This window comes from Rana temporaria, chromosome 5, assembly GCF_905171775.1.
Source record: "Rana temporaria chromosome 5, aRanTem1.1, whole genome shotgun sequence".
Classification (NCBI taxonomy): domain Eukaryota; kingdom Metazoa; phylum Chordata; class Amphibia; order Anura; family Ranidae; genus Rana; species Rana temporaria.
Genome location: NC_053493.1, coordinates 373,821,386 through 373,893,474, shown reverse-complemented (window position 1 = coordinate 373,893,474; position 72,089 = coordinate 373,821,386).

Here is a 72,089-nt window from a genome sequence, read left to right as displayed (position 1 = left end):
GTAATTTGCGGCGGCGTAATGTAAATGGCCCGGCGTAAGCCCGCGTAATTCAAAGGGGGCGGCTTGTATTTAAATTAAGCGCGCCCCCGCGACGATCGAACTGCGCATGCGCCGGACATAAAAATAGCCCAGTGCGCATGCTCCAGCTCACGACGGAAAACGTCAACGACGTGAGCGCCATTGACGTAAAGTCGTATTCGCAAACGACTTACGAAAACAACGTAAACGACGGAAAAAGCCGACGCTGACCCGACGCCATACTTAACATGGCATACGACGGACCTACATAAACTTGCCCCTCATATAGCAGGGGCAAGTTTACGCTTATGGAAACATCGTAAAATCACTGCGTTGTCCGCGCGTACATTTGGGAATCTCACGTAACTAGCTAATTTGCATAGACGACGGGGAAAACGACGAGGCGACACCTAGCGGCGGGAAAAAAAATTGCATTTAAGATCTGACAGCGTAAGAGCCTTACGCCTGTCAGATCTAATGGGTATCTATGCGTAACTGATTCTAATGCCGCATACACACCATCACTTTATGTGATGAAAAAAAAAAAAAATTCTGTGAAGTAAAAAACGACGTTTTTGAAACTTCAATTTTCAAAGACGAAGTTGCCTACACACCATCGTTTTTTCACAATGCTCTAGCAAAGCGAGGTTACGTTCACCACGTTTTTCCATTGAAGCTCGCTTCATAACTAGCTTCTGGGCATGCGCGGTTGTAAAAACGTTGTTTTAAACATCGTTTTTTACTACACACTGTCAATTTCTGTGAAGTAAAAGACGACGTTTTGAAAAACGACACATAAAATTGAAGCATGCTTCAATTTTCTTTTGTCGTTTTTTACAAGACATAAAACAACGTTTTCCCCAACACACGGTCATTTAAAGTGACGTTTTTAAAAACGTTGTTTTTTTTCATCACATAAAGTGATGGTGTGTACGCGGCATAAGAATCAGTCGCATAGATATCTACCTGGGCCAGATTAGGACTTACGACGGCGCAAATGGCGTTGCGTCGTCGTAAGCCTGTTCGTTTATTTTCTCCATCAGCTCATCCCCCACGGTTATTATCTTTTGTATCACTTGACCCCCCCTTCTAGATTGTAAGCTCTAACGAGCAGGGTTTTCCGATTCCTCCTGTATTAAATTGTATTGTAACTACCGTCTGCCCTCATGTTGTAGAGCGCTGCGAAAACTGTTGGCGCTATATAAATCTTGTATAATAATTATAATAATAGAGGCACTGTCTGGAGATCTTGTGCATGTACTTTGTTGTACCGTTTTGTATTTAGATGATGCTATCTTTCATAAATATATTAAAATCAAAATGTTAGCTGTTTAGCGTGCTGCCTATTATTTACTTATAGATAAAAATCCTGCCTGTCAGTGTTTTTTTTATTTGTGGAGATTTTAATTCCACTATATTACCAAAAGATAAGGTAATTTTTAGATCTACAAATGCTATGGTTTCCTTCTAAGGCAAAACAGGATACATTTATATTCATCACATGCTTATATGTTAGACATAAAAAAAAAAAAAAAAAAAAGCAAATATCAAATATTTCAGTTACTTTTTGTATAGGTGTAAATATACCATTGAAGTAGAACTAAATCCCAAACGTTTTTCATTTAGGATAGGCTAAGGGAGGTTATAACCACCGTCTGTGTCCCATTGGGGGATATTTATTCACCAGGGTCACCAGTGTCCCTATTGGAAGATTTTCTGTTCTGGGAAAACTCAAACTTTGGGATTTTCTTTTGCTTTCCGTTTCAATGATTATGGTCCCTGGGAGGAACAGAGATGATGAATCTCAGGGTTCACAAAAAGCAATAAATAAAAAATAAATAAATACAAAACTGACAAGTGTTCTAATCCCTCTCCATGCTATCCAAAGCTAAATAAGAATAGTTGTCTGCCATTGCACTTTCAGGTTTAAGTTCCTACTAAAGCACCCCTGTCCTTAAAATGTAATTAAATGTTTAACGTTTGTCATTGCCGAAGCAAAATAGCTAAGACCAGCAAAAAAACGAAACAAATCCCAAAATTCCACCCTGAATAGCTGAAAACAGATTAGATTCTGAATCTGCAGGTGTTCAATACGACAGTCTAAACAATGGCCTATTGTTCTTAGCCCAGCTTTTCCACTGCTATATATGTCTCAGAAAATATACTTTGCACATTCTTGGTGTATTATTTTGTGTGTTTTACTTTGCAAGTGTGTCATTTCAGACTTATCTACAGAATCACTGAAAACAGAACCAATCCAAACTTCACGATTCTCAGCATTCAATAATCTTTTGATTTTATGATAAGCTGCTTCATATTGGAACTCGGACTTCCCTGCTGCTATGATACTCGATCTTTTGCTTACATTCCAAGCACACAAAGATAGGACAGTATTTTTTAACAATATTTAGTAGGAGCTGTAAAGAAAACATCATATGTTATTCTCAAAAAACAGCAGAAAATAATTTTTGCAATATCCCTAATGATTGAGAGTGAAAATTATTTTTACATGTATTCTACTTATATAGAAAATAGGTGAAAGTAATAGCTGCACTTGGTAAAAACAGCAACAATATAGCAGCTAAGCACTATAACCCTGACATTAGGCACAGAAATAAATATACAATAGAAAGTTAATACGATATTAAAAAGTTATCAAATAATACAAATGAGTGTAAACTATAAAGTGCAGATGTGTTACAGGAATATTGTACAACAGTAAGATCAGCACAGTGCAGAGACAACAATAAATAAAGTACAAAATACACACATATGTAAAAGTTCATTAGTGATTTAAAGGGGTTGTAAAGGAAAAAATGTTTTTTCATAATAAGCATCCTTTACCGGCAGACATTCCTCTTTTCACTTCCTCATTGTTGGTTTTTGCTCAGAATTTGCTCTATTTCTTCTCTGTTCTGTTCACTTCCTGCTTGTCTGATTGTTACTTACCACCGTGAAGGGAGGCTTTACTGCGGTGGTCAGTGACGTGCTCGCCCCCTACTGGGAACTACATCTGCGCGGCAGGACGCTCTCTACGTGTTAGAGACTTCAAGGAGGTGTGAATTACTGGGCGTGCCGCAATTCATACTGGGAAATGTAGTTCTTACATGAACGAGCGCCACAAACCAGGAAGTGAATGAGAGAACAGAAACTAGAACGCCGGAGGTGATATAGATTAAGGAATTTAATAGGTATTTACTCGTTTTTTAACAGAATCGTTACACTATTCTGTCTGTCTACCTTGCAGACATTAATTTTAGGCAATTTTTTTTTTCCTTTACAACTCCTTTTAGTTCATTAAGAGAAATCCTTATGAGACATGGATCCAATAAGTGAAATCACTTGTGAAGTGTGAAGCATAAAAACTTGACCACGTGAGACCTGTCACCACAGAGAGACTAGTGGCTTACCAGAAAGCCAGCGACCTCCCTTATTCAGGGGGGGGGGGGGTCACAAAACGCTTGTTTGATCTGGGATCCGTTCAAGAGGTATCCTGATGTCCTGGACAACCCCCACCGGAGGTTTCCACAGATACCGAGCGATAGTCAGATCCAATACGATAGCATTAGTGCCAAAGTGCAAATGTGCAAATATGCAAAAAAAATAAGAAAAAAAATCCAATAGTGCCTTTAAACTTGCTTTAATGGAGGGTAATGCAATGCAGCATGTAAAGGGAATAACCCACAAACTAATTATGCGATCAAAATGAATAAAAATAAAAATTCCAAACTTCAAACTTCACAAATGATTTCACTTATTGGATTCATGTCTCTTAGGCCGCGTACACATGGTCGTTCCAAACCGATGAGAATGGTCCGATGGGCCATTTCCATCGGTTCACCGCTGAAGTGGCCTAATGGTCTGATGTGTGTACACACCATCGTTCCAAAAACCGATCGGGTCAGAACGCAGTGACGGCAAACACACGACATGCTGAATAAAACGAAGTTCAATGCTTCCAAGCATGCGTCGACTTGATTCTGAGCATGCGCGGGTTTTGAACCAATGCTTTCTGTACTAACCATCGGTTTGGACCGATCGGGCAGCGGGCCATCGGTTCAATTTTGAAGCATGTTTTAAAATTTTGGACCGAAGGACAACAGACCGATGGGCTATACACACGGTCGGTTTGGACCGATGAAACTGAACCTCAGTCCATTCTCATCGGTTTTGTCTGACCGTGTGTACGCGGCCTAAGGGCCAGTTCAGACCAGATGCAGTTCCGTACAGTTTCGTGTGCATTTTTTCTGCACTAAAAATGCTTTCACAGTGTTTTCCATGTATTCCAATGGCTCTAGTTGGCTCTAGTTCACACCATGCGGTCAGTTTCCGGTTTACATATGTGTTTATTTTGTACGTTATTTATTCTTGTCTCTGTGCTGATCTTACAGGAATATTGTACAACAGTCACAGTTAATATTTGCACATTATCTATAGTTTACGCTCATTTATATTATTTGATTAATTTTTATAGTGCTGCACATTCTATTGTATATTCGACATATATAGTAATAACATATTGTTATTTTAATTTACATGGTAGTAGGGCCCTCTGATTTCTCTTGTAATGAATTGAATTGTAACTGTACTGTCTACCTGCACTTTATAAAGTGATGTGCAGACTGTTGACACTATTTAAATCCTGTATAATAATAGCAATGTATTCAACACAATAAATATATGCCATAAGGTGAAACTCCAGTTTATCTAAGAAAAACAAAAATCTCCTTCAGACCACCTTGATAGATTGTAAAGATTTAACTAACTTTATTGCATATTATTATTTGATTTAATTCTATGAAAATTGGCCAACGGCTGAAATTTTAGCAAATGCAGTCTCATTTTAGTAAAACTGCACCACATTAAAATCTCTGAACATATCTAACCATAGAAAACAAAATATGGCAGAAAATTTATGACTGCTCCCTTTAAATGATGCCACATCCATAGAAACAGTACAAATACAGGAGATAATGGGTGGGATTTACCGACTCCAAAAATGTATATTGCACTCATTGAAAATGCAAAAAGTTTATTATACGTCATAGTTAAAAACAAGTACAAAGATTAAAAATATGTGAGTCTCTTGTACATATAAGTCACATATATAGATACATATATAACTCAAAGGGCCACACTATGATTAAAGTGTGGAAATGCATCCCAGTGTTTTTCATTTTTTGTTCTCTTCTTCAGGGATTAATGCAAGAAAGGGTAGATTAATGTTGATGACAAAGACCGACGGAGCACCCCAAAGACCCAAGGAACATCCACCGTACCACAAAGAGAGAGAATTCAAGAGGCAAACTGCCGATATGAACCAGAGATGTCAGAAGTATGCATCTCAGAACAAATGGAGTATATGGAAATCTTGAAGGACGGTATGCAAAAAAATATATTGTAAAGCTGGTCCAAGATCAGAAGACATCTAAAGACCTGGAAATGAGTGAGCTGCACTTCAGGGGGAGTTAAAGAATCGCAATCAAAGAAGGTCCCATTGGGATAAATAAAATGTGAACTCCGGTAAAGGCCAAGAGACAATTTAATTTTAAGATTTTGAGTATACCTCTATAATCACTTAACTTATAAGAGAACAGAAATATAAAACATTTCCAAAAAGCTTTACATTTTATTTCATACAATATAAAAACTTGTGTTACTATCTGGGTAGTACATTACAACAATAGGCCTATTAGATCTTTTTGAGAAGGTCAACGTGTTTCGTGGGTCACCCGCTTCTTCAGGACCAACACGATTTAATACATTGGAGAAGTCTAACCACAGGATGTTTAAAAGCAAGTCTACAAAAAGAAAAAAATATTTTTTACACACATAATACATAAAGAGTGATAGTACATATTCATTTGAGCATTGGTATAAGTCAAATTAACATCATTAACATAACATATCCATGTAAAATATATTCCTCATATGTAATATTATGAAAAGGGAGGAAAGGCAATTTGCTTACCCTATTAAACAAGATAGAGCAGAATAATGTGGAGGGAGAGATCAATGAGCCCAAAATAACCTTTGGATATAAAGATAAGCCGAATGGGCTATAATAGAAGAAAAAAAAATGCAACATAGATATAAGCCTGGGCTGCATTTGTATTGAGGTTGAGCTAGTTGTTAATGTATTATAATAATAATAACTATAAAAAGCAGCTTACCCTTTGGCTCAGTTAGTAGAATGTGCCAGGTGCATTAAAAAACATAGATTGCCCTTTAACTACTTTACTGGGAATGAATTCCACAAAAACAAGTCCTTTCTCTATTCAAAATGTGAGCCCCCGTCACAGTACAAAACAGATGTACCTCCAGTCAATGTTTTAATCTTTTTAATTGTTTTTAACTAAGATGTATAATAAATTGTTTGCATTTTCTATGGTTACAATATACATTTTTGGTGCTATAAAAATCCCACCCATTATCTCCTGTATTTGTATATCTCAAGATAGATTAAACTTCCAATGCAGTAAACATGAAAAACATGTCAGGGATACTATATTGCACATATCTCAAGCTCTGTGCAAACCCATAGAAGAGATGTGCATGTGCAAGAAAATTCTTGAATACACCATTAAAGCTTTGAAATAAACACACAAATATTTAATCATTCATTGATAATTCTGCAAAATCATGTTTTAATCATGTTTATTATTCCTTCGTATGCAGGCAATGTTTCAATTTTCAGTGCTGTGCTATTTTTAATGAAGTTACTGTCATGCAACATTATACCCAAACTAATTTTATATCATTTTCTTTAGACAGAGAGAGCTTTCTTCTGGTGATACAGCATATAATAACAGATTTTTTTTTGTTTACTATAAAAAGGCAAAAAAAGACCCATTTCCCTTACATTGTTATAATACATAGCCCATAAAAATGCCAGAAGAGCTAAAAAACAAAACAAAATGACTTATTTTGGCAAATACACACCGCAAGGTGATCTAATTCTTTGCCACAATTTTGGGGAAATGAATTTCATTTTGGAAATTTTTTTATTGGTTCCTCTTTATTCCTCTTCCTCCGTTGCAAGAGAAAAGTTTACATTTGTGATTGCTGTAATTGGCCATCACAGCAATCACAAGGCAGAGAGCTGCTCAGATTGGCACTGTACTCAATGTCCGTGAACTAGCCAACCAATAAGTTGCGTCACCTATTTATTCAATAAGTTGCTTAGTTCACAGCTATTGATGGGCACAATGGGGCTGTTTATAAGCAGCACTGTAGAAATAACCATCCACCGCTTTGTCACTTAAAGATGTACAGAGGTGGTTGTCAAGGTGTCAAGGAAGAGAAATGTAATTTATACTGTACTACAAGAAATTGCTGACTGTCAATAAAGGTTTTCATTTATCCTTGTCATATTACAGACATTGGTAGTTAGTAACATTAAGCTGGACTTGTTCTGTAATGTAAAGAAGACATTTCATCATCCTAGTGGCTTTTTAGCTTTAAATTACTAAACAGCTTCGTCCCCTTCAACCCCTGGTCATCCATTCTTGACAACCAGGACACACCAGAACAGATTCTTGCAGGATACGAGAAAGTCCGCTCTCTAGTGGTCTGAGAAACTTGGCGAGAAGCTCAATTTTAAATTGCTCATCGTGCATATCTTCCGTTTCGCCACAGCACAGTAGATCCCTCTCTCTCATCCAGCCCCTGGTGTGCCACCCCCAGACCATCTCTCTTCCACAGACTATGGACCTGCCAAGAGATCTCTACCTTTTGGGACCAGGTATTAAAGTTTATTGACAAGATCCAGCAAATAGCCCTACCCAAGCAGCCCTTGTTATGTCTTTTCCGCTGCAACACTTTGCTGGCCTCATGGTCTACATCCACCTGTGACTCTCTCCCTCAATGGGCCCACATATGTCTCTTAGCAGCCCACAGAGTCATCAGGCAAGCCTGGATACACCCCACTCCACCTGAAATAGTTTCAGTGAAATAAGCGCTTCAAACCCTTTTTTCTAATGGAGAAATTAGACACCATTGCTCAAAACTTAAATTCTTTAAAACGTTTTATTGCCAGATGGCGCAGGTACATGGAGCACTTATTTTCTCCAGAAGAAATTTCCCTACACATGAAGCCCTTCTGCTTCTCGGACTGGTATCTACGTGCAGACCTCGCCAACACACTGGGCAAACTTAGATTTAAGGATCCTCCGACCCTCAGACCCATCCTGACTGTCCCCCCTAGGCATTCCAATTGCTCTATTTGATCCATAAATGCCTTTTAATTCGAGATTTACATGTATCTGCAAGCTTTCCATTATCCGGTCATTGTGTGTACATTCTTCCACTCCTCAGGTCGTTTCTTTGGTAGAACCCAAGATTAGTTACTTTAGTTTAGTTACTTTAGTTACTTTAACTAGATACTCTGTTTTCAGCTATTATACAATTATTACTGTTTTCAAGTCATGCTGTCTTGTCTTTTCAGTTCTATTGTTCTATATTGTGAAGGCTATGTTATTTGCTCTTTCGCCTTTGTGAACTTCTTATGCTGCGTACAGCATAACCGTTTTCATCAGACCAACCTGATCATGTGTGGGCCCCGTCGGTTATTTATCCATAGGTTAAAAAAATAGGAACTTGTTTTAAAATTATCTGATGGCTAAAAAACCTATAGAAAAAAACGATCGTCTGTAGGTACGTCCACCGGTTAAAAAACCATGCATGCTCAGAATCAAGTTGACGCATGCTTGGAAGCATTGAACTTCATTTTTTTCAGCACGTCGTTGTGTTTTACGTCACCGCGTTCTGACACGATCGTTTTTTTAACTGATGGTGTGTAGGCACGACTGATCATCAGTCAGCTTCTTCAGTTAACTGCTGGAAAAATCCATCTGACCGTTTTCATCAGACTAACCTATCGTGTGTACAGGACATTAGTCTTGTTAATGGTATTTTACACTTTTGCACTAAAATTTCAATAAGCATAATAAAAATAAAAAGACTAAACAGCTTATATAGAAATTAAAATTCTCCCTCCCTCGTTGCTATTGGTTGGTGTGGCCACCTATTTGGGTATGGGCCAACAGAAAAGTGTGAGAAAACAGACAACAACCACTTGGTTTTTAGAATTCCTAGGCAGATCTACTAGAAGATAAGACTGCTGTAGAAACACTTTTGGGAGCTTGCTTTTTAAACTGCATGTAAAGGCAAAAATCCCAACTGGGGATATTCACCCCTCTATTGGTCCTGGAGACCATTGTCATCAAGACAAAAAGGGAGGAGAAGTTTTTGGGAAAGCATCCAATAAGGCCACTGTCTTAGTGTGACAACAATATGTGACTTAACCTCACCTAGGAAGATTTATTCTCTTTTCCTGTTGCATGCCTTGGAGAGAAGGATCTCAGCAGGGCAGGTTTTAACCCTTACCTACTCTGTCCAAAGTGTTAAAAAAGTTTTCTCTATACTATTCAAATCAGCTTTTCATGACCACTGAAGAGTCAACAGGTCCACTTTATACAGACAGAACTCCACAGCTATGAAGCCTCGTACACACGACTGAGGAACTCAACGGGCGAAACACATCGTTTTCCTCGTCGAGTTCCTTGTTAGGCTGTCGAGGAACTCGGCAAGCCAATTTTCTCCATACCCGTCAAGGAAATAGAGAACATGTTCTCTTTTTGGCTCGTCGAGTTTCTCGACAGTTTCCTTGACGAAAATGTACACACAACCGGTTTCCTCGGCAAAAAAATATCTCCCAGCAAGTTTCTTGCTGGTTTTTGCGAGGCCTGACAGGCTTAAAAACAGCCTTGGATGGTAGGCGGTATTCCCCTGTGAATTCAGGAACTTCGTTTTCAATTTTGTCTGGAGTGTGCACTTTCCTGGAAAACCTTTTAGCCTCTGTTATCTGGTTTACTTTCCACATGAACTTCATACCTCTGACTGTAGCTCAGTGCGTGAGCAATATTGCAGTTAATAATATACTGTCACCCTACATAAAATGTTATATTAATCTCCGGGACACTAGATGATGAGTGACAACTCTTTGGAAACATAAAGTAACAGAATCTTTATCATTACATTTATTGAAACAAAGTTCATACTGAAGCGATAACCATTATTTGTCTAGTAGAGGAAACTCCAGCTCTGACTTCCCTGAGGGAAAGTGCAGTTCGCAGTGCATTTCAATGGAAACTCATGGTAGTACAGCTGCTCGGGAACGGATTAATGAACATATACTAAAGATTTTGTCGTAATAAAAACATTCTACTGAACTTTCTTTATTAAAAGAAAAAAGTTGATCTATCACTAATCTTTAAAAAATATCACCGTTTGCGTGTAATACTTGAAACAAACCAGAGAAGCTGTAGATGGTTTTATTAAAGTAATGATGATTAATTTATTTTTAAAACGCAAGGACCAAGTAAAATGTTTTCAAAGCACAATCCGTTCTAGGGAATTGCAAGAGCAGCCAATGTTCTTAATTGTTTCTATTCTTATTTGTATGGATGAATACACAACTAAATTAGTTAATATTTCGGTGCAGTGTCTCGGTAATTAATAATCATCAGGTTTGTTTATTTAGCAGAAAGCTGGTGATAAATGTTAGTTTAAAAGCACACTGCGTCATACAGTAGAGATTTAGCAGAATAGTGTTGTGTTGTTTGTGTATAGATTGTAGAAAGACCTGGATCTTTGGAATGGCCATAGAGGCCCAGCCCTAGGGTGGGTCAAATTCCAGGGTGGAACAAAACTTTTATGTAATCCTATAAAGACCAAATTATAAAGCCAATTTGTTCTGGCAATCAAATGTGCTATGTTTACAGAGTATGGGAATAATGGGTGCGGTTTAAGTAACTATCTTAGATTTCCCTGTTCTGAATATCTAAAGCATATCTATATACTATAGAGAACGGGTATAGCAAGAATGTAATAAATATAGCATATACATGAATTCATAAAATGACACTAGAGTCTGCTCTTCAAACCTAAGACATAGAACCAATCTTAAACCAGAAGAATCATAACAAGATACCCTTGACCATATCATAGTTTACATAAAATCTTAGATAAATATTCGTATTTACTATAGGGGACCCCATTGTTTGTAGATATACGCACGATTGGCCAGAACTAGTCTTTAGACATCAAACATCTCTGAGAGCTAAATTAGTTCACAATAATTGTAGTGGAATGTTGAGAGATGGAGGACTTCTACTGTATCTGGTCACCTGGTCTGAATGTGCACCACTTAATTGAAAATCTACATGGATTTCTCTTATACACCTTCACTTATGGACATCTCTTTTTTTGTATTATTTATTTTATTACATTTTTGAGCTGCACTGTTTCACTGTATATGAATGTTGAGAGATGAGCAACAATTAAATACAGTTCCTGCGCTCAGTAAATGATAAATGAGCTACACACCAGGGGCGCCGCCCCCCTTATCCATATGCTCTGTTTCTAATTTACATGCAGGGCACCGGATGCATGGATTGCAATGGTTTTTTTTGTTTTTTGTTTTGTTTTTTTAGAAGCACGTGATTAGAGCCTGAGGCCCTAATTGACTTAAAAAACGGTGGGCTCGGGGCACAGAGACCTGGAAACAGATCCAGGAATCGCTCTACTGAACCAATATACTAGAGCTCAGACAAAAATAATACCATGACTGAGAGCCTCTAGGCAATGCATAATGGAAGTCTGGGAGACCACGACACTTTAAGCTTGAGACCAAAAATAGGATGACTCAAACCATGATTCACAGTAAAATAGAAGCTACTATTCTAGACAAAATCCCTAAACACCACAAAGTTTGTCAGCCATGGGTTGACCATCCCTTGCCACCTGACTTTGACTCACTCCTCTCTTCTTAAGCCTTGACATTTTGAGATATGTTGAGGATGTTGCTTAGGACTGTGGTTCGATTTCAGGGTCTGACCTTTTTTTTTCTTCCTTTTAGTCTTTATTTTCTTGCCTTTTCTCTCTTCTGTTTCCGCTCTGTCTTTTCTCTTCTTTTCCACAATTGTGTGTTGTTAGGAGTTTTCCCCTGCGGGTAATACCATACATCACTCATTAGCTCTCTCGCATTATATTTATAACTACTTGTTTGTCTGTTAGGAATGTAATGATGGGCTTGGATCCCTACCATTTACCCCTCCAAGACAAATGCCACGTACACACGGTCGTTTTTTGGCATGAAAAAAAATGACATTTTTCAGCATGTCCAAAAAACAAAGTTTTTAAAACGACGTTAAAAAATGCAGCATGCACGAATTTTTTTTTTTGTCGTTTTTCAGAAGATGAAAAACGATGTGAAGCACACACACGATCATTTTAATTCATTTCATGCCGAAAAATGATCGTGTGTCCGCGGCATTACTGTTCCTTTATAAGACAACATTGTTCTGTTATCCTTCATTTTCTATTGTTGTTTCGAGATTTATGGCCGTTGTATATCTTTTATGACCACATGCGCATTGAGCGCTATTGTTATTATGTACATTCTACAGTCTTTTCAATAAAAATATTGAACAAGAACTGTAGCAGTATACATTTTGGCCAAAATGTTTGAAGCAAAACTATTTATTTGCAAAATTTTATAATATAAATTAAGAAAAACTTTTTTCCCCAATTTATTTTTGCTTATATCACAAAGAGTTTTTCGCTTATATCAAAAAAATTAAAAAGTGGTGGAAAGCTCTATTCGTGTGAAAAAAATGATAAAAATTTCATATGGGTGCAATGTTACATGACCGCGCAATTATCATTATTTAAAGTGCAACAGAAAATTGGCCTGGTCAGAAAGGGGGTAAAAGTGCCTGGTATTGAAGTGGTTAAAAGATAAACTCCACTTTTGTTGAGAAAAAAAAAAAATCCCTGTGGGTGATCAATGTACATTGTAAGGATTTAAACAAACTTTGTTTTAGAGTCCTATCTTTTGTTGCTCTTAAAGCGGAGGTTCACCCTAAAAAACATCTATATACCATTACATCCAGCATACTTCCGACATCTACAGTTTGCTGGGTTTTTTTTGTTTTTTTTCGCTGTACATACCGTCTTATAGTTCTTATTCACCCGGCTTCCGGGTTCTCACTCCCGCGGGGAGTAGGCGTTCCTATGAAGAGGCGTAGATGATTGATGTGCGGATAAGGCGCGTCACGCGTTCCGAAAATAGCCGAACTGGGAGTCGGCTCTATACGGCGCTTTACGGCGCCTGCGCACAGACTAGGAGCCGTGTAGAGCTGACTGTGCAGGCGCCGTATAGAGCCGAGTCCCAGTTCGGCTATTTTCGGAACGCGTGACGCGCCTTATCCGCACGTCAATCATCTACGCCTCTTCATAGGAACGCCACCGGGGTGAGAACCCGGAACCCGGGTGAAAAAGAACTATAAGACGGTATGTACAGCGAAAAAATGAATAAATACCAGCATACTGTACATGTCGGAAGTATGCTGGATGTAATGTTATATAATTGTTTTAGGGCCCTTTCACACTAGCGGACCGTATGTCCACATTTTCATCCATCCGTTTGCGGATGAAAACGGGACATACATTTGCCCGCCTCCGCAAAGATCCGCATTTGCAGACGGAAGAAATCCTATTTTTCTTCCGTCTGCCGGATCGGATCGGATGAACACGGACATACGGTCCGTGTTTGTCCGATCCCCCATAGGGGAGAGCGGAGGAAACACAGGGCGGTCCCTGCACAGTGTGCAGGGACCGCCCTGTCAGCTGCCAGCTCAGTGGGGATTTTATGGAGGATCCCCGCTGAGCAAAGCGGACACACGGAGCGGATCATTACTGATCCGCTCCGTGTGAAAGGGCCCTTAGGGTGAACCTCCGCTTTAAGAAAAATCTGTTTGTCAAATTTTGACTTTTGGATACTGGTTCTGTATAGAAGTAAAGTGTTACTAAACGCACAACAGTAAAATCTGTCTGTATATGCAGTAAAGCATGCTTGTTATAATCCCTGTGGAACTTAAGGGGTTAATCATCTGCATTGTGTAAAAAGGCTGTATTATTCTGTATTCACGGATCCTTCTCTTCTTGCATTGTCTATCTTGGGAAGGCCAGCTAACACACAGGCAGTAGCCAACCTGCACATGCTCAGTTGTGTCTTTTATGCTACAGAGAACATTTACTTGTTCTCAGGGCTAGCCAGGTTACATGAAATTGGCATCACACATGTGAGCGTGTATAGAGGCTGCAGTGGAAATCTCCTCCTACCTGAACTCTCAGCACTGGAGAAACTGTGCAGTTTATCACTGACCGTGGTATACAGATCAGCCAAAAAAGGTATATAGTGGCAATATTTTAATGTAAAAAGAAGATTTATAAGCTGTGGGCACTGTGGGAGGGGTCAGATGAACTATCTTCATATTACTGGGTTTAGTAACACTTTAACGTGTATTGGAAAAATACACTTTAACCACCTCTAAACAGGGCACTTTCACCCCCTTCCTGCCCAAGCCATTTTTCAGCTTTCAGCGCTGTCACACTTTGAATGACAATTGCACAGTCATGCAATGCTGTACCCAAAATATTTTTTTTTCATTCTTTTTCCCACACATAGAGCTTTCTTTTGGTGGTATTTGATCACCTCTGTGGTTTTTATTTCGAGCGCTATAAACAAAAGAAGAGGGACAAGTTTGAAAAAACACAATATTTTTTACTTTTTGCTATAATAAATATCTAATTATTTTTTTTTAAACAAATATTTTCCTCAGTTTAGGCTGATACGTATTCTTCTACATATTTTTGGTAAAAAAATCGCAATAAGCGTATATTGATTGCTTTGCGCACAAGTTATAGCGTCTACAAAATAGGGGATAGATTTATAGCATTTTTATTCTTTTTTTTACTAGTAATGGCGGCGTTTAGCGATTTTTATCGTGACTGCGATATTGCGACAGACACATCGGACACTTTTGACACATTTTTGGGACCATTCACATTTATACAGCGATTAGTGCTATAAAAATGTATTGATTACTGTGTAAATGTGAATGGCAGGGAAGGGGTTAACACTAGGGGGCGATCAAGGGGTTAAATGTTTTCCCTAGGGAGTGATTCTTACTGTGGGGGGATGGGACTGACTGGGCGATGGTAACCGATCGGTGTCCCTATGTACAAGGGACACACCATCGGTCTCCTCTCCCTGACAGGACGTGGATCCAGGGCCATCTTAATAGCATCATGGGCCCCTGGGCAAAGTAATGCTATGGGGCCCCTACAAGCCTGCCCCAATTTTACGTGCCTACTCTCAAGAATGAAAGTACAATATTTATTCTTTACAGCGTGTCACTTGCTACTGTCCCCTGCCACTTGCCACAGTCACCTTCCTCCAGATTCAGCATGTCACTTGCCACCGGTCCCTTGTCACCAGATTCAGCATGTCACTTGCACCATCACCTGTCACCAGATTCAGTTTGTCACTTGCCACCATCCCCTGCCTCTTGCCACCAGTGCCTTGTCACCAGATTCAGCATGTCACTTGCACCGTCCCCTGCCACCAGATTCAGCATGTCACTTGCCACCGTCACCTGTCACCAAATTCAGCGTGTCAATTGCCACCTGTCCCCTGTCACCAGAATTAGCGTGTCACTTGCCACCCATCCCGTCACCAGATTTAGCGTGTCACTTGCCACCGGTTCCTTGTCACCAGATTTAGTGTGTCACTTGCCACCGGTCCCTTGACCAGATTCAGCATGTCACTTGCACGATCACCTGTCACCAGATTCAGTGTGTCACTTGCCACTATCCCCTGCCACTTACCACCAGTCCCTTGTCACCAGATTCAGCATGTCACTTGCACCGTCCCCTGCCACCAGATTCAGCATGTCACTTGCACCGTCCCCTGCCACCAGATTCAGCATGTCACTTGCCACTGTCACCTGTCACCAAATTCAGCGTGTCAATTGCCACCTGTCCCCTGTCACCAGAATTAGCGTGTCACTTGCCACCCATCCCGTCACCAGATTTAGCGTGTCACTTGCCACCGGTTCCTTGTCACCAGATTTAGTGTGTCACTTACCACCGGTCCCTTGACCAGATTCAGCATGTCACTTGCACGATCACCTGTCACCAGATTCAGTGTGTCACTTGCCACTATCCCCTGCCACTTACCACCAGTCCCTTGTCACCAGATTCAGCATGTCACTTGCACCGTCCCCTGCGACCAGATTCAGCATGTCACTTGCACCGTCCCCTGCGACCAGATTCAGCATGTCACTTGCACCGTCCCCTGCGACCAGATTCAGCATGTCACTTGCACCGTCCCCTGCGACCAGATTCAGCATGTCACTTGCACCGTCCCCTGCCACCAGATTCAGCATGTCACTTGCCACTGTCACCTGTCACCAAATTCAGCGTGTCAATTGCCACCTGTCCCCTGTCACCAGAATTAGCGTGTCACTTGCCACCCATCCCGTCACCAGATTTAGCGTGTCACTTGCCACCGGTTCCTTGTCACCAGATTCAGTATGTCACTTGCCACCTATATGCTGGTTCTCTCTCTCTCCCCTTCAGCTGGGCATGCTGGGGGCTTCAGTTTCGGTCTTAGGATTGCTGGGGTGTGCCAGTCCTTGGGACCACATATCCCATGATCCTCCTTTGTGCTCCTTTTTTTTGGCCAATGGGAAGGAGGTGGTGTAATAGGTGGTGGTGGGGGGCCAGTGTGACAGGTGGTGGGGGGGCAGTGTGACAGGTGGTGGGGGGGCAGTGTGACAGCTGGTGGTGGGGGCCAGTGTTACAGCTGGTGGTGGGGGCCAGTGTAATAGGTGGTAGTGGGTGGGCAGTGTGACAGGTGGTGGGGGGCCAGTGTGACAGGTGGTGGTGGGGGGTCAGCGTGATAGGTAGTAGTGGGGGGCCTGTGTGACAGGTGGTGGTGGTGGTGGGGGGCCAGTGTGACAGGTGGTGGTGGGGGGTCAGTGTTACAGGTGGTGGGGGGCCAGTGTGATAGGTGGTGGGGGGCCAGTGTGCTAGGTGGTGGGGGGCCAGTGTGATAGGTGGTGGGGGGCCAGTGTGATAGGTGGTGGGGGGCCAGTGTGCAGGTGTTGGTGGTGGGGGGCCAGTTTGATAGGTGGTTGCGGGTCAGTGTGCAGGTGGTGGTGGTGGGGGGCCAGTGTGACAGGTGGGGGGCCAGTGTGATAGGTGGTGGTGGGGTGGGCCAGTGTTACAGGTGGTGGTGGGGGGCCAGTGTTACAGGTGGTGGTGGGGGGCCAGTGTTATAGGTGGTGGGGGGCCAGTGTGATAGGTGGTAGTGGTGGGGGGCCAGTGTGCAGGTGGCGGTGGTGGGGGGCCAGTGCTATAGGTGGTGGGGGGGCCAGTGTGCAGGTGTTGGTGGTGGGGGGCCAGTGTGATAGGTGGTGGTGGGGGGCCAGTGTGATAGGTGGTGGTGGGCCAGTGTGCAGGTGGTGGTGGTGGGGGGCCAGTGTGACAGGTGTGGGGCCAGTGTGATAGGTGGTGGCGGGGGGCCAGTGTGATAGGTGGTGGTGGTGGGGGGCCAGTGTGCAGGTGGTGGTGGGGGGTCAGTGTTACAGGTGGTGGGAGGCCAGTGTGATAGGTGGTGGGGGGCCCGTGTGCAGGTGGTGGGGGACCAGTGTGCAGGTGGTGGGGGGCCAGTGTGATAGGTGGTGGGGGGCCAGTGTGCAGGTGGTATGATAGGTGGTGGGGGGCCAGTGTGCAGGTGGTATGATAGGTGGTGGGGGGCCAGTGTGCAGGTGTTGGTGGTGGGGGGCCAGTGTGATAGGTGGTGGCGGGTCAGTGTGCAGGTGGTGGTGGTGGAGGGCCAGTGTGCAGGTGGTGGTGGTGGGGGGCCAGTGTGATAGGTGGTGGGGTGGGCCAGTGTGCAGGTGTTGGTGGTGGGGGGTCAGTGTGATAGGTGGTGGGGGGGGCCAGTGTGCAGGTGTTGGTGGTGGGGGGTCAGTGTGATAGGTGGTGGGGGGGCCAGTGTGCAGATGGTGGTGAGGGGCCAGTGTGACAGGTGGGGGGGCCCAGTGTAATAGGTGGAGGGCCAGTGTGCAGGTGGTGCGGGTGGGGGGCCAGTGTGCAGGTGGTGGTGGGGGGCCAGTGTGACAGGTGGGGGGCCCAGTTTAATAGGTGGTGGGGGGCCAGTGTGCAGGTGGTGGTGGTGGGGGGCCAGTGTGCAGGTGGTGGTGGTGGGGGGCCAGTGTGCAGGTGGTGGGGGGGCCAGTGTGATAGGTGCCAGAACTCCACTCACTGTGTTGGCCGACTCCTTAGTGACAGCTTCAGCTTCTCAGGGATGCCTTTAACAACAAGGAGGGAGCTGAGGCACGTTGCATTGAATCCTATGTGAGTGCCGAGCAGAGGCAGGAGGACGGCGTACGTGTGGTCACCTGCCAAGTGTTCCTAGCCCGGGGCGGGACAGCCTCCACCGTTATTGGGAAGGGATCCCCACACTTCCCTTGCGCCTTTCTTCGTTTTAGTAAATTGTGACAGGCAGACTGGGTGGCGGAGCGGAGCGCCCACGTAGACGCCGCTCTCTGTTTATGTGTATGTGAGTGGAGGTGAGGCGGCGGCCGTGGTAGTGTGCTCTTACCGTGCGTGCCCTCCGCATGCTGGACTACGGGGAAGGAGGAGGCACTGACAAGCTCCCTGGCTACGCCCTAGGCGGCAGTGCGCCGACCCTGCTGATGGGGCCCCAGGTGAACGTGGGGCCCCCGGGCTGTGCCCAGGGGTGCCCGCTCAGTAAGACGGCCCTGCGTGAATCCACGGTCCTGTCCAGTTACTGGGCAATCGCGGGTGCCGGGCATGCGCATCGGGTCCCCAATGACGCAGCGGGTCCCCTAGTGGTCTGGGAAGCGAAGACGTCATATGATGTCTTCCCGGAACGAAAGCCTCATCGTCCCGCCGTCATTAGACGGTGGGCGGTAGGCATGTGGTTAATGAACATGTATCAATGGAAAAAAGTTTTAAAACCGGTCTTTTTTTCAGGAGCAGTGATTTTAATGATGCTTAAATTAAAAAAAATTAAAAATTCCTTTAAATATTGTACCTGCTGGGTGTCTATAGTACAGTATGCCTGTGAAAACGTTTTTGAGAACCCGGGTCTTGTCCCAGGGAACATGTATCAATGGAAAAAAAGTTTTAAAAACAGTCGTTTTTTTTAGGACTTCTGAAAAAACGACCGTTTTTAAAACTTTTTTTCCATTGACACATGTTCCCTCGGGCAAGACTGGGATTCTCAAAGACGTTTTCACAGGCATACTATAGACACCCAGCAGGTACAATATTTAAAGGAATTTTTCATTTATTTATTTTTTTAAATTTAAGCATCATTAAAATCACTGCTCCTGATTCAGGAGCAGTGATTTTAATGATGCTTAAATAAAAAAATTCCTTTAAATATTGTACCTGTTGGGTGTCTATAGTATGCCTGTGGAGTGGCATGTGCTTAGAACTGTCCCTGCACAAAATGAGATTACTATAAGAAAAAAGTAATTTAAAATGGCTTGTGGCTTTAATGTAATGTCTGGTCCCTGCATAATGGATGAAAATCATTGCGAAAAATAGCACAGACACAGACAGTACACACACCACGTATCTTTAGGTGCAAATTACAGAGCACACGGCCAGTACACACCAAGTAGCTTTAGGTGCAAACTACAGAGGACACAGGCAATAAACCACGTAAGAATACTGCAGCTAGCACAATCACCTGCCTGCCAGTAAATTAGGAAGAGCTGATCTAGCTAAACTATACAGTGTATAAATATATGTACAACACCTGGGATGTATATATATCCTCTACACACTGTAACATTAACTGACTAGCCTGCCTGCTCTATCTACCTGCAAAAAATGACACTCTCTCTGTCTCTCTCTGTTCTCTCTTAACCGCCGCAACACACTACACAAGGCCGACCTGCAGGCGGCCTTTTATAGAGTGGGGCGTGTACTAAACCCCCTGAGCCATAATTGGCCAAAGCCACCCTGGCTTTGGCCAATTATGGCTCTCCGTTTTTTGCAAGCTGTGATTGGCCAAGCATGTGGGTCATAGTGCATGCTTGGCCAATCATCAGCCAGCGATGCCGCAGTGAATTATGGTCTGTGAAACGTAACTCGAATTTGGCGCGAACGGCCCAAAATGTTCGTAATTCGACGTACGATCGAACATACGATGTTTGAGTCGAACAGGAGTTTGACTCGAATACGAAGCTCATCCCTACTCTTTAAGCCTAAGAACTGGAAGTTAAGTTGGAGGTCACATCGGTCCTCCAAGGGCATAGAGCCGAGTGAGGGCTATCTTGCCCTCACTTGACTTCCTGTCTAGCCACATCGGATTGGTTCAGGGCTTACCAATGGCTCCAGTAAACTCGGAAACGTCCGGGAAGCGCCTATAAAAGTGATCCAGTGCCAAACACTTTTATCTTATAGAGAATCGCCCACAGTAAATAATGATACCGGGGTAATGGCAGCTAGCTATAACACCTGTATTTAACGTCAAAGTAATGACGTATATTTTCTGTGGGCGGTCAGCAAGTGGTTATTAATTAAAAACTATCTTCCAAAAACATTCAGCAGCCCCATTCAGAATTCAATAGTGGTAATGCCTGATTTATATATAATAAAACCTTTTTTTGTTAAACTGGGATTAGGCAAGACGTTGGCAGAAAATAAGTCAAATTCATTACTAAACAAAACTGTTCCTATATTTCTTTGAAGACTGAATGCTCGCAAGCACATGCAAAGAATTGTTGCTGGGAAGAATTTTTCATATATATACTCTACATGCTGGGAATTCTGAAGGATAACATCAGTGCCCTATTTGCCCCAAGGGCTCATAGGATATTGTTTAGAGCAGTGCCAACACACAGTTTATCACGTATAGTCATATTTTACCTTTGTTATTGCCTTGGGTAGTTATAGCTGCAGCCTAAGAAATAAATTAATCAACAGAATCAACAGAATTTAAAAGAGAAAGGGACAAGGGCTTCTCTGGGGAGCCATATGACTTTCTGCAGTAAGTTAATCTTTGCCTTTGAGGGCTTTTGATAAGAGGACTATACAAGACATAGGTAACTCCACACAAAAAGCAAACAGGACAGCATTTTATAATAACACCTTTGTTTTAACTTTTTTAAATTGAATACACATTCATAATACATTTTTTGCTATAATGATGTCTAAATGTTTGCATACTTGCCAACAGTCCCGGTTTTCCCGGGACAATCCCAAATTTGGGACCCTCGTCCCGATCAGAAGCCGTGCCAATTAAAATACTGGGATTTTGCTTTTGTCCTGGGAAATCAGGACTTTTTTTGGCACCGGAGCTGCTTCTGCCTCCAAAAATATGGCCGCCACCACCGCCATGAGATCTCTTTCCTGTTTCCCCCTAGCTCTTAGCTAAGCTCAGATCCGAACTCCACTTCTCCAGCCCTCATCACTGCAGCTCTTCTCCCACTCTCCCTTGCAATGTTATTCAACCGTCTACCAGCCCCATCCGCACCCCCTGTTTTCATGGTGTTGTACTGAGATCATGAAAACCGGGGGTGGTAGATGGCCGAATAACATTGCGAGTGAGTGTGGGAGGAGCTGCAGTGCAGAGGGCTGGAGGGGCGGAGTTCTGATCTCAGCCGAGAGACAGTCGAAAGCCAGGGGAAATAGGTTTTCTGAGGGAAACCGATGTTGGCACAACACCGGTCTGTGAGAGGCAGAGCCAAGGGACTCCACTCTGCTGGGGACACCTGATGTAAGGAGGCACTCCGCTGGGGACACCTGATGTAAGAAAGCACTCTGCTAGGGACACCATGATGTAAGGAGGCACTCCGCTGCGGACACCTGATGTAAGGAGGGACTCCGCTGGGGACGCCTGATGGCATCTGGTGGCAGGCGACGTGACAAGTAACACGCTAAGGGCTCCCACTGATTCAGCATTATGGTGAGTTGAACCATTTAATTTTATATTACAATGTAATGATAGAAATAATGCACTTCAATCATCCCAACACCATAACAACAATGGTGTTGGGATGAATAAAGCGCTAACACCAGGTGTTTGGAGTATCTTTATCTGCTGATTGTTAAACTTTCTGGAATACACATATTTCTATTGTGGTGTAGGACCTGGGCCTGCTGTCCCTTTATCCCTGTTTATTTTCTTCCTTCTCTCTCCATCCCTCCCTTTTTCTTTCTTTCTTTCTCCCTCCATCCCTCATTCAACTCAGACTCGGACCACACACCCTTGTGTCATGCCCCATTAAAGCCACTCCCACTTTCCAGTTAAACCACGCCCATTTTATTGCTATGTGCTCGCCATTTGCTTTTTTCGACACTACGCCCTAAAATGACTGCCCCACCCCTTGATTATAATAAGACTCCACCTACAGACAAAAAAGTGTCCCTATAATTTTTCCAATGTTGGAAAATACTAATAAGTAAGGACCCAAAATGCCTAAAGGGTAATTCAACTTTCATGGGAAAAAAATATATAGCACATAAAACAAATACTAATATTTCATATACAATTGCTACACAAGCCATATTATAATTTAATGTTAATAAAAAATAAATTTCCTTTAAAAACTACAGCCGCTATAATTTTCTAAAAAGTCAATGCAATCTTCTGGAGGCATTCCGTATACAGTTGGTGTGCAGATTGCTTCCACAAATGTAATTTCCTGCTTGTGTGAAGAACTCTGCAAGTCAAGATTTAGGCATCGTCTGCAACAAAAATGTAATTTTTGGTGAGATGCTCTCTAAAGGTTAATCATAACTATAGGGATACAGACACTGCAGATGTTCTCATCAGAAGCACTCCAAGTGCACCAACTGATTATAATTAATTAGCCACTTCTATACAGAACCAGTATCTAAAAGTCAAAGTTTGACAAACAGCTTTTTCTTAAGAGCAACAAAAGATAGAACTCTGATACAAAGTTTGTTAAAATCGTTGCTATGCACATTGATCACCCACCGGGGAATGCTTTTTTTTCTCAACAAAAGTGGAGTTATTCTTTTAACCACTTCAATACCAGGCACTTTTACCCCCTTGCTTCCCAGTCCAGCTTTCAGCACTGTCACACTGAACATTTCTTGTTCAATATTTTTATTGAAAAGATTGCAGAATGTACATAATAACAATAGCGCTCAATGCACAAGTGGTCATAAAAGATATACAAAGACCATAAATATTGAAACAATAGAAATTTAAGGATAACAGAACAATGTTGTCTTATACAGGAACAGTTAAGCCTCATACACAGGATCGGATTTTCATCGGACAAAGCGTAGGGCTTTTGTCCGAAGGGCATTGGCCATTAACTTGTATTGCATACAAATAGCAAATAATTATCGGCCAACAAACACGAAACTACATGGCTTTTCAGCTCTTTAGCGCCACCCTTTGGGCAACTTCTGCTAATGTTGTGTTATGGTGAGCATTGCTTCTGAGCATGCATGTTTTTACTTTTGAGTTTTGTCTGACGGATTTGTGTACACACGATCGGATAATCCGCCAAAACACATTTGTTGGCAGACAATTTTAAAGCATGCTATCCCACATTTGTCTGTGGAAAATCAGACAACAATTGTCTGATGGAGCATACAAATGGTCGGATTTTCCGACAACAGCCTGTCATCACACAATTCCCATCAGATAATCCGATCAGTGTGTCTTCAATTTGGAAAAGACGGGGGCCTAAGCCATCATTACATTCTTAACAGACAAACATGTAAAAATATAATGTGAGAGAGATAACTAGTGATGTATGGTATAGATTACTCACAGGGGAAAACCTCTAACAACACACTTCAAAAACATTTAGAAAAGAAGAGAAAAGACAGAGAGGAAAAATGCAAGAAAATAAAGAATAAAAGGAAGAAAAAGAAGGTTAGACTCAAGCTGAATCACAGTCCTCAGCAACATCCTCAACATATCCCAAAGTGTCAAGGCTCAAGAAGAGGGGAGTCAAAGTCAGGTGGTAAGGGGTGGTCAACCCATGGCTGCCAAACTTTCCGGTGTTTAGTAGACATGTGCATTCGTTTTCGTCCAAATGCATTTTCGTCCGAATTTCAGGGATTTTCGTGTTCGTTTTAACAAACGATAACAGAATCCGAAATTCAAAAGATCCAAAATAAAAAAATGCTTTTTTTTCGTATCGTTGCGACAACAGTTCGATATAGATAGATAGGAGATTCAACATTACGGTGACAATAGTGATCTGTGTCTGTTAAATCTGCAGGTGAATGGGCCTAACCTAACTCTATTAGTCCAAGATAATTCGACAGAGAGAAAAAATTTGACATTACAGAGACATGAAGATTCGACATAGCAGCTAAAAACATACGATCGCCGCGAGCGGGCATTTACAGTCAAATTCTATTGTTGTTTGACTGGTAAAAATAATGAACATAATTTTTACTAGTCAAACAACATTATAATTCTACTATGGCTTGTGGGCAGAGCATTAGACCGTAAATGTATAATCACGGCGTCGTACAGTTTAGCTGCTTCGTCTAATCTTCTTAGAACATCCGACAGACACCATAAGCCTTCACATTTGACTTTAATTAATTTGTATTTTCAGACTAATGCATTTTTTAACAAAACAAATTTTGGGAGTAATTAAAAAAAAAAATATTCGGACGGAACCGAAATTCCGAAACAAAATATTTCATTGTGCACATGTCTAGTGTTTAGGGATTGTGTCTAGAATAGTAAAAAATTGGGTAGTGGTGCTGAAAAAACAATAGGAAAAAAAGTAGCTAACAATGAATCTTTATGCAAAGAAAGGAACCTCCTAGATGTAGATAAATAAATATAAAACAATGATAAATAAATGAAACCTTAAAATTGGGCTGGAACATGGATGTGATAACAGAGATGCAGTCCTTAGAGAAAGCAGATGGTATCAGTCCATAGTCTGGGGCAAAGCCTTCACAAGTTGGGGAGATAAAAGCAAAACTCCAATATGCAAAATAAAAAGAGAGAAAGAGAAGGCGCCTCCAGGTTAGTAAACATAAAAACTTTAATCATGTAAAGGTGCAGCATCCACTTACAGTGAAGTAGTAGGAAAACGGCATGTTTTTGAAAAAGGAGCGCGCTCTGTCATTCACAAGCGCCGGCTCTGAAACGTCGTCGCATCCCAGTGACGTCACCGCGGCCTACGTTTTCCCCTAATCCCATCCACAACGCTGCAGCAGACCAGCTGGACTTCACTGCAGGATCGTTGGACCGGACACAGGACTGAAACACAGGCTATCTCTACCATCGAGCGCGGCAAGATGTAACCTAAGGGACTTTCAAAAACATGCTGTTTTCCTACTACTTCACTGTAAGTGGATGCTGCACCTTTGTATGATTAAAGTTTTTATGTTCACTAACCTGGAGGCGCCTTCTCTTTCTCTCTTTTTATTGTGTCTAGAATAGTAGCTTCTATTTTACTGTGAATTAAGGCTTGAGTCATCCTATTTTTAGCCTCAAGCGTACAAAGTGTTGTGGTTCTCAAGGCCTTCACTATGGTTTACTTAGAGGCTGTCATCAGTTACTGTAATAATTTTGTCTGAGCCATAGTAGAATCTAAAGTATAATGGTTCAGTAGAGCGATTCTTGGATCAGTTTCCAGATCTTGGTTCAACAAAGTTGAGGTCATCTGAAAGATCTCAACCCAGAACCGCCGCACACATCCACCAGATATGAACAAGTACCAACGTAATAGAACCTTATCGTTAGTCTCAACTGCTAGCATGTTTTGGGAGGAGGATTAGTTGCTTCCTCCCAAAAGGACGTCATTGGTTTCGACGTGAACGTAAATGGCGTCCAGCCCCATTCACGGACGACTTACGCAAACAACGTAAATTTATAAATTTCTACGCGGGAACGATGGCCATACTTAACATTGGTTGCCCCTCATATAGCAGGGGCAACTTTACGCCGGAAAAACCTAACGTAAACGTCGTAAATTCACTGCGTCGGCCACGCGTACGTTCGGGAATTTGCGTATCTAGCTAATTTGCATACTCGACGGGGAAAACGACGTAGGCGACACCTAGCGGAAAAAAAAATAGCATTTAAGATCCGACGGTGTAAGAGCCTTACGCCTGTTGGATCTAATGGATATCTATGCGTAACTGATTCTAAGAATCAGTCGCATTGATATGACGGCCCAGATTAGGACTTACGACGGCGTACATGGCGTTGGGCCGTTGTAAGCCCTTTGAGAATCTGGGCCAGTGTTCCCGTAAGGTAAGACAAGTCTGTTCTTGAAGGGCAGAGAAGGATTTCAAATTAGAATATGTGTAATATGAATAAGTCCAACAAGCACATCAAGCCTGTGGAGCACCACAGTCAAAAAGAAGTCGGATCAGAATAAGTGGGGTAAAAGGCAGGATGGCCGCAAAAAGAAATTAGGGGGCAATAAGTAGATATCAGTTTGAAAGGACCTTTTAGCTTGTCCCACAGGAAGAGGGAGTGTTGGGTAATTGGATTGATTATAGGCCCTTGGTCCGTACGATGGATCCAAATAATATTAGACACAGACAATGGATAGAGATATGGTTCCAGGCCAATCACATGGGAACTTCAGCTGTAGCATGTTAAAGTGTTATTTGGGAAAGCTGGAAATATTTGAGGAAGTTAGGAACTCCTAGGCCACCTTGAAGCTTGCCTTGTGTAAGTATATAATTGGAACTCTAGGTTTAGTGAGGCCCTAGTTGTATTCAGTACACGAGATTGGAGGATTTGAAAAAAAAAATATGATGTTATCGAAACAAAATACAAAAACGATACAACATTTTAGATAATAGTGTAATTTTGACCACATTAATACACCCAAGCCAGGAGCCACAGAGTGAAAACGGGGGATATATCAGGTGTAGCATTGTGTAAAAGGTAGAGAAATGTGGATATTAAATCAATAGTACTTGTTAGGACCTGATACATGAACAAAGTCCAGTTGACTATCAGTGGATTGAGGTATTAAGGATGAAATGGTAGTAATCACTGCACAGTGGTCTGACAATGGGATAGGCTGTATAGGAGATCCGAGCAAGATAGGGGAAGATGTGACCGGGAAGAGGGGACGGTCTATATTCGAAAATGATTTATGGGAGTAAGAGTGTAAGGTATAATTACGCTTTAGTGGGTTGCATTCCCTCCAAGTGCAAAGCAGGGAAGCCTGCTGTAGCAAATTGCGGAAAGCACACGTAGGGAGTATGCACTTCAGGAACTTAGGGAGATTTATCTAGGTGAGGTTGTAGCACTAGGTTGGAGTCCCCACAGAGTATCAGAGCCCCCTTACGATGCGCCTGAACAATCTGAAGTAAATGGGAAAATAATAAATTGGGATTATCATTTGGTGCGTAGTAAGAGACTAGGGTGGTCTCAGCATTCTGGAGTAGGCCAACTAGAATAAGATAGCGACCTTCCTGATCATTGATCTTGGAAGGGGGGTAAAGTGGATGGAATGATAAAAAGCAAGTTAGAACCCATGGTGTTCTGTGCGTGCAGAGGCTAAAAATACCTGTGGATAACGGGAACTGAAATGGAAAATTAATAAATTAAATACAATTAGTATTTTTTCACAAAATTTTCATATTAACAAGTTGTTCATCTCACACAGCATAGGCATACCTGCAAATACAAAAAACATAAATGCTACTCCTCACGAGTATGGTGATACCACATGTGTGAGACTTTTTCACATCCTAGCCACATAGAGAGGCGCAACATCCAAGAAGAACCTTCAGGTGTTCTAGGGACATAAATTACACATCTAATTTCCTGACTAACTATCACACTTTTTGAAGACCCTGAAGCACCAGGACAATGAAAACACTCAGAAATTAACTTGTCAATTTTTAACACAAGTTTTTGGAAAATGTGGAAAGAAAATGTAAACATTTAATTTTTTACACAAAGTTGTTAATTTATAAGATATTTCTAACACACAGCATGGACATACCAAGAATTACACCCCAAAATACCTTTTGCTACTCCTCCTAAATATGGCAATACCACATGTGTGAGACTTTTTCACAGCCCAGCTGAACAAAGGGTAAACAATATCTACCTGTGAATTTCATTAGAGCAGTTGTCCGCAGAGCAGAGTATTGGTCCAGGAAGCATGTGGTCAGCAACAGCCAAAGGAATCATCCAGGCAGCAGGCAGGAATATTGTCGATAAATGGGACAGAGTCAGTACAGGTAGCAGGCTGACATCCAGGCAGCAGCCAGGAACATGTTCCATTAAAAGTCTCTGGTCAGTACAGGCAGCAGGCAGAGATATGGTCAGCACAGCCATAGTATTTGTCCAGGCAGCAGGCAACAGACAGAGGTATGGTCAGCACAGTCAAAGTATTGGTCCAGGCAGCAGGCAGAAACATCAAGGCTTAGGGCCTCGTCAGGAAAGACCTTGGCATAGGGGTAGAGGCTTCTTCACACCCAATCTATTCAAAGCCTCTGGACTCCAGACCCTGATCCGGGAATAACAAAACCCGGAGGAAACCAAAAACAGTTTTTCTCTACTCTAAAGCCTTTCACATATGTGAAACCCCTGTGTTACCTTGAATCCCACTACCCCAGTAGCAGGGCAAAAGATCAGTCCAGGCGGCAGGCAAAAAACATGGTCAATTAACAGGCCAAGGTCAGTACAGGTGGAAGACAAAAACGTGGTTTAGAAATAATCTATATCTATAACTTTATCATATATTATTAATTTCCACTCTGTGGCCCATTTACATAGACACTGGCAGATTCTTACCTATGTAGTAACAAGGAAGCTCTGAAGTGACAAAGCTCGCCAACATTTTAATTGTCTGACCACTTTTAGTACATTGTTTGAATTCCTTTTGCATGTGTATCATCAGATTTGGAGGGATGTTTCCAATTAGCTTACATTTGTCTTGTACAAAAAGAGGTCAGCTACTGACTACTAAAGAGATATCCACTCTCATATTCTACACATGTTAACGCACACAATCAAGTTTTTATTTTTTTACACCAAGGTATCACATCTGTTTGATTTCAGTATGGGAATATTGTGTCTTTATGCAAATACTTTTGACAGTTATAAAGTAAGTATACACCTATTTATTTTATTTTATTCATGATTTGTCTAACCATTCACATTAACCCGGCTGTAACCTTGGACTAAATTAAGGCACCACTATAGAAAAAGTACTGTACATTGATAATTGTTTATGTTTAAATTGGTATTAAATCCAAAAGCAAACATTTATTATATTGCAGCTTACCAATTCTCAGATGTAATGACTGCATTTGTTTTCTTTAATAGGCTTTCTTTCCTTTATTTTCACCTATTTATCTGGCCAATAAGTCTCTACGTATTCTTTTCAGCAAAACAAGCTGTAGTGCATATTTTGCAATTAGAGGGATGAGAAAAAAACACGACAGAGGTACTTACAATGGTCAGCTTTTATTTAACCTTTAATACAAAAGGAGCTGTTGCAGTATCTGCCTATGGAGTGTTAGCTGAAGGTTGGCTTCACTGTGTTAGTGCATCTAAATCTGCTAGTACATCTAACACTCCCATCCCCCCCAGACTGACAATGTTGTTGTCCGAAGGTGCCCCTGTGCTCCTTCATCCAGAGTGGAGAAACTCTAAAACAGGAGGTGTGTTACTGGCCAAGGGTTGAGGTTAAGCTAGGAGAGCTGGAGACTCCCAGGTTGTTTCTGACAAATACTGCATGTGATACCACCAGAAAAACCCTGGATAAATATTGCATGTTTTTTTTAATCTCTTTTCTGTTTGTGAATTGGGCTTAAGAGCTTACCACATGTTTTTTTGACAATACCGCATAATCGTTTTTTTGGACTCTTTTTACCATATGCGATAATTTATGAAAATTAGTCACGTGACCATGTTATCGCATGCAGTAAATGTTAGTGAACTGACCCCTTAGTCACAGTGCCTTCTTAACCTTACTAGCCGTATTCCCGAGTGTGGCTTGGGGTGATCTTTCAGTACCAAAAGCAGTAAACCCGAGCCACACTCGGGGTCGCAGGATCCATGTACAGCTTACTTACCTTGTCCCCAGGATCCTGCGATGTCTCCCCACTGTGTGTGCGAGCCGCCGTGTCTCCACTCAATGTACCACAGTGCCAAGCTCCGTTGTCTGCGAGCGTCGGAACTCACGGGGACGGAGCTCAGTGCCAAATTCAAAAAGTGAAAAATACACGATACATATAGTACACTGCAATCTTACAGATTACAATACTGTATCAAATAATTTCACATCCTTTTTGTCCCTAGTGGTTTGTCCAGTGCCCTGCATGCAGTTTTATATGATAAAAGTGTCCCTTTACATCAAAAGTGCTTTAAGATTAGCTAGAAAACAGAGATTATAAATCAGAATCACTTTCAGAATTGAGCGATAGTGATTTGTGTTGAAATTCGTCATCAAACACTGAAAATAATGACAGCGACAATTCCGCAACTGAGCAGATTTCTGTATTTTTTATTTGATTACATTATTGAATACATTTTATTAGGGTTGTCCCGATACTGATACTAGTATCGATACCTATACCGATACCGAGCATTTGTGCGAGTACTTGTACTCAGTCCAGGCGCCCATTTTGGCACACTTATTGCTGCATTTCAGCGCCTGCCCATAAGTGCCAGCCACCTGTCATTGCCAGCCACCTTCAAGTGGCATCAGTGCCCATAAGTGCCGCCTATCAGTGCCATCTAACAGTGCCAGCCACCTATCAGTGCCCATAACTGCCGCCTATCAGTGCCAGCCACCTGTCAGTGCCATTAGTGCCCATAACTGCCGCCTATCAGTGCCAGCCACCTGTCAGTGCCATCAGTGCCCATAAGTGCCACCTATCAGTGCCATTAGTGCCACCTTTCAGTGTCACCCATCAGTCCCAGCCACCTGTGCCAGTGCCCATAGGTGACACCTATCAGTGCCCATCAGTCAGTGCCATCTATCAGTGCCATCTATCAGTCCCCATCAGTCAGTGCCACCTATCAGTGCCCATCAGTCAGTGCCATCTATCAGTGCCATCTATCGGTCCCCATCAGTCAGTGCCACCTATCAGTGCCCATCAGTCAAACTGTCACATGGCATTAAAAAAAAGTATCGGTAATCGGTATTGGCGAGTACATGAAAAAAAGTATCGGTACTTGTACTCTGTCCAAAAAAAGTGGTATCGGGACAACCCTAATTATATTATTATTTGTTATAATTATTTATAGTTATTTATTATATTATAATTTATAATTTAGTGTTTCAAACTTTATCATATCCGGGATGTCTACTAGACTCTTGTTTGGACAGATTTAAGTGAATTCTAAGGTCACGTACACACGACCGGATCTATCCGCTGGGATTGATCCGCAGATCAGTTCCAGCATGATAGATCCGGTCGTGTGTAGGCCCGAGCGGACATTTATCAGCGGATAAAAATCCAGCCGAGGGATTTCAAGCGGATAAAAATTTCTTAGCATGCTAAGAAATCTATCCGCTTGAATCCTGTCCAGCGGATTGATCCGGTCGTCTAAACAGACTCACCAGATCAATCAGTCCGCTCACCTCCCTCGCATGCGTCGTAATGATTCGACGCATGCGTGGAAGTACTTACCTTCCAGCGTCGCGCACTTCGCCGCGTCATCGTCGCGGCGACGGCTCGACACGTCACCGCGGATGGATTCCGCGCGGATTTCGATCTGATGGTGAGTACAGCCATCAGATCCAAATCCGCCAGAGGATTTATCCGCTGGGAACGGTCTGGCGGACCGTTTCCAGCGGATATCCTCTGGTGTGTACGGGGCCTAAGAATTACAGGCCTACAATATAAAATGTCAAATTTCCATGCAAAACTTTGTACCGCTTTCAGCACCTAAAATCTGGCATAATCATACCGCCAGGGAGGTTAAAGTAGAAGTCCACCCTAAAACTAAAATCCCTGCATCTATAGACATCCAAGATCTAAGGCCTCGTACACACGATAGGTTAACCAGAGGACAACGGTCTGAAGGACCGTTGTCATAGGTTAACCGATGAAGCTGACTGATGGACCATCACGCCTACACACCATAGGTTAAAGAACCAATCGTGTCAGATTGCGGTGACATAAAACACGACGACGTGCTGAAAAAACGAAGTTCAATGCTTCCAAGCATGCGTCGACTTGATTCTGAGCATGCGTGGATTTTTAGCCGATGGTCGTGCCTACTAACGATCGGTTTTGACCAATCGGTTAGTAATCCATAGGTTAATTTTAAAGCAAGTTGGCTTTTTTTTAACCTATGGTTAAATAACCTATGGGGCCCACACACGATCGGTTTTGACCGATGAAAACGGTCCATCAGACTGCTGTCCTCTGGTTAACCTATTGTGTGTATGAGGCCTCACACTAACCTATCTATCCCTGTAAAGAAAAAATCTGTATATATACCTTTTTTGAAGGTGGTCCGACCTGATCTCCAGCAGCAAAATTTTTGCAGAGGATACAGCCGACAACGGCTGTGAAATGAATGGGGAGTGACGTCACCCATAGAGTTACTATGGGGCTTCCGTTTTCGGATGTGTCCTCTGCACTCCCCTCCACAGCAAAGCCACGGCTGACAGCTCAGCATGGGATTGGGTCAAAAAAAGGTATGTAAACTGATTTCTTCTTTACAGGGCTATTGAGGTTAGTGTTAGATCATGGATGTGTATAGATGCAGGGATTTTAGTTTAAGAGTAGACTTCTACTTTAAGACCAGTGGCATAATGCAGCTGGGAGCATTTACTTAGCCTAGTAGTTTTAAGCTTTGTTTAGACACCACTGTATTCTTTTTACAGGATACGACTGTAACTAACAATGGTGCCATCTGCCTTACTGTGCTATTGATGGGGCTGTGTAAATATCAGGATTAAATGGACAGAAATGCAAATTCCTTCGGCAGTTAAAACAGCTTTCGTATGTATTTTATCTATTTCATTTGTGTATTCAGCTGCTTGTCTGAAGTATCGCTTCAAAATGTAAATTGCATGTCATCCAGCGAATTAATTAAAGGAATAATATAATAAAACAAAATCTATACCCAAAAATATTAAGCATAGAAATACAGTACCCACAGGTGCAAAAACAAGTCGCATTGAATATATAGTTATATGTTTGCATTGATCACTAATGAGTTCTTAATAGCACAAGATGATACAGGAAAATATTAGTTACATTTTATCCTGAAGGAATGTTTGTTTCCATCTGAAGACAACTTTTATGTAAGTGACTTCAGAGAATAATGTAAATTCTAACTCTTTCTATCCACACTGAACTATTTCTGTTTATGGAATAACATGTTTGCTTTTATTGCCAATAAATTGTGTCCAGTGGGAACTATTGTTTGGATGTTCAAACAATGTTAATTGCTAACTGTTAACTGTATTCACTGTTGAATTTCAGCATGTTTCAATTATATTTATCTTAAATAACACATATAAAAATAAACTTAAAAAGTATAAACCACAAAGGCAATGCTTTTACATAGATTCATAAAAAAAATGTCCAACTATATTTTACTATAAGATTCCTTGCACATGGTAAAGTGGGACTAAACCATATCTGAGCACCACAAACTGAAAACACTATTTAATATATTTTTTTTAATACAATTTTAATACTGAAAGCAAACTCACCTATCAACCCATGTCTCTGTGCTTTATTTTGGTAAGAAATACCTTTGACCCCCATCCCCCCATCACAGTTCCAGCTGCGGCCATTTTGAGTAAGGGCAGATGATTCGTATAGCATTTTACTTTAATAACACCAGCGCCTCCTGGCCCTTTAAGCAGTTTATGGTTGCGGGAGGTGAGGCAGGGCTTAAGAGTATGTGATAGGCAGTCCCGTGATCCGGAAACGCCCAATCGCAAATAGTGATACAGAGATTTTGATTAGGCATGGTGCGCGCCCTCAGCACAGCTGTATGCCACACCAATTCCCATGTGGCCTGTGCCAAGGGGTTAAATAACAGTGATTGATTCATCACCACCAAATGTTTGGAAAAATCATCATGAACTAATCTATAGTCACTGTTCATCTTGTGACTGGTTAAGCCCTGCCACTGTGTAACTGAAGGTAGAAAGCACAGGGTTCTCGTGAATATAGAGTGAGGGGCTATGGAATGTTCATTCAAGTGGAGAAAAATGGTTTTGGTATTCCCAGATTGGGTTCCAGATTTTGGAGGCTTCAGAGAGCTTTGAGAGGGAAGAAGGCTCCAACCCAGGGTCCAGGTCGAATTGTAGACGACAGGCTGTGTATGTAGGTGCACATAGCCTTTATAATCATAGGCTGGGGAATAGTTTAGGGCTCCAGCCAGGAGACAGGTGTGCTCTATTGAAGGGACAGGGGTGTGCCACTCAATAGCCAGTAAGTCTCAGGCTAGGAGACAGTAAGGCATCATATAGGTGCCAAGAGATTACCCTACCAAGATGTCAGGGCGTGGGTTCATTCAGCAGGAACATGCAACCAAAGGGAATGGAGAAAGGTGCAACTGTTGTATGTGAGCACAGGTGTGCTGTTAGTTGGTTTGGATGACCAATGTAAAAGTCCTGACCAGTAGTGGTGTATAGGGAAGGAGCCAAGAGACTTTGTATTATTTTGTCCTTTTCCTGTTCATGCTTCTTTAAATGCTGTATGAAGCTGAAACCCCTGTGCAGAGGAACTTTACTGTCAGGACTTGTGTCGGGACCTGGGCGCTTTTCCAATGGCCACCAGCCGGTGTCTCCCAGAAGCCAGCTTATCTCAGTAATTAGGCTCCACTTGATACCGTTTGCTGGGAAGGTATATAATCCCTTCCTCTGTGGTTCAGTGTTTTGCCTGCTATCCATATTCACATTTGCTGATCCCTTCTCCTGTATCTTGTGTCCAATACCCTATATCGTGTTACCCTCCATCTCTGCTCCACTTGTTTCCACTTGGTGTTGCTTGCATTAATAAAACTTACTTTAATGATACACAGTCTGATTTCAGTTTCCTAAGTGCAGCTACACAGATCTGGTCACCCCTGCTGCTGGATGCCTGCTTTTGGTATCCCTTATATTTACTTTATTTTAAAGAAAAGTGGGCTAACAAGCCCTGAAACACAGTTTTTGATATCGGAAAATGTGCAACTAGTACACAGGGAGTTGCCCCCTAGGACGTTTAAGGCAGAAGAAATGTTGAAGAGAGGAGAGTAAACGTATATAAAAAATGCACGTAAGTGCTAGTTTGATTAATAGTAGAAAAAATATATTCATAGAAATGCATAGAAATATACAAGAATCATTTAAAATGGAATAAATTAATCAATCATGTACAAGGTATTTAGTATCAACCCAAAAGCTTACAACCACTGCCCAAAAACAATTAGGGTCAGGCGGACAGAATTACAGCATAACACCCCGACATGTTTCGGAGGTTCACAATAATATGTTTTTTTTTTATATATACGTTTACTCTCCTCAACATTTCTTCTGCCTTAAAAGTGCTAAGGGGCAACTCCCTGTGTACTAGTTGCACATTTTCCTCTATTATATAAGGATGTTGGCAGTACCCCATACATTTCCCAATTCTCACACCCCCATTTCTCCAGTTTTTAATGTCATGGACTCACTGGAAAATGCTACTACCACAGGGTTAAATTCCCACATACAATCTTTACTACTCAATGGGGTTGATTTACTAAAGCTGGAGAGTGCAAATATAGTGCAGCTGTGCATGGTAGCCAATAAGATTATAGTTAGAAGCTCATTGGCTATCATGCACAACTGCACCAAATTTTGCACTCTTCAGTTTTAGTAAATAAACCCCATTGTGTTTTATTGCTCAAAAACACGGAAACTGATTACTTATTACGTATGTCTGATGAAAACGGACCGATGGACCGTTTTCATCAGAGGAACCGATCGTGTGTGGGCCCCATCAGTTTTTTCCCATCGGTGAAAAAAAATAGAACCTGTTTTAAATTTTTCGTATGGTTAAAAAAACTATAAAAAAAACGATCATATGTGGGGAAATCCAATCAAAAATCCATGCATGCTCAGAATCAAGTCGACGCATGCTCGGAAACATTGAACTTCATTTTTCTCTGCACATCGTTGTGTTTTACGTCACCACGTTGGACACAATCAGATTTTTGACCGATGGTGTGTAGGCAAGACTGATGAAAGTCAGCTTCATCAGATATCTGATGAAAAAATCCATCGGTTCGTTTTCATCAGACGAACCGATCGTGTGTACAGGGCATCAGAATACTTATCAGATTCATGATGGACTATAGAAACTGAATGGTTAAAATTAACAAAATCAATCCACCAGCCATAGCTACAGTTTATACTATTATAAAAAATAAAGCAATGACTGACCTTATGGATGGATTTCTGGAAAGTTTTAATCTGGCTTTCATGGGCTAATATGCATTTTCATCACTACATATTCAAAACCCATTATCACTTTAAACTGATTTGCAATATGTGTCTTCTAATCCATGTGTCATTTTATATTAATATATTCAAGTTTGGAATACACAATTGTCTAAACAATTCTCAAACAGAAAGTCCAGGCAATGAGTGAAATCAGTCAGTGAGCCGTTCCAAAAAGATGTATTGTTTTAATACCAGTCAGGTGCAAACCTTTGATAGAAGTTTCAAAATAATGTGTTATAAAAGAACACAGAGAAAGATAATTATAGAGTTCAGATTATATTACGTACACTTTTACTGTCCTCCTATTGGTCATCTGTGGTAGTCTGGTGAGCTGTGATTAAGTTGAATATTGAGAATTCAAGTTAAAGTGATACTAAAGCTTTGAATATTTAAAAAAATATAACAAACATGTCATACTTGCCTCCACTGTGCAGCTTGTTTTGCACAGAGTGGCCCCGATCCTCGCCTTCTGGGGTCCCTTAGCGGCTCTCTCGGCTTCTCCCCTCTTATAACCCCCTCTGGGAAGCGCTCTACCAAGGGGGTTACCTTGCAGGCGCGCTCCCGAGTCCTGTATTTGGCGTCCATAGCCGCCGACTACAGGATTCGGCCCCGCCCCCGACCCTCGCATCATTGGAGTTGATTGACAGCAGCACAAGCCAATGGCTAAGCTGCTCTCAATCTATCCAATGAAGGGCCGAGAAGACCGAGCAAAGGAAGAGCGCATTCACGACGCAGGACTTTCCAGGTAAGTAAAATAGGGAGGGGGCTGAGGGGCTGGAAATCATCAGATGTTTTTCACCTTAATGTATATGATGCATTAAGGTGAAAGAACATGAACCTTTACAACCCCTTTAAGGTAAACAAACTAAAACTAATTATGTCTGGTATGTTCTTTAGCATCATCTTTTCCACTCCAGTGGCTCATCTGTCAGTAATGGGATTGACAAGAAGTCTAAGGTGCATAATGAATCTTTAAATCATCATTGCTGGTTACAGCATTGGGAACAGGCACCATTTTTGCAAAGTCTGATTAATATTGAATCTGGGTTTTAAAGCAGAAGTAAACCCTTCCATTTAACCGTTTCAATTAAGTTACATTTCCGGCACGTGCCGGGAATATAACCCTCCCATTGGCTGTGCGCTCAACCAGACTGTCAAACCATCCAATGGCTGGTGTCATAACTGATCACATGTGCAGCATCATAGAAGTTGAAGATTAAACAGAGGCCAAGATGGCAGCTTCCTTGGCTGAAAATGATAGGAGGGTTTACTTCCACTTTAAGCTTCTTCTTGTTAATCCTAGTTTCTTTTCATTTACTTTGGCTTCAGATACCATCAGCATTTTTACTTTGACATGTGTTTCCAACGGGATGCTCTATGCCTTTCTACTATATTGAGATTGTTAGTACCTTCCGTGAATTGGTAAAGCTGGTTCAGAATCTCTGCTAAAATACAATGTACCTTAATGACTTTGGGCCAGATCCTTAAACGAATTACGCCGGCGTATCTATGGATACGCCGCGTAATTTCAAAGTTCCCACGTCGTATCTCTGTTTTGTATCCACAAAACAAGATACGACGGAAACTGGGCTCGATCCGACAGGCGTACGTCTTAGTTCGCCATCGGATCGTAGGTGCATATTTACGCTGGCCGCTAGGTGGCGTTTCCGTCGAATTCCGCGTTGAGTATGCAAATTAGCTAGATACGGCGATTCACGAACGTACGGCCGGCGCATTTTTTTACGTCGTTTGAGTTCGGCTTTTTCCGGCGTATAGTTACCCCTGCTATATGAGGCGTATCCTATGTTAAGTATGGCCGTCGTTCCCGTGTCGAATTTTGAAAATGTTACGTCGTTTGCGTAAGTCGTTCGCGAATAGGGCTTTGCGTAGAATGACGTCACCTTCGTAAGCATTGGCTTGTTCCGGTTTAATTTCGAGCATGCGCACTGGGAAACCCCCACGGACGGCGCATGCTCCGTTCAAAAAAAACATAATTTACGTCGGGTCACGACGTATTAACATAAAACACGCCCCATCACATAGATTTGAATTGTGCGCCCTTACGCCAGAAGAATTACGCTACGCCGCTGTAACTTTGGAGGCAAATGCTTTGTGAATACAGCATTTGCCTCTCAAAGTTGCGGCGGTGTAGCGTTACTAGGATACGCTACGCCTGCATAAAAATACGATCCGCTACGTGGATCTGGCCCTTTCTGTTTATTGGTCCTCGGGACAATACCCATTATCCGCCTTGAATTAGTTTGAGCTGAATTCCCAGTTCCCTTAGCAGCGGAAAAAATGGATGGCACCACCCAAATGCTATCCTTTTTAGGTAACTTAGACACTGTCTCTATGGTTTTACATTTGCCACAAGAAAAATTAATCAACTTCCAATTAATGTTCAGAAAATGTAAGCTTGCAAAAAACTAAGATTTTGCCAGGTTAAATTGTTAGTTTGGTCAACAAAAGGAGTTAAATCCTCTCAATGTATAAGAAGAACAAAGTCTATGTGAGATGATTTCTCAGTTTGGTTGAATTCTCTGGAAGATTACAATGGTCAAACATGTTTGCTCAAAGCAATACGTCAAATTGAGCTTTAGCCCTATACTGATGCTGCAAGACCCATTTTTCATTATATTTATAACCCCATCTTCTTTTTCAATCCTAGATTCCAGTCCATGAACGATCAGTGATGCCTTTATTTATTGGGTCAGACACTGCACAGGGTGCAGAGATCATGGAAGAAATCTGAGCATTCCTTTCGAGTAGCCAGAATACACTAGTGAGGTTATTAGGGGCATGTGCTGGTCTCAAGTTTTTTCTGACTGCTCCTAGTTACGTAAATGTTTTTCTGACACCCTACCTCTAGTTATACACCTTGAAATTAATGACCTTGAAATGTTTCATGTTGTTGACCTGATATATACTACTGTATGAAACACGACTTTTTGTTATGCCCTCTTTAATAAAGTCATTATAGTATGGTCTGAAATTATTCCCTGTAGGGTCTACACTAACGGTATCCCTGACCCTCTTCTGAAACACAGTAGGAGGAATGTAAATTCATGAGTTTTTTAATTTGTTTGTAATTTGGGAGATCAAGTGGTCTGTATCAGAGAATTAGAGGGTGATAATGGCAACTTCTTAAGGGCTGATGCAATCCATCTGAATGACATTGGCCTGGACATTTTTAACTTAGGCCTGAATTTTGGCATTGAAAAGGACCTGGATTTGGTGGGGCGCTGTATAAGTTGAAGACTAACACATGAATGGTATTTGTCACCTTGCCAGCTTCAAGTTTTCTGTTTAATCACCCCACTGGTTTGTGTTCAGATGGTGCCTTCCCTGAACTGTTGATTATTATAGGCATAAATGTTATGTTATAATAAGGGGTGCACACAGCACAACCGTGACTGGCATGATTTCATAGATTCGAATAGTATGGTTATTGACTTATTCACTGAGTTTGTTGACAATGCAAATCAATAAAGCTGTTTCCTTGCCCTTCCAATCAAGGTTTCAGTGTTTTTATTAACTTTCTGAGCGGTTTTCCCGAGTCTGACTCGGGGTGGAATTTTTTGGCTACAATCGGTAACCCCGAGTCAGACTCTGGCTCGCCTCGCAGCATCCATAGGCTTGGTTTACTTACCTTGTCCCTGGATCCAGCGATGCCACTGCGCTGTGTGAGCGAGCGGGACCTCGCTCGATTCACACAGTGCCTCTGTGTGCCGCCGATCTCCGTTTCCTGCGACCTTACGACGCACGGGAGCGGAGAACGGCGCCAAATTCAAAAAGGTAAACAAACACAATAACAATCTTATAGATTACAGTACTGTATGTAAAAAAATACACACCCCCCTTGTCCCTAGTGGTCTGCCCAGTGCCCTACATGTACTTTTATATAATAAAAACTGTTCTTTCTGCCTGCAAACTGTAGATTGTCCATAGCAACCAAAAGTGTCCCTTTATGTCAAAAGTGGTTTTAGAGCAGCTAGAAAACAGCGATCATAAATTATAATCACTTGCAGAATTGTGCGATAGCGATTTGTGGGGAAATTCATCATAAAAAATTTAAAGTAATGACAGCGACAATTCTGCAACTGAGCAAATTTCAGTGATTTTGAGTTGATTACATTATTGAATAATTTTTATTTTTATTATATTATTATTTGTTATAATTATTTATAATTATTTATTATATTATAATTTATAATTTAGTTTTAAAAAAAAAATCATACCCGGGATGCCTACTAGACACTTGTTTGGTCAGATTTAAGTGAGTTATTCCTAAGAATTACAGGCCTACAGTATAAAACGCCAAATTTCCTTGAAAATAATGGTACCGCTTTCAGCACCTTTTTTCGGTCACCGGAGCTGAAGCTGAAACACACCTTTCCCATTCTTCATTGTGGCAATGTCAGTGATCGTCTGTTCCCTGATATAGGGAAAGACGATCACTGACGTCACACGTCCAGCCCTGCCCCCCTACAGTTAGAAACACATATGAGGTCACACTTAACCCCTACAGTGCCCCCTAGTGGTTAACTCCTAAACTGCAATTGTCATTTACACAGTAATCAGTGCATTTTTATAGCACTTTTTCGCTGTGAAAATGACAATGGTCCCAAAAATGTGTCAAAATTGTCCGATGTGTCCGATGTGTCCGCCATAATGTCGCAGTCATGAAAAAAATCGATGATCGCCGCCATTAGTAGTAAAAAAATAATTATTGATAAAAATGCAATAAAACTATCTATTTTGTAAACGCTATAAATTTTGCGCAAACCAATCGATAAACGCTTACTGCGATTTTTTTTATACCAAAAATACGTAGAAGAATACGTATCGGCCTAAACTGAGGAAAAAAATGTTTTATATATATTTTTGGGGGATATTTATTATAGCAAAAAGTAAAAAATATTGTTTTTTTTTCAAAATTGTCGCTCTATTTTTGTTTATAGCGCAAAAAATAAAAACCGCAGAGGTGATCAAATACCACCAAAAGAAAGCTCTATTTGTAGGGGAAAAAAGGGCGCCATTTTTGTTTGGGAGCCACATCGCAAGACCGCGCAATTGTCAGTTAAAGCGACGCACTGCCGAATCGCAAAAAGGGGCAAGGTCCTTAACCTGCATAATGGTCCGGGTCTTAAGTGGTTAAACAGCCTTTGCTGCCACACCTATACAAAAATCTGATGAATAAAATGAATTATCAAAGCCAACATTCAGCTTCCCAGTGCCCTCTAGTCCATCCTCTCGCCATCCCCTGGCACACCAAATATATTTTTTGACAATTTTTGGAAACCTCAAGGACAACACCAATGACCTGTGAGCTCATTTATTTAACTAAAGTGTCTGCTGGATAGCATTAGTAGCTCCCTCATTGGTTTTAATCTTACCTGAAATTGCTCTTTAAATAATATTAACTGTTTTGTTGTCACTAAAACTTTACTCACTGCTTAAAGCACATTTTTTATGTAAATGACAATTGTGTGCTAAAAATAAACAGGTTGTAGACCAGTTTGATTAAAAATAAACATGGTAATCATCATAACAAATAGGATTGCATGTTATGACAGGTTTCTAAATTGCAAGCTCCATGCCATCACTCAGCAGACCCTCCGGTCTGAGAACATCAGGACTGTACTTATTCAGTATGTTAAATAAAACGTGGAGGAATTGTGTGTTTACAATGAAACAACACCCATGAAATTAAATCAAGCGTAATTGCCTCTTTTGTAAATAAATGTGGTTTCTTCAGAAATACTTTTTGATGTGTGCAGTTACTGTGTTTGAATATTTTCTATCCAAATCATCATCAGAAGGTTTTGGGAGAAATTTTATAGGCTGAAAATATTTATCAACTATGTACTCAAGGGGGTGTTAAAGTGGAGGTTCACCCTAAAAACGAATTTTTAACATTAGAGCCAGCATAGTAAGGGCATATACTTTTGGCAGTTTTTTTTTTTCTCCGTACTTACCTTCATATTCTGATTTGGTCCAGGGCTTCCGCGTTCTGATGACTCCGGGACTGGGCGTTCCTATCCCTGCCTCAGGGTTTCGATGACTGCGGGACTGGGCGTTCCTATCCTTCGGTTCGATGATTGACGGCTTGTGAAACAGGTGACCTGTCGCACAACGTGCGTCAGCAGTTTTCAGGAAATAGCCGAGCTGTGAGTCGGCACTATACGGCGACTGCGCCCGCCGTGCAGAGCTGACTGCGCAGGCGCCGTATAGTGCCGACTTGCAGCTCAGCTATTTCCCGACATCTGGTGACGCACGTTGTGCGACAGGTCACCTGTTTCACAAGCCGTCAATCATCGAACGGAAGGATAGGAACGCCCAGTCCTGCAGTCATCGGAACCTGGAAGCCCTGGACAAAAACAGAATATAAAGGTATGTACAGAGAAAAAAAAAAAAAACGCCGAAAGTAAATGCCCTTACTATGCTGGCTCTAATGTGTGTACCTGACTTCTAATGTCCAAACTGTTGCTGCTAGCCCAATACTATTAGAAAAGAAGGGGGAAGGAGACTCCCAGGGGCTTATGCGCAGCTGAAAAAATTGTAGACTCTTGAATAACGTTTTTATAAATGTATTTATTAATAAGTATCAAAAATTGTTGCCCAGTAAGCAAGTGGTTAAATAAACCCCCCTTTAAAATGCACTTACAAACAACAATGGTATATTCGCATTATTACATCAACATCATAATTTAATCCACTGATCAGATATGGCATCTCACCCACCTCGCAGAAACCTGCTCTGTATCACCTAGCCTTCACTGTCGTTTGTGTTTTAACCACTTCAGCCTCTGAAGATTTTACCCGCTTCCTGACCAGAGCACTTGTTACTATTTGTCACTGAGTCGCTTTAACTGACAATTGCACAGTCATGCAACGCTGTACCCAAACCAAATTTGGGGGGGGGGGGTTTCCCACACATAGAGCTTTCATTTGGTGATATTTGATAACCTCTGCGGTTTTCTTTTTTTGCGCTATAAACAAAAAAAAGCGTAAATTTTGAAAAAAAAACTATATTTTTTACTTTTTGCTATAATAAATATCCCCAAAAATGTTTTTAAAAAACAAATTTCTTCATCAGTTTATGCCGATATATATTCTTCTACATATTTTTGGTAAAACAATCACAATAAACGTATATTGATTGGTTTGCGCAAAAGTTATAGTGCCTGCAAACTATGAAAAAGATTTATGGCATTTTTATTACATATAATATTGTATATATATATATATTTTTTACTTGTAACAGCGGCGATCTGTAATTTCTAGCGGTATTGTGGCAGACAGTTGGGATACTTTTGACACATTTTTGGGACCACTGACATTTATACAGCGATCAGTGCTATAAAAATGCACTGATTAATGTGTAAATGTCACTGTAGGGAAGGGGTTAACACTAGGGGGCGATCAAGGGGTTAAATGTGTGTTCCCTCAGTGTGTTCTAACCATATGGGGATAGGACTGGCTAGGGGAGGAGACATCGTTGTTCCTAATTAGTAGGAACAAGCGATAGGTCTTCTCTCCCCTGACAGAACAGGGATATGTGTGTTTACACACACAAATCCTTATGCTGGCTCTCATGCACACGATCACGTGTGGCTGGCGGCGATCGCGCCCACCGGCCACACGCATCGGGTCCCCTGCCATGCAGTGGGCGGCTCTTAAAGGGGACGATGTACCCGTATGGGGGTTTTGCGCAGCCGTGCCATTCTGCCGCAGTATATCTGCTTGAGGTGGTCGGCAAGCAGTTAAACCTAAAGGGTAACTCCACTTTTGTGGCGAAAAAAATTGCAAATAAAGAAAAAGAAATATAGCGCATATAATTGCGACACTAATCACCGGCCTGTGCGCTCACCACACAGGCCGGACACACGCCCGCAGAGCTGCAGCCGCCACTTACGAGGGTTCAGAAACAGGTAAATGGGACCTGTTTTAAAGTTTCCTGTTTAAAAAAACACCAAATCCCTGCAATAATATATTAAGCAGCCTGTATGATGTATTATTGCTGGGATTTGTAGTCCTTTGTAACTGCTGGTATTCTGCATTGCGTTTTATATAATGTATTATTTCTGGGATTTGTAGTCCTCAGTAACTGCTGGTATTGTGCATTGCATTTTATATAATGTATTATTTCTGGGATTTGTAGTCCTCAGTAACTGCTGGTATTGTGCACTGCATTTTATATAATGTATTATTGCTGTGATTTGTAGTCCTCTGTAACTGCTGGTATTCTGCATTGCGTTTTTTATAATGTATTATTTCTGGGATTTGTAGTCCTCTGTAACTGCTGGTATTGTGCATTGCATTTTATATAATGTATTATTGCTGGGATTTGTACTCCTCAGTAACTGCTGGTATTCTGCATTGCGTTTTATATAATGTATTGCTGGGATTTGTTGTTCCTCTATAGCTGCTGGTATTCTCCATTGCGCTGTATAATGTATTATTGCTGGGATTTGTAGTTTCTCTATAACTGGTCAGTGGTAATATGCATTGAGCAGTATAATCATTATACAGCACGATGGAGAATACCAGCAGTTACAGAGGACTACAAATCCCAGCAATAGTACATTATACAGCGCAATGCAGAATAAGACCATCTATGCTATCTTTCTAAATGATCACTTTAAGCATCATAACCATTAAAGCTTATTGGATATAATGTATGGCGTGTGTGTGCATGCGTGTGTGCGTGCGCGCCGGGGGGGGGGGGGGGGGCAAAATGCACCTTCGCCTTAGTTGACAAAAATCCATGCACCGGCCCTGGAGGAATCATTCTGTTCTCTTTATTTTAATAGTGAGATAATATTCAAAGCTGTCTGTCTCTGTTGGGAATATTCCCCTTTACGTCCTGTCCTGGTGGTCATCAAGGCTGTAAATGAGGGTCAATATTCCCAACAGGGGCACAGCCAGTAATGCAATCCTGACAAAGGTTCTAACCCTTCCCTTTATTTTAAATAAACACAACTTTCTAAACCATTCAAGCGCAATTTTTCAGACAACATTTGTTGTTTTTCTTTTATGGTCATTTGTGCATCACAAACATGCAGATGCTCAACAATCAAGTTTAAAGCTCTCTTTTTAGTGGTATCTATAAAGTATCTATGGTTACGTTAAAAGGATCAAAAATATTAAAAGGCATTTAAACATATATTGCCATTACAACTTTAAAATTGTTTCAGTAAGGCTTCACTATACATCAAAGTATGTATAAACCATGTGTTATGTCTGCAGTGCAACACTGTACATAAGTCACATAGTTCGTAAGTGATAACAAACTAAAATTCTCCCACAGGACCTCATTATATTGATGAATGTGGAAGAAAGCAATCATTCAAGACCAATACGTTCTTACCAGTGGCAGATTATTTACCTGGACTTTAAAAAGATGGTATTGTGTTCTATATGAGTGCATAAACATATGCCACATTAAATTGAATGGTAGTCTTGGGGAACACAAACTATTATTATCTATATAGATGAATTACAGACAGTTCAAGAACAGGGTATGCAATTGGAGGGGTGGAATTATAGACCTGCCATAAATACTTTATACAGTAAATAAAGATTATAATAAAGGACTACTGCTTTGTAAGTACATTTCATAGAAATATATTGACTCAATTAGGTTGATTTACTAATGGAGTACACTTACCTGTGAAGCCTTATGTAGCACTACCACCGTAGGAGCTGCTGGTGAGTAGGGATCCCCCACCCTGCACAGCCAGGCACACCAAATTTTTGCAGTACACTTGAGTCAGGAAACAGTCTAGCAACTTTGTTTTTTTTTGTTTATTAGGGGTATTCCACTTGAATAGGGATAGGGGTATTACGGGATGCCCACTTGACTTTTTAGCAAAAGCAACTCTTCAGGGACACAACTATATACAGTCCATATGTACACTCCTCTTCTGCCTCCTGCACAAATCTTGCTTGCAAAACACTCAGGCCCAGCTGGAACACTATTAGGGGGGGGGGGGGGACTGACAAGGCACTCAGCCAGATCCAGTAATAGCCCTTTTAAATGCAGAGACCATGGGCCCCTTTGGTGTGTAGAAAAGTCCCAGTGTCCAGTTGCCCTCCCGTGGCTATTAATCCCAGCACCACCTCTTCAGGCACTGCCAGCCCGCCTTGCCCCTTTCACTAGTCCTCCTGGCTAATTTTCCACAGTCCTCCCAGACTGACTACAACCATCTTAGACTACACTCCTCAGTCCTTTCAGGCTGCCTCTCAGTCCTACCTGACTGTCTCACTCACCAGCCACCTAGCTGTCTTCTCCCTGGAGATCTCCCAGACATGCTCGCTGGCTCGTGCTGTCCTCACATCTGCTACCATGCCACTGGATGGGACTCCTCCTTGTGTTGTGAGAGGATTCCTCTTGCACCTAAGCTCTCAGGCCTGAGGTCACCGCACCCCCCTCCCCAGACTAGGGGGTTACCCTCAAGGTCCCATTGACAGCCTCCTTAGCACCTTAGCACTCAATCTCCAGCTTTTCCCCCAAACTCCACTGCCCACTACTGTCCTGACCCTGAGTATTTAAGAGGTCCCTCCCACTGCCAGCCCATTTGGCCGGGGATTGGATAGGGCCCTCGTCAATACTCCAGGCAGCTCCTCCTAACCTCCCTCCCATTCTTCTGGATGTTTCTGTAAAGTTCCAGAAAGTAGGGGAAGTATCAGAGATGCTGCCTGATGAGTCATTCCAGCCTCCCTGGATTATTCACCCTGACCCAGATTCAAAACACACAGGCTTGGCTGCCAGTCAAGCCAAACAATTTACATTCACTACAAAAAAAACATGTCCAATACCTAGCACTCTACACTAGAGGGTGCTGCACCTATTCACTTCAATCATGTGTAAAGTAAATAAAAAAATTTTGTCGATTCCTCTGTGTGTGAAAGGGTGTTCAAAGTGACCAAAAATAGATTTGGCTAAGTGTAAAATGTACTTCCTTAGTAAGTCAATTCCAATGCAAAATCAAAATGATTATGTTAATGTAGAGTGGAGGGCACACTGCTCAGTTAATAAGCAGCCGGGTTACTGTCTGTAGGGCTGTTACAGGAACAATTGGTGCTCCTGGGACAGGGACTGGTTTAAAGTGTTCTCAGTAGTCTGCAGAGGGCTGCCAGTATGAAACATATTGGAAAATACAGTGTAGAAAATAAGCCGAACATTAGTACGAGGGCTCTTCAAAAAGTTTCGGTACTTTTATATTTTTGTAGAAAACGGTGAGGGCGGAAGGAATAGTAATTGGCCGTGTCTGAGAGTAGGCACAACGCTGGGAAAAAGGCATCGCAAAGGAAGGTGACTATGTAGAAAAGTGATGTAATTTGTTTTTGAAATTCTTAATAAAAAGAGATTTATAAAAGTGCGGAAACTTTTTGAAGAACCCACGTATTTGCTGCTGGGATTGGGTAATTTTGGCTTGGGGGATCTAGATGCTAATAACAAACTAACAATAATGTTCCACTATTTATTCTTAACATAAGGATGTCCCTATCCTAACACTAAAACACCCCTAAAGTGTATCTAAACCCAAGAAAAAAAATGTTATATATTGCAGTTTACCTGTTATTATATATATTTTCTTTATTTTTGTTTTTTGGGATTTTTTCCCGTGACAACGCTTATAGGCAGGTGCCTACTGTGTGTAATGTATTTCTTCTGCATGTTATGTTCTGTATTGTTTTAGTACTGGCACCGTAGGGGTTAAGAATTTCTAGATAAGTAATTCTTCTCCTCCTGTGTTTATGTGACTTCCTTTTTGGGAGGATAGAAATACAGGCAGAGGGCAGTTGTTGTCTGGGATGGGAATGTAAGTGACAGGATCTGTCATGCTCATGAAATGAGTGAGTGAGTGAGTGAAAAACTTATATAGCGCTAAACATGCGAACTGAATCGCCTCTGGGCGCTTGTTTGACCACTTCTCCCTTGAGCTCAGAAGAGGTGGGTTTTGATCTTTCCCCTAAAGGCCAAGTGGTTCTCCTCCAACCGAATGGAGGTTGGTAAAGTGTTCCAAAGTCGAGGGCCTTGGACAGCAAATATTCTTTCTCCTTTTGTGCAACACCCTCCAGAGGAACCCGATCCGGGGTTCCAGGACCATGGAGGAGGGAGTAAGTTGATAAAAGTTCAGATATAATTGGGTGCCAAGCCATGAAGAACCTTATAGGTAAGCAAGAGGAACTTAAAGTCTATGTGACACCTGAAGGACTCCAGGATAGGGGTATAATCACTTGTAGCAGACCTAGTCAGGATTCTGGCTGCAGAATTGTATTAGATACAATCTCCCTTCTCACTATCCATTTCTATACTTTCAGATTGGCCATGTCATCGTCTGTCAGTTTCAGTCCCAACCTTTAAATATGGCCTGCTCAGATCTGGAACTCATACTCAGGACTGGCCAATTTTCAAATCCAGCCTTAGCTCTCATTCAACACCTCCTGTTGGTTTCAATCCCGGATTTAATGGCCCTTAACCACTAGCTGACCAGCCACCATCGTTATACTGTGGCAGGTTGGCTCTACTGGGTAAATTGCCGTAGCTGTTCGTCAGCCCTTAAAATAACCTTTTTTTTAACAGAGATGAGCCCTTAAAATAACCTTAACAGGCACCACGTGCCGTAGGAACTGATGCAGGTGTCCGGCAGCCGTGATGTCCGCCCGACACCCACGTTTGCTCCTGAGAGAGAGAAAACAAGGACCTGTCAATGTAAACAGACAGATCCCTGTTCTGGCAGGGAAAGGAGAGAGATCTGGGGCCAGATTCACGTAGGAGGGCGTATCTTTGTGCGGGCATAGCGTATCCTATTTACGCTACGCCTCCGAAACTTAGACAGGCAAGTGCAGTATTCACAAAGCACTTGCTCCGCAAGTTGCGGCGGCGTAGCGAAAATTTGCCGGCGTAAGCCCGCCAAATTCAAAGTAGGCTGGTAGGGGGCGTGTTGTATGGAAATGAATCGTGACCCCATGTAAATGACGCTCCTAACGAACGGCGAATGCGCGCGCATGCTCAGTATCACGTCGAATTTACGCCCTAAGATACGCCGGCTCAATGCCTGTGACATGAACGTAACCTACGCACAGCCCCATTTACGTACGACTTACGTAAACGACGTAAAAAGATACGCTTGTTCCGACGTCCATACTTTGCATTACCTGCGCCTCATATAGCAAGGGTTACTTTACGCCAGACGTAAGCCTTACGTAAATGGCGTAGCGGGCGCAAGTACGTTCGGCGTATCTAGCTAATTTACATATTCGACGCGTAAATCTATGGAAGCGCCCCTAGCGGCCAGCGTAAATATGCACCCCAAGATACGACGGCGTAGGAGACTTACGTCGCTCGTATCTGGGCCGAATTCTAGCGTAACTGATTCTAAGAATCAGGCGCATAGATACGACGGCGCTCATTTGGACTTACGACGGCATACGTGGAGATACGCCGTCGTAAGTCCTTTGAGAATCTGGCCCCAGCTGTTCCTAGTGATTAGAAACAGCGACCTCTCTCTACTCCCAGTCACTGCACTGCCCCCACAGTTATAAACACCTCCCTAGAACACAATTGACCCCTTGATTGCCCCTAGTGTTAACCCCTTCCCTGCCAGTGACATTTATACAATAATCAGTGGCAAATTTTTATGTTGCAGTCCCGCTAAAAATCGCAAATCGCCACCATTGCTAGTAAAAAAAATAATACTAATAAAAATGCTATAAATCTATCCCCTATTTTGTAGATGCTATAACTTTTGCACAAACCAACCATATATACGCTTATTGCGATATTTTTACCCAAAATATGTAGACTACATATTGGCCTAAACTGATGAATAAATAAAAAAAAAAAAAACTGGGGGGATATTTATTGTAACAAAAAGTCAAAAATATTGTGCAAATTCAAGCTCACTTCTGCATAGAAACCAATCAGCTTCCAGGTGTTATTGCCAAAGCTTAACTGAACAAGCTGAGGTTAGAAGCTGGTTGGTTTCTTAGCAGAAGTGAGCCTGATTTTGCACTCTCCAACTTTAGTAAATAAACCCCCTTACAGTCATAGGAGATGTCCAAAGAAATTCAGCAAAGTTTGGGCTAAATGACTTGGAGACACCTTGGGGGTTATTTTCTAAAGGCAAATCCACTTTGCACTACAAGTGCAAACTACAAGTGCAAAGTGCACTTCAAATTGCACTGAATGTGCACTTGAAAGTGGAGTCGCTGTAGATCCGAGGGGAAGATCTGATATGAGGGGAAGCTCTGCTGATTTTATTATCCAATCATGTGCAAGCTAAAATGCTGTTTTTTTATTTTCCTTGCATGTCCCCCTCTAATCTACAGCGACTGCACTCCCAAGTGCACTTTCAGTGTAATTTCAAGTGTACTTTGCCCTTGAAGGGCCAGATTCAGGTACATCTGCGGCGGCGTAACGTATCGCATTTACGTTATGCCGCCGCAAGTTTTACGGGCAAGTGCTTGATTCACAAAGCACTTGCCTGTAAAGTTGCGGCGGCGTAGCGTAAATCCCCCCTGGCGCAAGCCCGCCTAATTCAAATGATCCGGGTAGGGGGCGTGGATCATTTAAATTAGGCGCGTTCCCGCGCCAACTGACTGCGCATGCGCCGTCCCTAAAATTTCCTGACGTGCATTGCGCTAAATGACGTCGCAAGGACGTCATTGGTTTCGACGTTAGCGCAAATGGCGCCCCACGCCATTCACGGACGACTTACGCAAACGATGTAAAATTTTCAAATTGCGACACGGGAACGACGGCCATACTTAACATTGTATACGCCACCTAGGGGGCATGTTTATCTTTACGCCGCGTATCTCTTACGGAAACGGCGTAAATTTACTGCGACGGGCAAGCGTACGTTCGTGAATCGGCGTAACGACTCATTTGCATATTCTACGCCGACCGCAATGGAAGCGCCACCTAGCGGCCAGCGTAAATATTGCACCCTAAGATACGACGGCGCAGGCCGTCGTATCTTAGGCATGTTTAAGTGTATCTCAGTTTGAGAAATCTGCTGATACGCCGGCGTAATTCTTTGAGAATCTGGCCCGTAGTTTGCACTTGTAGTGCAAAGTTGATTTGCCTTTAGGAAATAACCCCCAAAGTGTCTCCAAGCCATTTAGCCCAAACTTTGCTGAATCTCTTTGGACATCTCCTATGACTATAAGGGGGTTTATTTAATAAAGTTGGAGAGTGATACCAAGCCTCTATGAATAAAATAACTGAAATCCAGAGATTGCGAGGGGTGAGTCAGGGACAATAAGGTCAGAAAGAGCTAGATGATGCAGTTTCTAATGCACACTGTGAGGCCCCGTACACACGAGCGAGTTTCTCGGCAGAATTCAGCCAGAAACCCGATCGGAGCCGTATTCTGCCGAGGAACCCGGCCGTGTGTACACTTTCGGCCGAGGAAGCCGCCGAGGAACTCGTCGGGCCAAATAGAGAACATGTTCTATATTTCCTCGTTGTTCAATGAGGAAAGTTGGCTCGCCGAGATCCTCGGCGGCTTCACAAGGAACTTGACGATCAAAACGATGAGTTTTGCCCGTCGAGTTCCTTGGACGTGTGTACGGGGCCTGAGAAGACTAAGCAATTTCAGGACAGGAGAAAGGGTACAGGAGAGAGAGTCTGTACAACTGTGCAAGAAGTTCAGCTTTAAATAATGTCCTAAAAAAAAATTGAGAAATTAAAATCAATACACAACATGCTTATTTTGAAATGCATTTTTCACTTTAAGGGCCAAGTAATGAAGGAAACAAACAATCCGTGTTATTGGAACATGAAGAGGTGATAATATGACTGATGACAAATGGGGACTAGTCTATGAATAAAAAGGTATTATCATTGATATACGCCCACAGTAATGTGATCCAAAGGACTCCTGTACCAGTACATAGAGCGATAACTTCATCTAGCGGAGCGAATCAGCAATCCACAGTATCCCTCCAATCGTCATGAATTGGCCAAATGTTCTGAAACAAGCATACTGATTCAGTCAGTACTACACACCTGCTATTTTTTTTATTATCTGATATATTCTTGGAACGACCAATATTGGAAGGGAACGCCTGCAGTTTATGGTTTAACTGATTTGATTTTATAGTACAATACCCGTAATCCCTACTTATTCATTACGACAGTCTTCTCCAGTGGTGATTAAGTACCACAGCAAGATTAAAGGGTGGAGTTCAAAATCTTTTTACTAACACACGCTACGTGGCCATTAAAATATTATCTCTAATAGAAGGTATCAAATTTATTTTCTAAATACGCATTACTGTCACGGTCACAAAAAAGAAAAGATCCATTATACAAAACATGTAATTATCTTTTACAAATTGAATTTTTATTTACCAGTTGCCAAATGTTCTTTTGTATCATCAGTAATAGGCATATGTTTGTCATTTAGAGCATTAAAAAAATTCAAGAACCAATTGCAAGTCAAAGTGAACTTGCCTAGCATTGTGCACTCATGAAAGAAACTAGAAACAACTTGCAGCCTGCAGATATGTATATGGGGCCAGATTCAGGTACATTTACGTTGCGCAGCGGCGGCGTAACGTATCCCATTTACGTTACACCGCCGCAAGTTTACAGCGTAAGTGCCTGATTCACAAAGCTCTTACCTGTAAACTTGCGGCGGTGTAACGTAAATCCGCTCGGCGCAAGCCCGCCTAATTCAAATGGGGCGGGCACCATTTAAATTAGGCGCGTTCCCGTCAAATTACCCGACGTGCATTGCGCTAAATGACGTCGCAAGGACGTCATTGTTTTCGACGTTAATGTAAATGGCGTCCAGCGCCATTCACGGACGACTTACGCAAACGACGTGAAATTTAAAAATTTGACGCGGGAACGACGGCCATACTTAACATTGGTTAGACCACCTAGAGGGCATGCTTAGTTTTACGCGATGCATCTCTACGGAAACAACGTAAATTTAGAGCGACGGGCAAAGAGGACGTTCGTGAATCGGCGTAAGTAGTCATTTGCATATTCAACGCCGACCGCAATGGAATCGCCACCTAGCGGCCGGCCTAGAATTGCATCCTAAGATCCGACGGTGTAAGTCAATTACACCTGTCGGATCTTAGGGCTATCTATGCGTAACTGATTCTATGAATCAGCCGCATAGTTACGACGGGCGGATCACAGAGATACGACGGCGTATCAGGAGATACGCCGTCGTATCTCTTTTGTGAATCTGGCCCATGGCTTCTCCATTAAAGGCTGACGTTTTTTTTTAACTTCATGCATTACTGCTGTCCAGAGCTTTTTTTCTCAGAAAATATGTGCAGGAACTCAACCACGACCCCGTTCAAATTTAAAAAACAGTAGAAGGGTCTTAAAGGGGCATTAAATACCAGGATTGCATTACATACAGAGTGCAGAGTTCAGGGGGGGTTACACACAGAGTGCAGAGCTGTCACTTGTAAACACAGAAACCAGACTTCTGTGTTTACAAGTGATTGCGGTGAGCAGGCAACAAAGGGTCTGAGCCAGAGGTGGTGGAACTGAGTTCCCCCAAGTTCCCCCTCAAAAAAAGCCCTGCTGCTGTCAATCACAGCCAGTGAGCCAATGAGGAGAGAGCTTGGGGGGAGCGAACTGCAGCTCTATGTGTCTTATGGATGCATAGAGCAGCAGCCCAGGAGGCAGCACGCTGTTGTGCCCCCAGGACAAGCGGCTTTTTCTGGGAACACTGCTTGAGGGAAAGGAACGTCATCGGAGGACCTGGAAAGAAGAGGATGAGAGCTGCTCTGTGAAAAACCACTGCACAGAGCTGGTAAGTATAATATGTTTGTTATTTGAAAAAAAAAAAACACAAAGCTTTAATATCTCTTGAAGGCCTATAGATACACAAGGGTTTAGTGGAGGATGGGAGCACCACTCAGCCAGTGTAGCCTTCAGCTCTTGCACCAATTTGCCTGCTGATCTGAGGTCTATACTTAAGGGATCAGTTAGAGTTATGCCGCGTACACACGATCAGAATTTCCGAAGGAAAGAGTAAGACAGACTTTTTCCATAGGAAATTCCGACCGTGTGTATGCCCCATCGGAGGAATTCCATCGGAGTTCAAATACGTTTTTTATTTTACTCGACCGTGTGTACGCGGCATTACTCTATCTGAGGCCCCGTACACACGACCGAGTTTCTCGGCAGAATTCAGCCAGAAACTCGGTTCAGAGCTGAATTTTGCCGAGAAACCCGGCCGTGTGTACACTTTCGGCCGAGGAAGCCGACGAGGACCTCGGCGAGGAAATAGAGAACATGTTCTCTATTTCCTCGTTGTTCAATGGCAAAAGTCGGCCAGCCGAGTTCCTCGGCGGCTTCAGGGCTGAACTCGACGAGGAACTCGATGTGTTTGGCACGTCGAGTTCCTCGGTCGTGTGTACAGGGCCTAAGAGTGTTGGTATTCTTTAAAGCACACGTCAAGGCAAAATTAAAAAAATCATATTTAATACATCTCTGCAATACAAGAACATTTCCCCATGCTTTTTCTCTTTGACCCTTTCACTACCAAGGAGGTAACGCTTAGGTTGTAGGAAAACTGATCTAACTGGCTAGGTCAGTAATCCCTATGTCCTTCAATTTCCCTCCATCCTTTAACAGACCTTAGAAACTATGCCAATCAGATCCCCTTCCTTGCCTTGTGATTCCTGCTGCTCTCACCCCACCTCCACGTGCCACTTGTTCCTGCTGCTCCCACCCCCTCTGTGTGCTCCAGATTCCTACTGCCCTCATGCAGGTTCTTTTTGCCCTCCATCTCCAAGCATCTCTCCATGTTTCCAATCCACCTGTCCCCCCATGTCTCTACTCTCTGATTCCAAAGATGTATCCCGACCTGCCTCTCTGTGTTCTCCATCAGCCCATTTCCAACTTTTGTGAAAAGCGAGGGGGAAAAACTGTGCTAAACCAAACATAAAAAGTGTAGCTGCTGACACTCAAACAAACAAAGTCAAAGTGAAAATGGAACACATCGATGGAGAAGTTCAGTGCCTGGCAGCTACAGTGGTCGGGGAATCCTGAATGGGAGGAACTGGGGAGAACTGCGAACCGCACGCATAGGGGGGACGATTCAGGTCTATGGAGGATCTTGGGGTAAGCTAATGCTATGGATGGGCGCCTTGAGAGAGAATGGGGCCATACGTCTTTGGATTTGGCACTGGAGCTGGGTGTAGGTAGAAGAGTCTCAGGTATATTGTATGGGGGGGATCGGTTGTGCTCTGACCCATATCGTCATTTCCATCCATCCTAGCCCGTTCAGCACCTGCTGACGGGGCTCAATGTGAGCATTTTGGTCCCCCCATTCCTTCCCCCCCCCTCCCCCCTCTTTCCCCCCCCCCCCCCTTTCTTCCCCCCCCTTTTTTTTTTTTTTTTTTTTTTTCTCCCCCCCCCTCAGTTTTTGTCATGTTTGGGTTCTGTACACCGGTCTCTGTGTTTTCACCGGTCAATGTTGGTCACATATGTGGCCTGTTATTGTATATGTGTTTTGAAAACTTAATAAAAAATAATTTTACAAAAAAAAAAAGTGAAAATGGAAAACAAATACAGGCGGTCCCCGGGTTGCAAACAAGATAGGAACTGTGGGCCAGATTCTCGTACCTTTGCGGCAGTGCAACGTAACCCGTTTACGTTACACCGCCGCAAGTTTTCAGTGTAAGTGCCTGATCCACAAAGCACTTACCTGTAAACTTGCGGCGGTGTATCGTAAACACGTCCGGCGCAAGCCCTCCCAATTCAAATGGGGCTTGTACCATTTAAATTAGGCACGCTCCCGCGCCGGACGTACTGCGCATGCTCAGTTTGGAAATTCCCGCCGTGCTTTGCGCGATGTGACGTCATTTTTTAGAACAGCGACGTGCGTATTGTCCATTCGTATTCCCGGACGTCTTACGGCCATACTTTAACATGGCTCGACTAAAGTTAAGCCATGTTAAAGCAGGTGTAAATTTGCGACGGGAAAAAATTACTAGCAAAAACATAACGAACGCGAAAACCGTCGTGGATCGCCGTAAATGCTCATTAGCATACCCGACGCAGGAAAACGACGCAAACTCCACCCAGCGGCGGCCGAGGTATTGCATCCTAAGATCCGACGGTGTAAGTCAATTACACCTGTCGGATCTTAGGGCTATCTATGCGGAACTGATTCTATGAATCAGTCGCATAGATACTCTGAGAGATACGACGGCGTATCAGAGATACGCCGTCGTATCTCTTCTGTGAATCTGGCCCTGTATGCTTGTTCTTAAGTTTTTTCAGTGTAGCTCCAGCCAAAAAATCAATTTTTAAGCTTTTTGGATTGCATAGGAAAGGGTTATCACCCCTGTAACATTTGTTTTGCAGATGGATGGAAACCCTATTTTCCATCCGTCTGGTGGATCGGATCAGATGAAAATGGACAGGTGGCCCCTATAGAGGAGATCGGAGATATGACAGGTTCGTCTCTGCACAGTGAGTGGAGACGGACCTGTCATCCGCCTGCTCAGTGGGGATTAACGAATCGATCCATGCTGAGCAAGCGGAATCGGTCAAAAACAGACTTTGGGGATTATTTACTAAAGGCAAATCCACGTTGCACTACAAGTGCCCTGAAAGTGCACTTGGAAGTGCAGTCGATTTAGATCCGAGGGGGACATGCAAGGAAAATAAAAAACAGCATTTTAGCTTGCTCATGATCGGATGATAAAATCAGCAGAGCTTCCCCTAAATTCAGAGCTTCTCCTCAGAGCTACAGCGATTTACAGCCACTGCACTTTCCCTATTAGTAAGTCAACCCCATTATGTGTGAAAGAGCCCCAAACAGGTAACTTGTGAACATTTTTAAAGCATTGCCTATTGAGATGTTTAAGTAACGTAGTTTGTTGCAATTCCACGAGCGTGCACAATTTTAAAGCATGACGTGTTAGATATTTATTTATTTAGCTTAACATTTGCTTTCATATTTTACAAAAAATCAGGATATATATTGTGTTCTTTTTTATTTTATTTATTAAAGTGTATTTTTCCCACACAATTGTGTTTGAAAAACTGATGCACAATTACCATGTGAGATAAATAATAGAAACTATCGCCATATTATTCCCTAGGGCAGGGGTGCCCAACCAGCATCCCGGGGGCCACATGTGGCCTGCGGAGCCCTCTGATGTGGCCCGCGACCTCCTGCTTTGGGATAGCAAAGGTTCGCAAGCCCAGATTGCAGGTTGCCGACCCGTGTGAAAGCAGTCTTAGGTCCATTTCACATGATCGGTTCAACCCACAGAGACCCTCCATTCATCTCTATGGAGCGGCAGATGTAAACAGACTCTTCTCCATTTGCACCCTCCTACCTCCAATCCACTAAAAAAAATAAACAGAATGGGATCTGTCCCCTTCCATCTGGTTGGATCGGATGGGAGGGCCCACAGAGTAGAGTTGTCCGTGTCTGCTCTGCATATACAGAGCGGACACAGATTCTGTCTTCTGTCCGCTCCACTTATTGTGGCCCACTACCAGTTACCACGTCGCTTTATGTGGCCCTCGCTCTTCAAAAGGTTGGGCACCCCTGCCCTAGGGTGTCTGCTAAAAAAAGATATATAGGGCCAGATTTACAGAAAAAGTACGCCGGAGTATCTGCTGATACTCCGGCGTACTTTCAAATTTGAATTATCAAACCAAGATACGACGGCTTCTGCCTTCGATCTGACAGGCGTACGGCTTCGTACGCCTTCGGATTGTAGGTGTAATACTTCGGCGCCTGTTGGGTGGATTTTGCGTCGTTTTCCGCGTCGGGTATGCTAATTAGCTGTTTACGGCGATCCACGAAGGTACGCGCGTTCGTCGCATTCTCTTACGTCGTCGCTAGTCGGCTTTTCCCAGCGTAAAGTTACAGCTGCCATTTTGTGGCTTATATTTAGACTGCCAATGTTAAAGTATGGCCGTCGTTCCCGCGTCGAATTTTAATTTTTTTTTTTTTTCGTAAGTCGTCTGTGAATAGGAAAAGACGTAACGCACGTCGCCGTTCAAAAGATTACGTCGGTGCGCAAAGCACGGCGGGAAATTTAAAAACAGAGCACGCGCAGTAAGTTCGGCGCAGGAACGCGCCTAATTTAAATGATACACGCCCCATTTGAATTAGGCGGGCTTGCGCCGGATGGATTTACGCTACGCCGCGGCAAGTTTACACGCAAGTGCTTTGTGAATCAAGCACTTGCGCTTAAAACTTCCGGCGGTGTAACGTAAATGGGATACGTTACGCCGCCGCAATTGTATGTGAATCTGGCCCATTATGTTTGTGGGTTATAAGTAATTGGTCTAGAAAAAAATACTGATTTAAACTTGTAAACAAAAAGTGACAGAAAACGCTTGGTCTTCAAGTGGTTTTTAACATCAGAAAATTATTGTGGTCTTCCAGAGTTTTACAATTTCTAATGTAAACTAGCTTCTCTATTATACTCGATTCTTGTTAGTAACAGCAACAAAAGAGTAATAAAATAGTATTATGACATTACTATTATTCCCTCTCACCCTCAAGTCCCTAACTCTATATTGGATAATCAACACAATTCGCTGTGTCCAAGATCTCACGGACAGAGAAAACACCAAGCAGAAAAATAACCAAATATGAGAGAATATCGTGTGCCAAAATAAATCAGTTGCCGGGTAACAAGACACAGCTGGAATACACACAACCAAACGCTAGCTAAGAATAGAAATGCATCAACAGATAATAATAAATAATAAAGCAATAAAAGGAAATACAAAATGTGTTTTGCCCAAAGCTGTAATTACTTGTCATTTTATCCGCTCAATAAATCTGTAGAAAAAAAAACAACAAGCACCAATTTCGCGTGACGTGTGACGCCTCTAACAGTGCGCTAGATCAGAAAATGTGTAAACCATACAGTGTGGAAAGATTTTACAGGATTACAAGAATAAAATATTAACTAAGGGATGTGCGACAGGAGTATGATCATAGCATATTCGTTTTCGGCTCCAGGATCCCAGGTTCTACAGTAGCTGTGAAAATGTTGGTGCCAAAAACAACAGTATGAAATATTAACTTAATCAAACCTTTACCTTGAGAATAAAAGTCTGGACTTATGGGGCACACTCGCACCACTATGGTGCACTAGCCCTCACAAGTTGACCCCTTCACGCCGACCGTACACAAATATGCGGCCCCACTGGGCTGGGCTTCTTTCTGTGGAGCCGCATATTTGCATATCTCCCTTGGTGCTGGGACAATGGGATGTCAGGGAAAGCCCCGGCCCCATACTAACGATTGGGACCTGGATTTCCTGATTCCGGGCAACCTGATCGCTGAGATAGTCACTGTGAGGCTCGCCCCTGTGTTTTCTTCCTGTGAATGGAGGAGAGAGATACTTGGTAGCTCTCGCTCTCTCCTTGCAGGACAAAAAACGTGTGTAAAAAAATATATATACATAAAAAAAATACAATGAAAAAATACAATAAAAACACCTAGATCAAGGTTTTATCTAGGTCAGTGCCAGGGTTAGAATCATAAGGCAGAGAGCTGGTCGAGAACGGAGCCAGGGTCAGGCACTGGTGATAAGGCTGAAGCAGGATCCAAGTACAGGTCAGAGGCAAGCTGGGTCAGCAACAAGGGAACAAGCAGAGTAGTAGCAGGACGCAGGTAATAGCGGAAAGACCAGTCAGCACTTAAAGTGATTGTAAACCCCTTTTTAGAACTTGTACCATCTTATTTCTTCCAAATGTTTACTTTATTATTAGGATGTTGGTGCCTTTGGTAGTCCTTTATTACTAAATTTCGAAAAGTGGCAGTTGCTCCAAAATTATATATATATATTTATTTATTTATTTTTTTAAGAAGCTTGGCCGCTTTGGGGTAGATTTACTAAAACTGGAGATTGCAAAATCTGGTGCACCTGGGCATGGTGGCCAATCAGCTCCTAACAGATTTTGCACTTTCCAGTTTTAGTAAATCAACTCCTTTGTGTCACCAACAGTAAGTGTGGACAGTCCAGAAGTGAGTATCTATAGTGTTTAGATTAAGGTGACCAGATTTTTAAAATGAAATCCGGGGACATATTTTTTATTTACTAGTAATGGAAACAATTAGCGACTCTCTGCCCGTCGCCGCCTGCCTCACAGCCTCTCAAGTCTTACTCTTCGGGGCCCCCGGCTACTACTGGGTGGGGAGCGCAGGAAGATCACTCCGCCAGGGAAGGCAAGGAGATAGGCAGGTGGCTGGCCAGGATTTGAGCCAAGGCAGAAGAACATGCGAGCGAAGCTGAATGGGCATGCGCCCGAAACTGAAGAAATATTCCCTCCGCTCTGACCAGCACATGATCATCAGAAAGGGGGCACAGATAATGAAAAAAATACAACCCCCCTAAGCTAGTAGGCACGGCGGAGCAGGGGTGTTTAATTCTATTTTTTTTATTTTAATTCTGCACTGACTGTCTTTGAAATTGCCCCTGCCCCCTATTAAATCCAATCTGGGAACAAAACCAGGGACAGACTTGGTCCGGGGACAGTGTCCTCAATCAGGGGACTGTCTCCTGAAACTGGGGATGTCTGGTCACCCTAGTTTAGATTTCACTTTCCTTTTCTTAACCTCCTGGCACAGACAGCATGCAAATATGTGACCTCTTGGTGGGCGGGCCTTGGTGCTGAGCAGTCGCATATCTGCATGCAATATTGTAAAAACAGTTGCCCTGCTGGCACAGTTTGCAGCGCCTAATGGAAAGCTCTGAATTATTGCTTGCGATTCTGTTGATCAGGAGCTTTCCAAGCACATGAGTCCCATACCTCCCAACTTTTTGAGATGGGAATGAGGGACACCTATCAGCAAAAGTATGCAGGCATAGGACACACCCATGACCACGCCCCCTTAAAGGAGAATTGTACAAAAGAAGATTGGTTAAACCCACAAGTGCTTTTTTTACCACTACTATTCATTTATATTGGCTTTTGGAATTCACAAATGCAGCAATTTAGAAATCAGATGAAAGGCTTAGCGCTGGAAAACACGTTTTGATAGATAAATAGTGCATTTTATATACATCTATATAGATCAGACCAAAATGAGGGACAGATGAGGAGAAATGAGGAACATTACTCCAAATCAGGGACAGTTGGGAGCTATGCACATGACTGCCGTGACAGCCACTCACAGTGGTCAGATCACTATAAACCCCGCCCCCACCTCCCAGCATCGTGCATCCCTTAACCAGTTCCCGACCCCCGCATGTACATATACATCCACAATATGGCACGTACAGGCACATGGGCGTACACGTACGTCCTCGCCTATTAGCGGGTGGGGGGTCCGATCGGGACCCCCCCCGCTACATGCGGAGGTCGGGTCCGCTCGGGGAGCGATCCGGGACCACGGCGCGGCTATTTGTTTATAGCCGCTCCGTCGCGATCGCTCCCCGAAGCTGAAGAACGAGGAGAGCCGTGTGTAAACACGGCTTCCCCGTCCTTCACTATGGCGGCGCATCGATCGCGTCATTCCCTTTATAGGGAAGACACGATCGATGACGTCATTCCTACAGCCACACCCCCAAACAGTTGTAAACACATACTAGGTGCACCCTAACTCCTACAGCGCCCCCTGTGGTTAACTCCCAAACTGCAACTGTCATTTTCACAATAAAGAATGCAATTTAAATGCATTTTTTGCTGTGAAAATGACAATGGTCCCAAAAATGTGTCAAAATTGTCCGAAGTGTCCGCCATAATGTCGCAGTCACGAAAAAAATTGCTGATCGCCGCCATTAGTAGTAAAAAAAATAAATAAAATAAAAATGCAATAAAACTATCCCCTATTTTGTAAACACTATAAATTTTGCGCAAACCAATCGATAAACGCTTATTGCGATTTTTTTTACTAAAAATAGGTAGAAGAATACGTATCGGCCTAAACTGAGGAAAAAAAATGTTTTTATATATGTTTTTGGGGGATATTTATTACAGCAAAAAGTAAAAAATATTGCTTTTTTTTCAAAATTGTCGCTCTATTTTTGTTTATAGCGCAAAAACTAAAAACCGCAGATGTGATCAAATACCACCAAAAGAAAGCTCTATTTGTGGGGAAAAAAGGACGCCAATTTTGTTTGGGAGCCACGTCGCATGACCGCGCAATTGTCTGTTAAAGCGACGCAGTCCCGAACTGTAAAAACACCTTGGGTCTTTAGGCTGCATATTGGTCCGGGGCTTAAGTGGTTAAAGAGACGGGAGACACCAAGGGGTTAAGAAGTATATTTTTGGGTTGCTTCATTGGTGACATCTGGTGAGCAGATTCGAAACTGAAGTTAATCTCAAAGTAGACAAACAAGTATGTAGTCTGCTAAAAAGGCAGTGCTCAAGGGCAGATATTGTTCACAAAATGATGTTGGCGGCATAAGCAAAGATCTAGGTTCGCTGTAAACAATCAAGAACAAGAATAGGTAGTATCCTGTATGGCTGAAAGACAGATAAATGTCAGGCTGGGGTAAAATGTTAGGGACAACCATAGATTAATCATAAAACACCCAAAAAGTGTTTGGGCTAGATTCAGCATTGATTTACGCCGGCGTATCTATAGATACGCCGCGTAAATTCAAAGCTGCGCCGGCGTATCTTCTTTCTGTATTCAGAAAGCAAGATACGCCGAAATTAGCCTAAGATCCGACTGGCGTAAGTCTCTTACGCCGTCGTATCTTAGGGTGCATATTTACGCTGGCCGCTAGGTGGCGCTTCCGTCGTTTTCGGTGTAGAATATGCAAATGACCTAGATACGCCGATTCACAAACGTTCGTGCGCCCGGCGAATTTTTTTTACGTCGTTTGCGTAAGGCTTTTCCGGCGTAACGTTGCTCCTGCTTCTATGAGGTGTACGCAATGTTAAGTATGGACGTCGTTCCCGCGTTGAATTTTGAAAATTTTTACGTCGTTTGCGTAAGTCGTTCGCGAATAGGGCTTTGCGTAAATTACGTCCACGTCTAAAGCATTGACGATTTGCGGCGGAATTTCGAGAATGCGCACTGGGATTCTTTCACGAACGGTGCATGCGCCGTTCGTTAAAGACGTCATTTACGTGGGGTCATGTTTTATTTACATAAAACACGCCCACCTCTAGCAAATTTGAATTCGCCGGCTGATTTACGCTACGCCGCCGCAACTTACGGAGCAAGTGCTTTGTGAATACTGCACTTGCCCGTGTAAGTTGCGGCAGCGTAGCGTAAATAACATACGCTACGCCCACACAAACTTACGGTGGGCTACTTGAATCTAGCCCCATGTTTGTTTTTTTATTGCTAAGGCATGGTCTCAGTGCACAAAGAAAAATAAATTGACTGCATTCTCCATAATTTCCACTAGATGGTGTAGGTGTGCCTATAGTTATACCAAGTGTGCCAGCTTTAGAGATATGCCAGCTTTACTTTGGACAGGGGACTGCTAGCAACAAAGTTTTTTTAAGAACTGATAGTAAGTATAAAAAAAGTGGGAGAGGGTCGTGATTCATGCAATACGTCAGGTTGAGCAGATATTTGCCAGTTGTTCAGCAGTTCAGTGTAGTTCAGAGGGAGTTTAGACTTTGGGGTCGATATAACGACAAATAGGCAGTTCATTTAGCCAGGGGATTTTCACTTGAGCATTGTGAATGTGGTAGATTTTATTTTTGCAAAGAATACCCAATCATGTGCAAGGAAAATAAAATAAAATGTATTTTTGCTTGAACATGATTGGATGATGGAAGTCAGGAGAGCTTCACCTCATTAGGCAATGGACGTTTCCCGAATGTTTTACTCTAGGATTTTGACCTGTTACAAAGGAAAACCACTGATTAAAAAGGCAGCGGAATCTTTCGGTCCAAACCATTCCCTCATCATCAGTTACTAAATCCATCGAATTTTTCAGCTATAACCTGATATTTAGAAATAACATTTATATTTCAGCATTAATGAGCTCATGGAAACCAAACTTAAAGCAGCAAAAATAAAGCCACATGTAAACGCAACGTCTTCAAACTTCAAACTTGGCTTAGAACATGAGGCTCGTTGTAGGTCCTACACATCTACTATGTGTTTGTATATGGGACAACGTCTTTATGGTTCTGTCATCCTGAGCCAAGTCCGAGACATTAAAATAACTAATGTTACAGTATTATCCACAGATCCTTCAACTTCCACTGCAGAAATAGTGTTTATGTTAGCTAAGTAAATAGCATTAATAATGGGATAGTCATATAAAATAATAAGTAACGGAGAACAATTTCACTGTGATACAATAGCGACTGAAATATTAATCGACTTTTAAAAAAGGTAACATTTTAAAAGGAACTTCAGGAAAACAGATAACTCCACAGTTTGAATACAGGGAACTGTTTTACTTGACAAGATGCGTAATTCTGCTCAGTCAGTCTTGTTATTTCCACATCCCGGTCATGCCATACAGCTAGGCAGGTGGAACAGCTACAGCTTTGCAACTTCTTATACCACCTATCCACTTCCAGCCTGGACAAAGAGCACATAGGTGGTAAAAAAAAAGCTGTAAACTTGCACCAGAAAATAGTGAAATCACTTGCCTGGCTATAAAGTGTGGCATAGGTATATGAATAGCAAGACTAGCTGAGCAGAATTATAAGATAATTTACATATAATGTATGTAGTAGCAGTCATAGTTCTGCCATAAGTGGATAAGCGCAACTAAAGGTATTAATTGGCTTTAGCAGGGCCGATCCGCCCTATAGGCTCACCATGCAAGCCGCTTAGGGCCCCGCAAAGCTGCGAAGGGCCCCCCAAATTACTAGAGGCCCCGCCTGGTGAGAAGTCATTTTCACCCCCTCACCCCGCTTCTCAACTCGCTGGCTGCATGAGAGAAGAGGTAAGAAGTCAGCACCCCCTGCTTCTCAATTTAATGTAAGATGTCATTTCCGACAGCAGAGCACCCCCTCCCCCCGCTTCTCAACTTTCTTTAATGTGACATGTCACTGTCGTCAGCGCCCCCCGCTTCTCATTTTTAATGTGCCATGTCATTTTGCTTAGGGCCCCAGGGAGGTCAGGATCGGCGTTTTTTCATCTCTAGAATGGAATAAGGACGTGTATATGCTAAGAGGAAATTATAACCAAATGGATCCAATCTGGATCTGCTCCCACTGAGTACAATTCCAGTCCTAAATGAAAGTATTGACCAAATCATATATGGATCTATTTGGTCACTTCGACAGGAGCAGTGGCAGCATTTGGGGCAGATATGCCAGGGTTTCAGTGAAGGATATATGAGAGATGGTTAGCCCTTCATTCAACTTTACAAGCTAAGCATGCAGGGCCAGATCCACAAACGAATTACGCCGGCGTATCTATTGATACGCCGCGTAATTTCAAAGTTCCCCCGTCGTATCTTTGTTTTGTATACACAAAACAAGATACGACTGAATGAGGGATCGATCCGACAGGCGTACGTCTTAGTACGCCGTCGGATCGTAGGTGCAAATTTACGCTGGCCGCTAGGTGGCGTTTCCGTCGAATTCCGCATCGCGTATGCAAATTAGCTAGATACGGCGATCCACGAACGTACGTCCGGCCGGCGCATTTTTTTACGTCGTTTCCGTAAGGCTTTTTTCGCCGTATAGTTACCTCTGCTATATGAGGCGTATCCTATGTTAAGTATGGCCGTCGTTCCCGCATCGAATTTTGAAAATGTTACGTCGTTTGCGTAAGTCGTTCGCGAATAGGGCTTTGCGTAGAATGACGGCACCGTCGTATGCATTGGCTTGTTGCGGGTTAATTTCGAGCAGGCGCACAGGGATACCCCCACGGACGGCGCATGCGCAGTTAAAAAAAAAACGTCATTTACGTCGGGTCAAGACGTATTAACATAAAACACGCCCCCATCACATACATTTGAATTGCGCGCCCTTACGCCGCCTAAGTTACGCTACGCCGCCGTAACTTACGCTACGCCGCCGGCGGAAATTCTTTCAGGATACAAAAAATAAAACCTGTAAGTTACGGCGGCGTAGCATATGAGAGATACGCTACGCCGGACGGAGGAATGCGCCAGGGTACGTGGATCTGGCCCGCAGTCAGCAAGTTCTGCAAAGTTTGGGATGACACATATAAATATTTTTGTTGTCTTTGGCAGCTTTGATTGTCAATGTTTCTTTTCATGTGTTCCCCCCATTTATTCAGATAGTTATATCCCATTGCGTGCTGAGGTGAGGTAGGGCCAGGAATACGGAAAATTGTTATCAAAGACTTACAGTCATTTGAATGAATGAATGAATGACTTGTATAGCGCAACGCATGCGAACTGAATCGCCTCTGGGCGCTTTTTCCAGCCAGTATCTGCTTGGCTGGTGTGGTCATTTTTACCCCGTAGGATCATGACACGTTTTATTTGTTGCGCTATAAACAAAAATAGAGCGACAATTTAAAAATAATGCAATATTTTTTACTTTTTGCTATAATAAATATCCCCAAAAATATATAAAACTACTACTAATGGTGGCGATCAGTGATTTTTTTTCGTGACTGCGACATTATGGTGGACACATCGGACACTTTTGACACATTTTTGGAACCATTGTCATTTTCACAGCGAAAAGTGCTATACAAATGCACTGATTACTGTGAAAATTACACTGGCAGTGATGGGGTTAACCAGGAGGGGGCGCTGTAGGGGTTAAGTGTGCCCTAAGGGAGTGTTCGTACTGTGGGGGGCATGGCTGTGCATGTGAAATCACTGATCGTCGTTCCCTAACACAGGGAACAGACGATCAGTGACAGCCACACTAGGAAGCATGGGGAGAGGTTTGTTTACACTTACCTCTCCCCGTTCTTCCTCTCTGTGACCCGATCGCGGGACACCGGCGGTGATCGGGTCCGCGGGTCCCGCAGTCACGGAGGACAGGACCCACGGCTGGGCATCTTAAGGGGGACGAACCTGTACGTCCATATGCCCAGCCCTGCCATTTTGCTGATGTAAATAGTCGTGTGGCGTTCCTTAAGCGGTTAAAAAATAAAATAAAAAATTTGAGCTGCATGGAAAAGTCACTTTTGCCGCTGATGTTAGTTTAAAAAAAAAAAAATCTTGCATTGGCACATGTCCCCCCTGGCAGTGCCTACCTCCCAATGTCCTTGGTTTGGCAATTCCTTGCCTATTAGCCTTGAAAATAACCAGAATCAAATGTAAAAGTTTGTTTTCTATTAACATCAATGTGGTTTAGATTTATTTGGGTAATGTCCTGCAAACCAAACCCATGTACGTTTGGCTAATTTCTAAACATGACTCATTAAATAGACCCTGAAAGTAATATATCACCATGTTGCCATTCACATTCTGTAAACGAACGGGTGTTCATTTAAAAACATCATGGGCCAGATTCACAGAAGAAATACGTCGGAGTATCTACTGATACTCCGGCGTATTTTCAAATTTGCCGCGTTGTATATCTTTAGTTTGAATCCTCAAACCATGATACGACGGCTTTTGGCTTCGATCCGACAGGCGTACGGCTTCGTACGCCTTCGGATCGTAAGTGTAATACTTCGGCGCCCGCTGGGTGGAGTTCCCGTCGTTTTCCGCGTCAGGTATGCTAATTAGCTGTTTACGGCGATTCACGAAGGTACGCGCGGCCGTTGCATTCTCTTACGTCGTCGCTAGTCAGCTTTTCCCGGCGTATAGTTAAAGCTGCTATTTCTTGGTCTATCTTTAGACTTGCCATGTTAAAGTATGGCCGTCGTTCCCGCGTCAAATAATTTTTTTTTTTTGCGTAAGTCGTCCGTGAATAGGAATAGACGTAACTCACGTCGACGTTCAAAAAATCACGTCGGTGCGATGTCATTTCGCGCAAAGCACGGCGGGAAATTTCAAAACGGAGCATGCGCAGTACGTTCGGTGCGGGAACGCGCCTAATTTAAATGATCCACGCTCCATTTGAATTAGGCGGGCTTGCGCCGGAGGGATTTACGCTACGCCGCCGCAAGTTTACAGGCAAGTGCTTTGTAAATCAAGTACTTGCCCATAAAACTTGAGGCGGTGTAACGTAAATGTAATACGTTACGCCGCCGGAGTTGTACCTGAATCTGGCCCCAAGTATTTACTCATTAAAAAACCCAAATAATTATGAAATTACAAAAAAAAAACACAAGTAAAGGACAAATAATTTGTGAATTTACTTAAAGGGTAACTCCACTTTCATGAAAAAAAATAAAAATACAAAAAATAATATAGCATAAACAATTGCGACACAAGTCATATTGTGAATAAATGTTAATAAAAACTACCTTTCCTTTTCAATCTGTAGCTGCTGTAATTTTCTGTAATATGCAATGCAATATGGCTACTTGGAGGTGTTCTGTACATAGAACGTGCACAGAACGCCCCCCAAATATGTCATTTCCTGCCTGTGTGATTGGCTCACTGATTTTCCTAGAAGTCTGCCCCTAAGATACAAGTCAGATTTCAGGCATTTCCTGCAGCAAAAGATACATTTTTGTTGAGATACTCCCAATAGGAAATCACGTCTAAAGGGACGCTGGACCTGCAATTTTCCCTTATTAGAGCCCTGCAGGTGTAGCAGCTGCTTGATAATTAAGAAACCACTCCCATTAGAGTCAGGGATTTCTTCTGAATAACAAAAGGTAGGAATCTGCAACAAAGTTTGTTAAAATCCTTGCAATGTACATAGATCACCCAGAGGGGAACGTTTTTTAAATTACTCTTTAAATGTTTTTTTTCAAATAAAATTAAAGGGGTTGTAAAGGTAAAACATTTTTTCCTAAATAGCTTTGTTTACCTTAGTGCAGTCCTCCTTCACTTACCTCATCCTTCGATTTTTGCTTTTAAATGTCCTTATTTCTTCTGAGAAATCCTCACTTCCTGTTCTTCTGTTTATAACTACACACAGTAATGTAAGGCTTTCTCCCTGGTGTGGAGTGTCGTGCTCGCCCCCTCCCTTGGACAACAGGAGTGTCAGGACGCCCACTAACACACAACTCCTTTCTCTATCTGCAACGTAGAGAGCATCCTGACACTCCTGTTGTCCAAGGGAGGGGGAGAGAACGACACTCCACACCAGGGAGAAAGCCTTGCATTACTGTGTGGAGTTACTGACAGAAGAACAGGAAGTGAGGATTTCTCAGAAGAAATAAGGACATTTAAAAGCAAAATCGAAGGATGATGTAAGTGAAGGAGGACTGCACTAAGGAAAAGGAAGCTATTTAGGAAAAAAAAATTACCTTTACATCCCCTTTAAGTTTGATCATGATAAGTAGTTTTCCTGAAAGACTCCATGGGAGTCTACGTGTGGGTTAACCCCACCTCCTCTCCAGTGCTATCGGACCCCATACCCATTAAAGTCATCTCACCTCCCAGTACTGTGTTCCTTTTTTGTCCTCCTCCAATGGACCTACATCACGATTGTTCCTTCCTTCTTTCTATTAAAGACCTTTTCTGCTAAAACCACTTTCTTAGTAGCCATTTCCTTGGCTAAGAGGGTCTCGGAGATCGAGTCCCTAGGTTACGAAGAATCTGTTCTGACATTCTTTCCGGACAGGGTGGTCCTTATTTCTATGCTCGGCTCAAATCCGAAAGTTACCTCAAGGTTCCATAAGAACCAGGAAATCATCCTTCCTACATTCAGGACCCAGGAGTCCACTGAAATTCATCCTCTGGATGTAGGCGAAATTCTGAAAGTATACCTGCAAGTTACTTCCTCCTTTTAGAGGCTCTGTATACTTGTTTGTACTCTGGCAGTATCAAAGGGAATTGAGCTTCGACCAGAGTGATGGTGGCCTGCATCGTCCAGTCCATCTAACAGGCTTATAGAGATGAGGGCTTGCCTCCTCTGGAGCCAGTTAAGGCACATTCAACCAGGAGTATAGCGGCTTCATGGCGCAGTCCGACATAGGACTCCAGACGGTATCTGCAAAGCGGCCTCATGGGGCTCCATTAGTACCTTTATGTCACATTTCTGTATTGAGCCTGCTTCGCTATCTTCTGTGAACTTTGGTTTTAAAATCGTGTCGGTTGACGGGTAAAATTAAACTTATTTTGGTTCAACATACCCACCCGTGTGGTTTGGTTAGTTATTCCCCACACGTAGACTTCCATGGAGTCTGTCAGGAAAACTGAAAAATTATTTTCAAATACTTACCGTAATTTTTCTTTTCTGATGGACTCCATGGCAGTCGGAGTTCCCACCCTAAAAATAAAATAAAGTGTCCAAGAGTCGGTTAGTTAAGGAACACAGTACTGGGAGGTGAGCTGACTTTTATGGGGTCCTATAGCATTGGAGAGAAGACGGGGTTAAACCACACGTAGACTGCCATGGAGTCCATCAGGAAAGGAAAATTACGATAAGTATTTGAAAATAAATTTTCCGTTATTTATCAGGCAAAACTGATACTGATAGAAAAAGGATAAACTTTTCAGCCTTTACTATTGATTACAGTGTATTTCACCTATGGGAAAACATTTGCTGAAAAATCTGCTAAACCAATGAATCTCAATAACCATGGATCAAGAAAGCATTATATCATGATTTATGAACAGTATTAAAGCGGAGTTCCACCCAAAAGTGGAACTTCCGCTTAATCCACTCCTCGCCCCCTTACATGCCACATTTAGCATGTAATTTTTTTGGGGGGGGAGTGGGGGCTTCAGGAGGAGTGGGACTTTCTGTCCCACTTCCTCCTTCCGCCGAGGGGCTGCTAAGGCGATACGTCATATCGTCTTTTGGCAGCCCCCCCCTGTAGGTGATCACCTGGGACACGTGACAGGTCCCAGGCAATCGCCTGTCCAATCGGATGGCGCAGCGCCACTCGCCTATGCGCAGTGGGTGCCCGGCCGTGAAGCTGAAAGCTGTCGCGGCCGGGTGCCCACACTTAGAATGAAGACGCCGGCCGGAGAGGGGGGAGAGGAGCAGAGCCCCGGCCGGCGCGTCCCTGGAACGTGGAGCAGGTTAGGCCTCGTACACACGACCGAGAAACTCGACGGGCGAAACACATTGAGTTCCTCGTCGAGTTCCTTGTTAGGCTTGCCGAGGAACTCGACAAGCTTGCTTTGCGTACACACTGTCAAGCCAAAATCTCCTCGTTCTCAAATGCGGTGACATACAACACATACAACGGCAGGGAAGTTCGATTCCACTGGCTAAACTCTTGGGGCTGCTTTTGCTAATTTCATGTGTTTGTGTGTTAAATAAAAGTTTGTTAAGAGACGATTTGCACTTTTCAGTCTGTTACAGCTTTAAAAATGTGTTATCTCCATTACAAATGCTACTTTTACTCCCGTCTCATACTTTATTCTGAGCAAGCGCGAGTTTCTTAGCATACAGATGTCCGAGTTTCTTGTTGAAAACCAGCCCGTCAAGGATCTCGACGAGCCAAATCAGACTGCCGTCGAGGAAATAGAGAACTTGCTCTCTTTTTGGCTCGTCGAGGTTCTCGATAGTTTCCTTGACGAAAATGTACACACGACCGGTTTACTCGGCAAAAAAATATCTCCCAGGTTCTTGCTGGTTTTTGCCGAGAAACTCGGTTGTGTGTACTAGGCCTGAGTGTATGTTTATTAAAAGCCAGCAGCTACACTTTTTGTAGCTGCTGACTATTAATAAACATTAAAAATGACTGGAATACCCCTTTAATGAGTGAATCAGTTTGATGATATCTTATCCGATGTCTGCCATAAAATCTCAATCTCAAAATTATTAACCAGGTAATGTGACCGATCAGTAACTTTTGTTAATGGTCACTTTAT